Below are 72,089 nucleotides of genomic sequence, written 5' to 3' on the forward strand. Positions count from 1 at the left end.
TCCAGCACAGAACTGCTCCGCACCAGGCACTGGAAACTAGAAGGCACCCACGCCAACCCCAACAGGCGGTACACCTTTCACCTGCTTTGCATGTGGCCAACCAGGTCACAAGGCCGCTGAGTGCCCACAAAACTCAGCTGCTCAGAAGTCTCAGTTCAAGGGATCTGCTACCCGTGGTCGTCTCAACCATTTGGATGCCGAGGAAGCACAGGCTGCCCCTGACGTTGTGTACGGTATGTTTTTAGTTAATGGCAATACTACATCAGTTCTATTTGACTCTGGAGCAACTTGTTCTTACATATCATCCAAGTTTGCACGAGAACATGACCTGCCTGTAACCCCACGTGAAAAGCCTATCATCACTAGCTCACCTTTAGGAGACCTAAAGTGAACCCACATCTGTAAGGGAGTGAGTCTTACCATTGAGGGTCTTATCTTTAAAGCCGACCTAACCCTATTACCTTCCACCAACCTAGATGTCATCTTAGGCATGGATTGGCTAACCATTCACCGAGGTGTCATATCATGTTCACCTAGATACATCCAAGTGACCCACCCATCAGGCCAAGTCATTAGATGTGAACCCCAGTCCGGAAAGTCCACCTCTATCCTGTGTGCCCTTAAAGCTAGTTCAGAATCACAGAAAGAGGAGAAGATAGTTCATGATGTGCCTGTGATCAGAGACTATCCCGATGTATTTCCTGAAGAATTACTGGGTATGCCACCAGACCGTGATCTAGAGTTCATCATTGATCTCTTGCCACGAACAGGACCCATTGCCAAGAGACCCTATCACATGTCAGTTGATGAACTGGCCGAGCTCAAGAAACAGCTTGATGAGCTCATCTTGAAGGGATATATCAGACCCAGTGCTTCACCCTGGGGATCCCCTATTTTGTTTGTTAAGAAGAAGGATGGCTCAATGAGAATGTGCATTGATTACCAGAACTTGAACGCAGTCACCATCAAGAACAAGTACCCCCTGCCAAGGATTGATGATCTGCTTGATCAGCTTCGAGGTGCCAAGTATTTCTCCAAGATTGACCTCAGATCTGGTTATCATCAGATGAAGATTCAAGAGAGTGGCATCCCAAAGACAACTTTCGTGACTAGGTATGGGCAGTTTGAGTTCACTGTGGTATCCTTTGGACTCACGAATGCTCCCGCATACTTCATGAACATGATGAATAAGGTTTTCATGGATGAACTGGATAAGTTCATGGTAGTATTCATTGATGACATCCTTGTCTATTCATCCACCGCTGAAGAACACGAACATCATCTGAGAATGGTGCTTGAGAAACTAGCCCAACATCAGCTCTACGCAAAGTTTAGCAAGTGCGAATTTTGGCTACAGGAAGTTGCCTTCCTAGGCCATGTACTATCAACTGAAGGTGTCGCAGTTGACCCGGCCAAGATTGAAGCCGTGAAAGAGTGGGATCAACCCCGCAATGTGACAGAAGTCAGAAGTTTCTTAGGATTGGCCGGATATTATCGCTGATTCATTGAGAACTTCTCCAAGATAGCCCGTCCAATGACCAACCGTCTGAAGAAGACTAAGGAGTTTGAATGGACGCCCAAGTGCGAGCAAAGCTTCCAGGAATTGAAACAGAAGCTTACCACAACTCCTGTGCTAGCATTGCCTGATATCAGCAAAGATTTCATGGTCTACTGTGATGCATCCCGTCAAGGACTTGGTTGTGTACTAATGCAAGATGGAAGAGTGATAGCATATGCGTCTCGACAGTTGAAAGAACACGAGAACTATTACCCTACTCATGATCTTGAGTTAGCAGCAGTTGTGCATGCCTTGAAGATCTGGAGACACTACTTGATAGGCAACAAGTGTGATATCTATACGGATCACAAGAGCTTGAAGTACTTTTTCACTCAAGAAGATCTAAATATAAGGCAACGCCGATGGCTTGAGTTGATCAAGGACTATGACCTAGAAATTCACTATCATCTGGGAAAAGCTAATGTAGTCGCAGATGCTCTCAGTCGCAAGAGTTACTGTCACACTTTGATCACTGAATCCGTACCACCTGAGCTCAAGGAGGAGATTGCTGATTTCCAACTTGAGATACTACCACATGGCTTGTTGAATGAGCTCCACATACAGTATGATCTCACAGATCGTATCCGTCAAACTCAGAAAAGTTGTGAAGAGATCGAATATCTCCGTGGTCTGATGAAACTAGGCTACAAGACCAACCACTAAGAAGATGAACAAGGAACCATCTGGTTCAAGAACAGAATCTGTGTTCCATCTGACCAAGTACTACGAGAGGAAATTCTATTAGAAGCTCACGATTCCAAGTACTGTATTCACCCTGGAGGTTCAAAGATGTACCAAGACTTGAAGAAACACTTCTAGTGGAAGGGCATGAAGACAGACATTGCAGGATATGTGGCACGTTGTGACACCTGTAATAGAGTCAAGGCTGAACATCAAAGGCCTACAGGTTTGCTAAAGCCTCTTGATGTTCCTGAGTGGAAGTGGGAGAGCATATCCATGGATTTCATAGTTGGATTGCCCTATTCGCAGAAAGGCAATGATTCCATCTGGGTGATTGTTGATTGTTTGACCAAGATTGCTCACTTTGTACCAGTTAAGACCAAGACCAATGCTAAAAAATTAGCAGATCTATATGTTGAGCATATTCTCAGACTGCATGGAGCTCCTTCTAGTATTGTATCTGATCGTGGTCCTCAGTTTGTGTCCCAATTCTAGGAAGCTCTGCACAAGTCCATTGGAACCAAACTTGATTTTAGTATTGCTTACCACCCACAGACAGATGGACAGACAGAGCAAGTAAATTAGATCTTAGAAGACATGCTTTGCGCTAGTGTACGGAGTTATGGCTCAGATTGGGAGAAATGCCTACCCTATGCAGAGTTCTCTTACAACAACAGCTACCAAGCCAGTATCAAGATGTCGCCATTTGAAGCTCTGTATGGCAGACCTTGTAAGACACCTTTGATGTGGTCCCAACTGGGAGAAAGATCGTTCTTTGACTCCGCTAAGATTTGATATGCAGAAGAAGGAGTTGCGCAAGTAAAGGAGAATTTGAGAATTGCTCAAAGTCGATACAAGAGTTATGCTGACAAAAGGAGAAGAGAATTTGAGTTCAATATGGGAGATTTCGTCTATCTCAAGGTATCCCCGCTACGTGGGACTGTCAGATTCCATGTGAAAGGAAAGCTTGCCCCTAGATTTGTTGGCCCATACAAGATTTGCAAGAGGATTGGAAAGCTCGCCTACAAACTTGAGCTACCTGAGGAATTGATGGGTGTACATCCCGTATTCCATGTCTCATAGCTACGCAAGTGTTTGAGAGTGCCCGATGAAGTAGTTCCAACTGATACACTTGACATTCAAGATACACTTGAGTATAAAGAATATCCTATCAGAATTCTGGATAGAGATACCAAAGAGACCCGAAGCAAGACTATTCCAATGTGCAAGATCCAATGGAGCAATCACACAGAGAGAGAAGCAACCTAGGAGAAAGAGTCTGACCTCCGGCTACACTATCCTTATCTTTTCGAAGAGTACGTTACGCTTTAATCTCGAGGATGAGATTCTGTTAAGGGGGTAGGACTGTAACAACCCAAAAATCCATACACTAAAAATACCAACTACAAATTTTTTTCGTAAAAACTCCCATGTGTTGATGAGTGTCATGTATAGAAACCCAACCTAAGAGATGCATTAGGTCTAACCCCAACCCAAGTCAACACATAAGCATGGCATGCCATATGTTAAATCTTGTTTATTTAAATATTGACAAATAAAGTGTTGCATACATTGTTAACTCAAATTGTGATTTGGATTTCCATTTGCTCTATGTTATGCTTAATAACTCCTTTAAAGAAACACACCATAAAAGTAATTACTACTCAAACCAAGGAATAAGGGTTTAAAGAGAAAATTAATTCTATTTTTGTATAACAAAACTACCCCTGTTTTTGTTATACAAAATAGCTAAATAAATTCCTAATATTTATATAAGTATGTTGTGGGCCTCATATTTAAAACTCCAATGAATATGGTGCACCAATTTGGAATTCAAATTTCAAACCAAATTTGAAATCAAACAAAGGAGAAGAAAATAAAACAGAAAAAGATAAAGAAGGAAAGCAGACCCATAGCAGGCTCGGCCTGCTCGGCCCGCGCCATCCAGCCAGCCCCACCGGCCTGCCAACCCCCTTCCGTCTTCCCAGCGCGCGCACGCGGCCCACGAGCCGGCCCAGCACGTCGCGCATGCCCGCGCGCCCTCCGTTTCGCCTGTTGTCGCTGCCTGCCGAGCCCCACCCGTCAGCTTTTCCCTGTTCATCTTCTCCACGCCACGCTCAACCACCCACGTGACCAAGGGCCGACAACGTTGGCAGGGGCGGGCCAGGGGGTCACGCCCGGGGCATGGCCTTGCTCCCCCATGCGCCGTGGTCACGCAACCTCGCGCCACCGTCGGATGCGCCCCACGCCACTCCACCGCACGATACCAGACGCCATTGGAGGCATGGTGCTTGGCTATAAAGCCACGCCCGGTGCCTTAGCCTCTCCCTCAGCCACCCGCGTACTGCTGAAGTCGCCGGAGCCGAGGGCGACGCCGTCGTCATCATCATGGTCGCGGGTCGGCACTGCACGGCTTCCGGAGCTACATGGCCTCGAACCGCCACTACATCACCACCCTATCACCTTCGACACCAACGGTGAGCCCCCTCCCGGTCTCTCCCTGCTAGCCGCCGGACTTTACCGTGTCAGCCATGGCGCTCCACACCGGGAGCGCGTAGGCCAGGGCCGTCTCCGGCCTCTGGGAACACACGCACCCACGCGCACACCCGTGACCATGCCGTGACCACCCCACCGGAGCCCCGTAGTGCACCCGCGCGCCTCGCCGTCGTCACCATGTTGCCGTGGCCGCCGGGGACCCCCTACCGGCCACCTGGAAACCCGAAGCCCCGCCTTGAGCCCTGGATGCCCTTGTCGCGTCCCCATGGATCCGTAGAAGCTTACACGCCCCACCAGGACGCTTCTCCGAGGCCGTAGCCACCTCACCGACACCGCCGTCGTGCCCAGAAGACCGCCGCCGTGGCTGGCACACCACGGGACCCCGCACGCCGTGTTAACCCCACCAACGAAGACACCAAGGCTCGGCGGAGCTTCCACCTGCATCAATTGTGCACCAGCGCCACTGTCAAGGCTCATCGGGTGCTCGCCGCCAGCGTGTAAGCCGCCGTGGAAGAAACAGAGGAGAAGGGGCGAGTTGAGCAGCGCAGCCCTGCACTCGGTGCACGTGAGCCGAGCCGAGGGGAAAAGACGGTGGACTCGGTCCACCATGGACCCTGCCTTAGGTCCATGGACCGTGAACATGGGTCCACCGTGAGCCACGCTCACGCCCACAGCTTGGAAACGAAGCCCAGTAAAGGCCCAAGGCCGTGATGTGGCAGTGCCACAGCATGCCACATGGCGGGCCTAGCCCGGCCCAAATCTAGCCCTGTCCAGGCCCAGTTTGAACCTGGCCCGTATTGACCGTTGACCGGTCAAATGTTGACCGTTGACCTGGCCCCACATGTCAGTGGCACAGACACTCTGGACCCACATGTCAGATGATGACGTCACGCGGGACCCACACGTCAGAAGCCAACACAGCGGGGGTGACGTCATGCTGACGTCACGATGACATCAGCTAGTGACGTCAGCAGCCCTGGCCCCACATGTCAGTGACCCTAACCGTTGACCGTAGACCGTTGACCATTGACTTGCTGTTGACTGATGTTGATTTTGACCGGACCCATATGTCAGTGACCCAAGAGCCCCTGGACCCACCTATCGGAACTGATGACGTTGCTGACGTAATGCTGACGTCAGCTGGACCCCACCTGTCAACTCGGAACTGAGACGCTGACGTCATGCTGACGTCAGCATGCCACGTGGACCAGTCACAGCGGGACACGTGTCAGCCCAGAATTAATTCGGCCTTTTCTATTTTCAGAAATGATTTAAACTTCGGAAATTCATAACTAATTCATATGACCTCAGAAAAATATGAAACCAGGACCAAAATTCATCTAAAATCGAGCTCTACGCAATGAACCCATGTTTGAGTGCATTTGGCTCTTTTGAATTTTCATTGCTTCTTTGTGCTATTCTATAGACGTCGCTAACGCGACTATAATGCGATCGATGCAGACTCGGAGGAGAACTAGACGGACGAGGATCGTGAGTACTGTGAGGAGTACGGAGACGACTACACTGAAGGTGCCACATCCCACCCAATCTCGTAGCACCTATTACGCATGGCTAATATAGTACTGCTATTGCTTTACTTTATAGTTGTAATCACACTGTGATAGGACTTGCATGGTAGTATGCTTTCTTGATGGCCTTTACTTTGACGCAACCTTACCCCTGCTCACCCTGCTATTAGGCTAGACACATGCTTGCTGCTATATTGCTTATTACTTCTACTACGCTTGTACTACATTGATGCGTGGTGGAAACTGGTGATAACTGGACTATGTGGAGAGTGCTGCGTGTGTAACTTGGGTGCGTGGAGGGTAAGGGTTGTGTCGATCAAGTTAGAGTATACGACGAGCCTGGGGCAAGTCTTGCCATGGGGTGCTACCTGGGAACCCCTGGAATGGATACCTGTGGTGGGTAAATGGTATATGAGGTGGTCCTAGGTGTGAACCTGTGATGGGAGGAGTCCGGGATGGAGGTGCTGTGGTGGCACGGTAAATGGAAACCCTGATGAAGACATTCTAGCTTGGTCATCCCTAAGGACCTACTAGTACTCAGATTCACCAGGAAGCCTTACGTACCACTCGCCCTATATGGTGCGGGACGGCCAGACTACTTGGTAGGATATTGCCACTACTGCTAGGTTGATAGCGGACAGTGTAAGGAGGTACGGGGCGCGGAGGATTTCCCCTGCACCCTTCCGAGACTTCATGGAGACCTTGTGGACCCGGCTCATGACTCACAGTTTCAGCCACCCCAGACTAGACTTGGGTGTACCAGGGCTGAATGGTAGAGTGGCATTATCCTTGGCTAGCAAGCGGCCGGAATCAGCCCAGTTGACGACGGTCAGCAAGGAAGGCGGATCTTGTGGTTATGTAAAACCTCTGCAGAGTGTATGGTTGATCGATCGATACATGTGCCGACTTGTCAGCTATGGACCTTTCCTGGGTTTCGCTTAAACTAGATAGCGAGATGAGTCCTTCTCTTCTTCCCCCGTGAGAGAGTGTCGGTCATAGCCAGGGGCTACGGGCCTTGAGACAGTGCCGAGAGGGAGTTGGCCTGTCGACTGAGCGATGGTATGGTAATGGTATGGAGATGGTGGTATATCGATCCCAGGATCGAAACCTGGCTCTGGAATGGAAATGGGGTGGAATGTGTGTGGGAATGGTGTTAAAACTTGACTACACTTTTATATACTTGATATGCTAAATACATAGGAAACCCCAGCCTTATAGGTTCCTTTTGACTATATCCAACTTGCATCCAATTTCCACAAAGCAATGCTCATAGGGTTGGGAGTGGCCAGTACAAATTGTACTGATAAATTTTGGCACACAGGTTCTGCTGAGGAGTATAGCTCCGAGGAGTTTGACGGATGAGGGGTTCGTTCCTACGCTCGAGTTTGGCGATCTTATCTTCAAGCTGTTATGAATGAATGCTACTTTTGATTCCGCCAATGCGGCGATGTAATAATTTATGTATTTCCGCACTATTTACACTCTGATATTATCGTTGTATGGATGTGATATTCGACTGGAATTTGGGTAATATGATCTACAATGGTCTTATTACACTTCGACGTTGTGGATTTCCCTTCGCGGAAATCGGGGTCGTTTCACCGGGTATTGGGGTGAGGTGACTCTGTTCGGCTCTGTATGGTTGGCGGATACTCCGTGGGAGGTCACTGAGACTCTGGTATGCTCAAGACTTAATCAGTTCTAAGGTTCATGACTATCCTCGAATGGTCCGATCTACTGATGGGTGGTCCGGTATGAGCTGGGTACTCTCGGGTTGCTGGGTGACTATTCCTTATAATTCACCGGACGCTCCGTCGTGAGTTACGGACGCTCCGGTATGAACTGGTCACTCTCGGGTTCACTGGCTCGAAGGTTTTATAATTCAATAGACACTCCGCGGAGTACCGCGGACACTTCTATGGTCCCGGCTGACTACAGATAAGACTTTCTAGTGGCTAGACTAGGGGTTAACGGACACTTCGTCCTAATGACGAACTCTCCGTCAGTTGGGCGATAGAACCTATGCTCTTGGGTTCTTGGGTGATGACTTGGGGTTCATGCCTAGATCTTCGATTGAGACCTTCATGCATGTGCATGACACTCCTAGTGTAGCTTAGGTTGACAACTAGGTTTGGGATCCTTATGGTTTAGGCTTGGGTTAACTAGTGTAACTAGTGATTCCTTATCTTAGAGAAAACCCTTAGGATATAGAGAGATTGAGCATGACAACTTAGCTTGGGCTCTTGATGAACTCCTTGTCATCAAGGTTGAAGATCCACACTTGTCCTTCTTGCTTCCAAGCTAAGGAGAGAGATTTCTTACTTGGGTTGCTTCCCACCAAAAGATCCATGAGATGAGAGATTGTGGGAGCTCAAGTACTTGATCTAGATGCTGATCTTGCTGCTCTTTGTAATCTTGGTTCACTTCTCCACCTTCTTCTTCACTTCCACAGTCAAGTTCATCCTTTCCTTCTCTTGTTCTTTCTTCTAGAGAGAGAGTGTGTGAGGGAAATGAGAGGAGAGTGAGTGGAGCTGAGGTTCAGGTGTTGGGAAATATCTCCAATTTGTGCTGACATGTGGGCCATGCCCCTTAATGGATGACAGCTCATTTCCTACTTGATCTGTAGTCTTTGTACTTTTTATGGGATGGTCCGGAAAACATGTCGGACTGTCCGATACACTCTGGTTTCGCCTATCCAAACTTGTGAACCTGATCTCTCTGACCTTGAGTCCATATTGAGGCTTGCAATGGCTGTGCCCATTCTCTATTCCTTTGGTAAACATAAATGCCTTAAGCCGGGTTCTTCGATTGATGTATTCCTTTGACGGTCGTTTGGTTGTCGTGGTTGGCCGGCAGTTAACTTGTGTGTCGTCATGTAGTCGGTTACTAGGGCGTAACACTCTTTGGCTTGGGTGGCTAAGGGTGCCCATGGAATCCAATGGATCGTGCCTCGGGTATCCAAAAGTGACAGCCTATGGTGTAACGGACTTGGGTCGTTACAAGGTGGAAATTAGATGGCACAATTTTGAGTAGATTTTTAGAAAGCCTAATTCAACAACCCCCCCCCCCCCCCCCCACCCCCTCCTAGGTGTCATAGTCCCTTGGACCCGTCTATCATGGATTAGGTTTTTACCAAGAACCCAAGACGCAAGGTGGAAGCCATGGCAGGTGCCTCCAAGGAGGAAGTATTGGTGCCTGAGGGTAAAATTAATGAGACTCTTACACCATGCTTTTAGAATCCATTTATTTTGTAACCTCTATTTGGAACAAAGATCCAACCATATTGGTCTAACCAGTTTTCACACTTTCTTCTCAGCTGCACATATTTATCTTGTTTTCATCCACTCTCTTGACTAATCACTGTAAAACCCTCTACTATGGTACATTCGTGGGTATCTTGCCAAGCTATTCTATTATTACCATGAACAGACAGTGCATTACATGAGAATATTTTGTCCAACTTTCTATTCTGCTAGTTTTATATATAAATTTGAAAACATATGACTAAAAATATGAGAATACAATAAATAAGTTGCTCCTATAAAGGAGGTTGAATAAGCGAATATTTTTAAATCCTATGTGGAGTGATTAAAACATTATTATATGTAATAAGAATGCCAACTGTGCCTCTAGCCACCGCCCACTACCTCTAGCGGCCCACCTCCGCTGCTCCCTTTGAGCTCTCTCGGCTGCCGTTGGTGTGCCTATGGCTGGTGCGGTGTGCCCCTCTCTTCTCACTTCGTCGATGTCTTGCACGGACCACTCTTCTGGTGCTCTCTTGGAGCTAGAGCATGACCCTACTATTGAGTAGCTTTGTGAGGGATTGGATTTCTCCCCTGGTAAGAAATTTGAAGCTGAGGGTGTTCCACAAGTTTTCTTCCTCGATGCACCATCCCTCCTGTTTGCCGAATGGATCCTTCTTCCTGCCTGGTTGAGTTTTCTGAAAGATCGGTTCTTAGTTGCCTCTAAACATGTCGGTTTGCTAGTTCGATAGATATGATGGATCGGGGCCTCCGGGTATATGGAGGTATGCCAAACCTAACAGCATATCACAAGCAGCAACAAGAGGCGACGAATGAGGGTGCATTGCCTGATGCGCGTGAGACGGGTTCTCCATGGACTCTGACTCGGCTCGACATCCATCCAATTCAATGCAACCAAAGACGGACAATAAAAAGATGCATCGATCGGGAGTTTGGAAAATGGAGGGTGTGGGGACCTGAGAGCGGCGGCGTCGTGCAGCGTGGGCAGGGGCGGGCCCATTTGTATTCAAAGGTGTATATACAGTGAATACACCCAAAATTTGTGCCAAAAAAGTTCGTATGTACAGTATGTACATTTATGTGTATAATATTAGAAAAAGAAAAATATAGAAGCAAGAAACTATCGTATCAAAAATTCTGGCTTCTCCTCCTACTCTCCCTCCCAACCGACAGCCCAGCAACACCGAACAGGCGCATCGCATCAGCATCGGCATCGGCATCGGCAAGACGGCACCTCACGCTCAGGCGCTGCTGCAGCGTCGCGGTGGATGGCGGACCGATGTGCGCATGAGCGCCACCACGGGCACAGGGAGTCTGACACAGGGAGCCACACAAGCTAGTAGGCCAGAAGTAAAGAAGGATCAGGCGGTGGCATTGCTCGACCATCTCCACCATTTGGCGGAACCCATCCTGCCCCTCGCCGGTGGCCGGCCGGCAGGTCGGCGGGCGGGATGCCTCCACCGGTCACCCTGGCGTCCTCAACTCGACAAGCCCTACGGCGCATCACAGCAAAAGATCCCATTCATCCAGCGGCGATCGTCGGCAAGTTCTGGGATCAAACGGAGTCCGATTGTGAGGAGCTGGGAGATGCGGACGCCCTGCCGCGGTTCTTCCCAAGGACGGCATCAGCGGCGCCGGCGCCGCCGATCACTGGCCCTTCTCCCGCACCTGCGGCCACGGCCACCGCATGTCAACCGATCCCGAAGCCATCCCCAAGGCGAGTCCGGTTACCATTGATGACGGCATGGAAAGGACCACTGCCACCACCACGGATCACGCCTCTACCCTCCATCGGCGATTTCATCTCGCCGGCGTTGCAGCGGCAAACTCGCCGGCGTCCGGGTGTCCATCGGCCTCAATTTCAAATTCCAAATCTTGGATCCACCGTCATCCAAAACCGGACTCGGCCCAAGCCGACGCGACCGGCTCAGGTCGCCCCGACTCGGTCGGCTACGAGACGGCCTCTGGTCGCACCGCATAAGGGCGGTCCCACGCAAGCCGAAGCCTCCACGCAACCACTCCGAGGCCCGAGACGTCGAGTGGTCAACCCTACGATCATCGACGCCGCCGCAACCTGCGCTCCGTCATACCTCGAGGTGCTGATGGCCGGGGGAGACGGGGGAAGGAGAGGAGGCCGGGGCGCTCCTGGCAGCGGCGGAGCCGATCGCCGCCGGGGTCGCGGCCGCGCCATCATCGACGACGGACGCGGACGGGACGACGGCCAGGGACATCGAGGACGTGGTCGCGGGGGTCCGATGCACAACTCTGGCCGTGGGGGTCCAGCACCCTCTGCCGGCCGTGGAGGCCCTCCACCGGCTGGCCCTCCACCGGCCGGCGGTAGGGGCAACTCTGCCCGGGGTGGACGAAACCCTCGGCACGCAGGAGGTGAAGCTGACAAAGATCAAGGTCCAAATAGCTCTGCAACAGAGGCTGCAGTGGTTGAACAGGGACAAGCCGAGCAAGAAGAAGGGAAGAAAAGGAAACGAAACACAGTGAAGAAGGTGTGCACTATTTGCACGGATGAGCACTTCACAAATTTATGCCCTTTGTTGCGAGGCCCCAAACCCTCAGTCGCGTTGTGTGGTGCAGCTGAGGATGGGATGGGGTTTTTCCAAATCCAGGGTGCAAGAAATAATCAGATCGTGGAGACATCACAGTCTTCAATTGCAGCACTCGTCACTGTCAAAGTCGGCAAAGTATCGGCACAGTTACTTCAGGCGGAGCTGGCTAGGATTATCCCGGTCCGTTGGGATTGGGAGGTACAACAGCTGGGGGCTAACTCTTATGTTGTCCCCTTCCCCAGCAAAGAAGAACTGGATCGCATGATAGCAATAGACACCATCAACACAAAGAACAAGGAAGGCACTATATCTTTTGCTGAGTTTGTGGATGATGTGCAGCCTATTAAGGTGTTGGAGCAGGTATGGCTAAATGTCACCGGTGTCCCTAGGCGCCTGCGTTCGTTCCTATCGCTGTGGGCAGTGGGGACTATTGTTGGAGCTACGCAGAAGGTGGACATGGTTCATCTCAGGGCAACAGGTCAAGCCCGCATTCTAGTGGCTGTTTTTGACCCCAAGAAGATACCAGGTATGGCGGACGTTTGTGTTGGCACTAGTATCTACCGCCTATTTTTCAAGGCGGAGGAAGATTTACAAGCCGACACCGGTGCTGATCCGTCTGATGAGGACTTGTTGAGTGATAAAGATCTGGAGGAGGGAGACCGTGAAATGGAAGATGCGGAAGATCCTAACCCGCAGAACCCTCAGGATAATAGGAAGTCTTCCCAACAAGCACCGCAGCATACTCAAAATGTCCCACCTATGCAACAGGCAAATCTAGTAGATGAAGCTTTGGACTTGGCCTGTGAGCAACTCTTGGATGAGATCAGTCTTAAAGTTGCTTTGGAGTCTGACCTGGGGACTACCAGGAAGAGTTACTCTCCACCAACACAAGAAGAATTAGCGTTTTTTAACTCTAATAATACTCTTTTTTCTTCTGCTGTTGTGCCACTACCTTCGACAAAGATTGCTAGTACATTTGTCGACGCTTCGGGTGAGGGAGGAGAGGGCTTTACTCCGCCATTGCCCTCCCCCTCGCCACCGCTGGAGCTGGTGTCTCTTGCTGCCCCTATTGATATAGGGTGCGGCCTCGTTGGGGGCTCATCGGAGGCGGCCCTCTCTTCTACTTCTACAGCGGTGGAGACCGGTATCATGACGTCGGTCCCTGCAGCGGTGGAGGAACCAGAGTACGCCCCCGCTGCACAGGGACGTGGCCCGGCACCCCCACCACTGGAGGTCACCGCCCTGATGGCTGCACAGGGAGGTGGCTCGGCCACATCGACGGAGGAGACGCTCCGGCTTGACTCGTCGTCACCCAATGTTGAGGTGGCTCAGGTGATGGAGTCCACCGCTGCGGAGGTTCAGGAGGGGGGCCCTACTTCGCCACTCGCCCCCCTGTCCACGCCGACCGGGGGAGAGACAGTGGTGGTGCCGGCCTCTGCTACCTGGGGAGAGGTAGCGGGGACTACCGCCACTGCTACTCTCTCCACCCAGCCTGGAGAGGCTGTGGAGACGCCACTGCCTGCTGCACCCTCTCCCCCTGCTACGACCTTGGGAGAGGCAGCGGTGGCACCAGCCGGTGCATCTCAGGCCGTCTTGGAGGCAGCATTGTTGGAAGGAGCGGGTGCTACCTCACCATCTCTTGAGGGAGCCTCCAATCCCACACCTGTGGTGGTTCCCATCAAAGAACTACGACGGAGCACCAGAAACGCAACTTTAGCGGATGTTCATACACTCCATAAGGCGGAACGTTTGACGGCGAAAAAGAACCTCGAATTCTCAGGTAACTCTTTTAATACCTTTCCAGATTCGAAAATTATTTCAAACCTTGGTAGGGTAGGCATCAACCTAGAATCCTCTACTGTTGCAGTTTTAAAAAATATTGAGGTAGCTAGGTCAGCCTTTTGTCAAAATACAAAAAAAGGTTGTTCTTCCTCTAGGTGCTCTGATATAGAGAGTGATGTTGAGAAAGAGGACCACCTTGAGGGTATTCTCAGCCACGCTTGTGGAGATCTAAATGAGAATATGCCGGTTGCTGAGTTGGATTCCATCATTGATGCACCACCTCTCAGTACAAAGAAGATTTATAACAATGCCAAAATTCGTGGCAAAGTCAAACTTCTTAAAAAGGCCAAAACCCCTTCTAAAATCATTATAAAATGAAGGGAGTTTTCTGGAATAGCAGAGGTCTTGCAGACTTGGCTAAACATAGGTACTTGAGGGAACTAGTTAAGGAAGAGCAAATCAATTTTATTGCAATTTCCGAGACTGGACGTGAATCCTTTCCAGATCATGTCCTCAAAGATCTTTGTGCGGGACATGAGTTTCTTTGGCACACCATGGCCCCCCATGGTAGATCAGGGGGCATTCTTTTAGGGGTTGATCTGAATTTTTTTGATATTGGAGCAATAGATGAGGGAGATTTTTATGTAAAATTCACCCTACGGTGCAAATCTAATGACTTCAAGTTCGTACTATATACAGTATATGGACCTGCCCAAATTCAAAACAAGAATGCTTTCCTGGTAGAACTAGCTAACACTTGCTCTAAAGAATCTCTTCCTTATATAATAGGAGGGGATTTTAATATAATGCGAGAGCGAGAAGATAAGAGCTCAGGGGATTTTGACTATAAGTGGCCTAATCTTTTCAATGCTGTCATTGATTCTCTGGATCTTAAAGAGATTGTCATGTCAGGCCGCCAATATACTTGGGCAGGACCTGGAGATGACCCGACTTTTGAAAAGTTAGACAGAGTCCTTGTGACCACTGAATGGGAGAATCAATTCCCACTCACTACAGTTGAGGCTAGAGATAGAAATATCTCTGACCATACCCCTCTCGTTCTTAGCACTGGCCACTCGACCCACCAGTTAAATAATCACCCTTTCAAATTTGAGAGAGGGTGGCTATTAAGGGAAGGGTTTTATGGTATGGTTGCAAATATCTGGCAATCTCCTTGTTCAGGATCAAATTCTCTGGAGCGGTGGCAATCCAAAATCCGCAGACTCAGACAGTATCTGAGGGGATGGGCTAAACATACTGCCGGGTCTTATAAAAAAGAGAAGAAGACTATACTAGGACGCTTAGAAATTCTTGACAAGAAAACTGAGACTTCTCAGTTATCTGATCAAGAAATTAATTTAAAACATTATTTAAAAGAACGTCTAGTTAATCTGCTGAGAGAGGAGGAACTCAAGTGGTATGAGCGTGCCAAGGTGAAAACACTATTGGAAGGTGATGCTAACACTCGTTTCTTCCATCTAGTGGCTAATGGGAAACACCGAAAGCAGCATATCTACAAACTTGAAAATGATCAAGGTGCTGTAATTGGTGATGATTGCCTCAAAAGCCATATTACAAACTATTATAAGAATCTCTTTGGGTCCCCCGAACAATCTGCTATCACTCTTGAGGAGGATCATATTGTAGATATTCCTCAAGTGCCCCCGGAAGAAAATGATATCTTAATTAGTCCATTCACCGAATCTGAGGTGAGGGATGCAATCTTCCAGATGGAACATAATAAAGCTCCAGGACCAGATGGTTTTCCTGCGGAATTCTATCAGGTTTTTTGGGAAATTATCAAGGAGGACCTTCTTTGTCTCTTTGCAGACCTACATTTGGAGACACTCGATCTCTACAGTTTGAATTTTGGAGTCATTACTCTAATTCCAAAGATTCAAAATGCCACAAAAATTCAGCAATATCGACCAATTTGCGTCCTCAATGTGAGTTTCAAGATATTCACAAAAGTGGGCACAAATAGACTGAATACGGTTGCCAAAACAGTGGTGAAACCAACACAGTCGGCCTTTATGCCAGGTAGGAATATTATGGAAGGTGTGGTAATTCTCCACGAAACCATCCATGAATTACACTCTAAGAAAAGAAACGGAGTCATTTTCAAAATTGACTTTGAAAAAGCATATGACAAGGTCAAGTGGTCGTTCTTACAACAGACTTTGCGTATGAAAGGTTTCTCACCTAAATGGTGTAGGTGGGTTCAGAATATGGTCTCTGGAGGAAGTGTGGGGATTAAAGTTAATGATGACATTGGCCCATACTTCCAAACCAGAAGGGGACTCCGGCAGGGTGATCCTATGTCACCTATCTTATTTAACATCGTCGCTGATATGCTAGCTATTCTTATTAATAGAGCAAAAGCGGATGGGCAGATAAGTGGAATTATCCCCCACCTGGTTGATGATGGTTTATCAATCCTACAATATGCAGATGACACCATCATGTTTCTAGACCACGATCAAGAACAAGCGAAAAATCTCAAACTTTTACTATGCGCCTTTGAACAATTATCTGGGCTCAAAATTAATTTCCACAAGAGTGAGATTTTTTGCTTTGGGGCAGCCAAAGAAATGGAATCCTTCTACACTGATCTCTTTGGCTGTAAAGCAGGGGAATACCCCTTCAGATATCTAGGCATCCCTATGCACCACCGGCAACTCCTTAATTCTGAATGGAGAAAAGTTGAAGAGCGATTCGAACAAAAGCTCTCATGCTGGAAAGCGAAATACTTATCCTATGGGGGACGTCTAGTACTGCTTAATTCTGTATTAAGCAGCCTACCCATGTTTATGATGTCTTTCTTTGAGATCCCAAAAGGAGTTATCAAAAAACTCAATCATTTTAGGTCGAGGTTCTTCTGGCAAGGATCCTCAGAGAAACATAAATACCGCCTTGCCAAATGGGATATCATTTGTCGTCCCAAGGATCAAGGTGGACTAGGTATTCTGAATTTACAACTGCAAAATAAATGCCTACTAGCAAAATGGCTAGTGAATCTCATGAACACAGAAGGCATATGGCAAACGCTATTACAGAATAAATACCTAAATTCAAAAAGTTTATCCCAGGTCACGGCAAAGCCAAATGATTCACATTTTTGGAGAGGCCTCATGCATATCAAGGATGAGGTGCTGGCAAAAGGTTCTTTCGATATTAAGGATGGAACCACGGCTAGATTTTGGGATGATGTATGGGTAGGTGCTAGGCCTCTGAAAGTTCGTTATCCATCTTTATATAATATTGTGAGAGATCCTCACGCTACAGTCTCAAAGATAATGAGCACTAGCCCTCTGAATATTTCTTTTAGGAGGGCTCTGGTGGGTAATAAACTTACAGAATGGCTTAGTCTAGTAGCAAGTATTTCTCATGTCGAACTAATAATGGATCTGATCATTTTAGATGGAGTTTAACCAGCTCAGGTTCATTCTCAGTCAGATCCATGTATCTCAACCTTATAGATACAAATACATCTTTTCGGCATAGGAAGATTTGGAAGATAAAAGTTCCTCTAAAAATAAAAATTTTCCTCTGGTTCCTACAAAGAGGTGTCATTCTTACCAAAGATAACCTGTCTAGGAAAAATTGGAAAGGGAGTCAGAATTGCGTTTGTTGCAATGGGAATGAAACTATTCAACACTTATTCCTGGACTGCCCTATTGCCATAATGATTTGGAGGATTATCTTCTTTGCTACTAGTTTAACTCAACCTAGATCAATCAGCCACATGTTTGGTAACTGGCTGTCTAATCAAAATAAAAGGATTAGAAATTTGATTTGGGTGGGAGTGGCTGCTATGTGTTGGGCTATTTGGAGATGCCGTAATGATGTTGTTTTTAATAAAATAAAATCTAACTCTATTATGCAGGTCATTTTCAGGGGAGCGTACTGGTTACGCTTCTGGGCCCAGCTGCAGCGTGAAGAGCAAGCTAAGGACGCGCTCTCGACAATAAGCAAGAAATTAGAAGTTATTGCTCTAGAGATATCCAATAACGGATGGAAACAATTTTATTGTTTAAGTTAGCGTCTTGGTCATGTTATAAGACCTTGGCTTTCTTTTTGGTTTTATCATTTTCTGTAATTTTGGGCTGTGTACATCTACGGATGTAGAGGCCGGATGTTTATCCATTATCTAAAAAAAAAAGCTCCACGGCATCGGCAAAATTTGGTGTGTTATTAGCTTCCCATAATCCCATTCAATATAGGATGGATTGCAATTTGTTATAACTTGGAGAATAGAAAGAGGGGAGTCCAGTTTACTGATTCCCTCAAAAAATGCCGAATATACTAGTTGTCGGCCCAGTTGAAACGTTACTCTGGTTGAGTTTCTTTCGGGTCCATGGGTATGGGCCTTAACAGCTGGCGGAGCACATCTGCAGCAACCTGCGAAATGAAACTCCCAGATAAGAGTAGCAGGCTTCCGATCCAGGACACCCAAAAATGGCAGAAACAAGAGATCCCTTCTCCCGAAGTTGAAAATCCTCCGTCTCCAAAGTGACCACATATACCACACAAAATGCTTGAACCAATTTGTAGCAGACACTCAGCTGCATACAAGCAAAAATGCTGCAAACAAATTAAATTACAACACAAAAGTTACTTCACGACGCCCTCGCTCACGGCCCACGCGACGCCCATGCCCCACTCAGCCGCGCCCCGACCGTGTCCCAGCCTTCTTCCCCAACTCTGACTAGGGTTCCGTCGACTAGCGCCCCTCTTTCTTCAACAATTCCGGCCGGCTTAGAAGGGCTAGCCGGGGTGAGGCAGGCCGGGCAGGCGGTGGGGAAGGAGGACAGGCGGTTCGGGGCCTGGCGGCGGCGAAGGCGGCTATGCCAGGGAGGGACAGGGGCGCCATGGCCAAAGGGTGGTTGCAGCGGTCGGAGCTCGCCGTCGCGAGAGGGGGGGAGAGGAAGAAGGCGGTGAAGCTGCGGAGCTCTGACAGATCCTAGCATGTCGCGGCGGGGGCGATGACGGGGAGGAGGGTGGGGTCGAGGAGGCGAGAGCGGACGGTGGGCGAGCCGGGGGAAGCGGGGGAGGAGGGGGCGGTGGAGCAGAGGCACGGCAAGAGGTTGAAGACGGGTCGCGCGCTCCCCCGTCGCGCGATAACTTCGTCCGTGTCGAAATTCAACATGTTGATATCACATACTTGCGTTTCAGGACCAAGTCAATGAATCGGATTAATTGAGCTTTGCATTTATTATATATTATTACAGGCTTCGGTTATGATCCACTAAATTATAATTTTTGTCCATCGATAGTGCCTGGACAGGGTACCAGCCAACGACCAACAACCTTTTATAAATTTTGGAGCTGCATTCAGAATTAACAAACTATTAAGAAACATAGCAATTTGTTACATGAAAATTTGTTAATTAAATTACTAGTACCCAACAAATAAAATATAAATTGGACGGACTCTCCACCATGATCTGTCGACACGTACGTAGCCAGAATCTCGATAAAGGTTAAAAAGGGAGGCAGCGTGGATATTAAACCACACCAAGCATTTGAACCCATTTTGGCACAACCGACGACATTGTTATGGGCCTGTCTCCACACTATCCTGTACTAACATTTTTCTGCAATGCATGCAATCATCGCTCCGTCACTTGATGCATGCATCATGCACACCATAGACCACATGGAGCCTGGTCCTTTTACCATACCTCAGCAGTGGAACATGTAACTCTTTTTGAGTTTTAATTAGGGGAAGACTAGTGCCCGGATGTCCGGGCTCAGCAGCACGTCCGGATGCAGTTCGCACTAGGTAAACGTGACTCGATACGTGTGTTTGGGAGGCCAACGGAAGCGGTATCCCTGCCACCAACTGGAGTCCAACAGAAGCCTATTCCTGCCTACGTAACAGAAGGGGAGAGCGTGTGTGCTCGCATCCACGCCTCCATCCCCCGGCGCGCCCCTCCACCGGCCCTCGCCGCGCCCCCTCCATAGTCTTAGAAAGATGCAAGGCAGCAGAAGGTGAGGAGGAGACACTGAGGCGAGGTAGCAGAAGATGAGGAGGAAGATGCAACACCCGATCTACTTTTAAAACATCCAGATGCAACACTTGCAACATACGTCTAAATACAGATGAAACACTTGAAACATACATCTAATACACTTACAAAAAAACACATGAAAACTATGGTAAAACATATGAAACATCCGGATAAAATAGTCGCAACATAGGTACGAAACATATGCAACATTCAAATAAACACACTTGCAACACACGTCTGCAAAAAACAGATGAAACATTGAAAATAGAAGCTTGCAACATACGTGTATAACCATTGTAACATATGCAACATTCCGATCTACTTTTGCAATATCCATTTAAAACATTGCAACATACCCATGATACATCTGAAACACTTGAAACATAGCCTTGCAACATGCGTTTTTCAACCTTCTTCTTGCGTACGATGCAACGCAAAGCGGGGCAATGGCTCGTTCTGGCCAGCTGGCGGCCGAGGATGGTGGTGTGGCCTAGCAGCGGCCAGCTGCGCCTGGCCTAGGCTCGGCTAGCGACGGCCCCCTCTCCTGGTCGCCTGGCGGGGGATGGGGTGCTTAGGAGTGGAGCACGTTGCGGGATAGAGGCTCCGCGGGGAATGCTGCCGGTGGCGTCGCAAAGTGGGCGTGGCGTTGTGCAGAATGGGACGCACGAGAGAGGCAGAGTGGGATAAATGTCGGGAGTTATTTTTGAGAGAGAGAGAGAGAGAGCGTCCGGACGGACGAACGGGGGATGGACACCCACGGTGGAGCATATTAGCATTTTTATTATGAACTGAATGAAGGATTATTATTTGTGTTGTGTCCAAGAAAATGAGTGATTACTATGGAAGTGCTCCTGCCACTACTACAAAAACGAATTTGCGCAGCGTCATCAAAATAGCCTCCGTGGCGGGCACAATTTTTGCCCGCTGTGATTAATGCCCATGATTTACCGAGGCGGGCCTTTTTTATTTACCGAGGCGGACGTTTTTGTCCGCCACGGTAAATAGATTTACCATGGCGGGCGTCTTAAGATGTCCGCCACGGAAAATACCCTATTTTCCGCGGCGGACGTCTTAAGGTGCCCGCCACGGTAAATCGATTTACCGTGGCGGGCATTTTATAAGGCCCGCCGCAGTAAATACTGCCCGATCCAGAGCCCAGATACGATCCAATTCTGAGGTCGCGTATATATACAAGAGCGTAGGGTTTCACTGTGAGTCCTCAGCGCCGCACCACACTTCTCTCCCTCGCCCCTGCCCTACCCCTCCTCTCTCGCGCCGCACAAATCTCTCTCCCCTGCCCTACACTCCTCCCGGCGGATCTCCTCCCTCCGCTCCTCTCTCCCCGGCGATGCGCCCCCTCCCCTCCTCTCCCTGGCGGCGCTCGGCTCGGCAAGGCGCGCGCGGCGGCGCTCGGTGAGGCGAGCCGAGGCAGGGCGGCGGCGAGGCGCGCGCGGCGGTGCTCGGCGAGGTGAGGCGAGGCAGGGCGGCGGCGAGGCGCGCTCGGCGAGGCCCGCGCGGCGGCATCTACGGTGGATCCAGGGCGCCCAGTATGTCTCTCCCTCTCTCTCCCACCCTCTCTCTCCTCTCAGTCCTCCCTCATCTCTCTCTCTCTCTCATAGGCGAGGTGCTGCGCGGCGCAGGGACGGGCACACGGCGGCGGATCCAGGCGGCCGCGTCGACTCCCTGCGACGTGGATCCACACGACAGCGGATCCAGGGTGGATGCATGGATCCAGGCCGGCCGCGTCGACTCCCTACTCCGGCGGTGGATCCAGCGAAGTGCGGTGGCTCCAGTATTGGGCTGGGACGGGCTCATCGATGGGCTCGCCGGCAGGATCCTGTTTTTTTTTTGTTTTTTTTAAACGATTAACCGCGGCGGTCATCCTAACGTGCCCGCCGCGGTAAACCGATTAACCGCAGCGGGCAAAGCGGCCCACCGCGGGAAGGCCACGATTTACCGTGACCTTTCGGCGCTGGCGGACTCGTTTGCCCGCTGCGGGAAAGCTAATCCGCCCGCCGCCAAAAACGTTTCTGTAGTAGTGTGCGTTTCTAGTTAGTTAGATCATACATAAGAGCACCGTACTAGAGAAATTAATCTCAGCAAGATGTTACAAGACCATGCATGCTACAAGGCTCGGCTGTGGGCAGAGGATGACCTCCTCGACGCCTCTTATGCAGAAACATCGCCGACCACCTCCCCAACCCCCTACCTCGACGCGGTTTGTCGGGTGCTGCCGCTGCCGAGGACATCGTCGCGGCTTGAGAGAGCCCAGCCGCAGTCCATCTTCGTCGGAGGCACTCGTGGTGATGCAACCATTCAAGCGGGCGCCACAAGCGCCCCAACCATCGTAGGCTACGCCCGCGGCTCATTCACGGGCTTCGTGTCCACTGCTGGGACGCAAACGCCGGGGCCAGCCGAGTTGCACGTGATTACACGTGGCGCATGCCAGCCCATCTGCGGCTCGGGCCACATTCCAATGCCCGCAATCGTATCTCCGGTCTTGTCGCGGGTGGCGTTAAGCGGTAGCGATAGGGCACGTCCTGCACGTCCGGTGGACCGTCGATCCTCTACCCGCCTTCCGGCCGCCCTAGACGGAAAGTGCCTCAACTGCCTCTCTTCCTCGCACCGGATGGTGGCCTGCTGGCTGTCGCAGCGCTGCCTATGCTGTAGCGGGCCGGGTTCCGACACCTTTGCGTGCGACTGCAAGTGGCCACGGGTGGTGGCTACTAGTAGAATCAGTGCTTCTGACAAAGGCGGCCTGCCACGACAACTTGCCTAGGGCTGTCGCGATCACACCTCGGGACCTCAGCCACCTGCCCACGATGGGTCGCCGGTCTCGGGCAGAGCTATGCCTATGCCGGTTGTCGTTGCACATGTCGCCGGAGGGCAACGACGCCCATGTAGGAGACGGCCTTAGGCGGCTGAGGGACAGCACCTTGGTAGCGCCGACCGGCTCTTCCGGCGATGCTGCAGTTGCTCCGGTCCATCGACGCTCCTTCCCTTTTTTTGCGAGTTGGCTAAAGAACACGCCTTCCCGAGCTTGACCCATTGACATTGGCATCTTGGCCTCATGACACGCTCGCTGGAAGCGACGCTACGGAGGACCCGATGCTAGTGGAGTTCTCAGCCTCAATTGCCGCCAGCCAGATCGTGGTGTGTGCCCTCCACTGGGGCGTGCGGCTATTGCTCCGGTGGCCGCCCAGCTGGAGGATGAGGCCCCGGCGGTGGTCACCTGCGTCTGCCCCTGTGGCTTTCTCGGAAGGCAGCAGACACCGTCCGAGCATGCCGATTTGGTGCTGCGGACACCACCCTCGTGCCCCACTAAGTGGGCAGCGTACTGGCCCCTGGTGTCGCATGAGCAGGGGCAGATACGGGTCAAGCCAATGCAGCTAATTTGGCTCCACACCCACTAAATAAAATCGGAGTGAAGATACCCGTGGAAAACAAACAAACAGAGGCACGGATCAAATCAAACGAGTGCCACGAATTCTGTAAATCGTTACAATGCAAAGGATTCAGTCAGTCGGTAGCATGTCCACTACTATGCATTTATATACTTTATATATCTAGAAAGACCTGCAAACCAATTGACAATAGAGCAACATCGGTGCTCAAATGTTCAATGCAGAAAGAACTAGGACTGTGGCTAGGCCCACCATTTGCACTCGACGACAGTACAATCAACTTGTTTGAACAAAGTACCATGGCATGCCAAGTCAAGAAAATATTACAGCCAATGTTCTTAGCTAAGAGATCATATAAAGAAAGTAATTGAAATTTGATAGCGATTTACCAAAACACCAGGCAAACCAAAGCTGGTCACAGCCCAACATCATAAACCAAACTAGGATAGTTCTACAAGGCATCGAGCAAGAGCAAGCATCGAGCCGAGCGGCGACATTAATTTATTTATTTCTTCTCTGACGAAGCTCAAGAGAAGCAAACTCGAATTGGCATGCATGCAGCAGCGATCGACGGCGTCCGAAGCCGTCAGAAGACCTCACCCAGGAATGCTGCAGCCGGCGCCGGCGTGCAGCGGCGCTCGCAGAAGTTTGTGAGCATGTCCGCACAGCAGTAGGTGCGGACGTGGCCGGGGCCACCACCCTGCGGCTTCTGGATGCCATCGGCGGCGGCGGCGGTGAGCGTGTAGCTGACGCACTTCTTGCACTCCGGGTGGCACCCGTGCACCGAAATGTCATTGCACTGGCACTCCGGCGGGTGCTTCCTGTTGCAAAAACCGCAGTCGTCGCAGCACGGCCATGAGCTCGCACTGGCGTCCTCGGTCCATGCTGTGCCCACGCAAGCATCCATCCCAACAAGTGAAGTGATGTATTATCGTATCCAGATGAAACTAAAACTAAACGGCAAAAGAATCGATTCTCGTCATCACCTTCGCCGAGTGGAGAACCCCCGCTCTGCAAGGCGAGCTGCATGACGGACGGCTTCACCTCCTTGTCGGAGTCTAAGAGGTACGAGATGTTCTGCGAATGCAGGATGTCAACAACGTCCATCGGAGGCGTTCAACGATAGGTCCAAGTCCACGAGCGCACATGGTGGCGCTTCCAAGTCAGAGCTGGAGGTGGAGTGGGCCTCTCAGCCCAGCTCGCGAGCCTGCAGCTCGGGTCAGCCAAATTTGAGTGCGCCTGTCCGGACGCTAGCCCCCGGATGCCCGCGCCGCTGCCTCCTGTCCCGTGCCTGCCCACCCATGTCACGCCGCCTACGCCTGTTTCCCGCGCAGTGAGACAACAGAAGGTGAGGATGCAGCTGCAATACCCGAAATAGTTTTAAAACATTTAGATACAATAATAGTAAAGTATGTCTAAAAACAAATAAAATATTTGAAACATATGTATAAAATCCTTAAAAAAACATTAAAAACACTTGAAACTGTTATAAATATACGCAACGTCTCTTCTCTGCGACTAAAATATTTATAAGAGCATCGCTCGCCCTCGCTTCCCTTCGTGCGAAACACAGACCGAGCCTGGTCTTCCGCCCCTTGCTCGCGCGCGTGCTCGCCGCCCGCTCCACGGACGGACCCGACCTGGTCCCCGCTCCCCGATGCGCGCCTCGCCGCCGCCGTCTCCGCGCTCAGAGACACCGCGGACGCCGTGCTCGGCTCCATGTCCCTCGCGGGGGCTGCGCCCACGGGCATCGGCGTCTCTCCAGCCTCGCGGTGCCTTCAGTTACTCGTAGATTTCGTTCATATGCCGCCAGATTTCGGTTCCGTCTTGCGAGATTCCCTTTCTATGTCGCAGCGTTTGCTCTCGAGCCTAGGGTTTCCTGTAATGCTGGCACTCGTCTTCTTGGGCGTGCATACGTCTTCTTGGGTGCCGAATTATCGGTCAGTCATTGCTTTTGCTTCTCGAGATTTGTCATTTATTCCCCTGCTTTCTCCCCTGTGCAGAATAAGATGAGCGCGGTGGTGCACGCCACCAGTTCCCAGCAAGGTGGGCGCCAAAACCTGGACAGGTGCTGGAGAAGCTGGAGGGACACGCTGGAGGGCGTCCTGCAATCCACTGCTCGGAACCAGGGCTCCGGAGGGATTCAGAGCTGCATCCGAGATGCGCTCAGATATAATGGTTGCCAGCCCACAGAACATGTTAGTAATCCATCCAGTCCTTCAGATTCAACATAACCTGTGCATGCCGACCTCGCGTAATGGTACCTTTTCACTTCACCCTAACAAAAGCTTCTATTTTGTTTTCTGGGTCTACCAGGGGAACTTAGCTGACGGCCAAGGAGCAGGAAGAGAGGACCCTGTTGGAGCTGTACATTCTGAAGAGAATAGTGGTGCCTTGGTTCAGTTAGAAGATGGAACAGCTGCATCTTTGGAAGCCAACAAGGCGATGTGCCATAAAGCTATCTTTGACATTCTAATCTCCGAGAAGTTTGCCATGCTGTGTGATCTGCTAGCTGCAACATTCCATGTCAATAAGCCTGATGACCTGATTGGTTTGCAAATAATTGATGCCAAGATGAGAAATGGGGATTATGCACAGAACCCTGCGCTGCTTGACCATGATATCAAACAGGTACGAAGTACCTATTTGTTTGTTTGCCTCATTCCTTTTTTTTTCCTGTGCTGTTTTCTCTGATATAGAAAAAGATGTAGCTGTGGTTCTACTTGAGAGCCTATGGTAGGTTATTTCAATGCTCAAAATTTGAAACCTGTCCCTTTTGCTTGTCTGTTTGACTACATAGATTCAAAAGGTCATATAGTTAGGAATGATTCTTCCTGTGTTCGCTGCCTGTTTCAGTCCCTTTTTCCAGCGCATGGGTTGGCCCTTGCAAATTCTTCTAATAACCATCCAAATTCCAAACATCAGAATCATTTTCCAATGCCACTGTAGCTGGAATAGGTATGCTCAACCAAAAGGGCGTATATGTGACCTCATAGCCATATTTCTCTACAGCTGGCTTGAGGCCAATCAGAGATCTATTGCCTCCTTTTCCAATAAAGGACATCTAATAGCTGTTTCTCGTGGGAAGGGATCCGCTGTCTTGGTCTTCATGGATCTGTGCTCTGTTCCTCGCCGCCCGTGTCATCCGCTGCCCTTGACCTCACCTTGCCAACTCCCTTGGACTTCTCTCTTGAAGTGAATCACAAGGTGATGGTAGTCATGAATGCACATAAATCGGACATGGGTTGCGTCACGCTGCCATACACAACTACTCAATAAGTATGTTTCAATCCATGTATTGTGAGGAAGCATTTATTTACCTTGTTCACTGCTGTTCTTAAATGAAAGAAGGCAAAATCAGGAAAGTTATCTTAATATTTTTGGGGCCAAGGAATAAGCAATTAGATTTGGTTTTTGTGTTAGTACCTCCTATATATCTCAATGGCCAAAGAGGTCCTCTGATATTTGTTTTTCCATTTTTCTCTCATCTGTAAATTCTTTTGTTTGCTGTTATTCATGTACCAAACACCCCCAGAAGTTACCATAAACATGCAGTTGAAAACATACCATCAATGCTGTTTGTTTCTTCTAATATGTATGTATATTTGTTTATTATCTAGATATGGAAGAAGATTGAACATGTTGGCCAACAAATGGCTGGTCTGGCAAGCAGTTTCTCACTGATTTCACAAGCTTCTCATCAAAAGCAGGTAACATGAGTTTTCTGTTGGTGCTTCGTTGGCATAATTTATGGTGATAGCCATAGATTTTGATTCAGGGCGTTGTATTGTTGAAATCATTCCATTTATGTTGGTCATTGCTTATAGAAATATTCTTTGTAGGCTTCTGGCGTTTCAGAAATTGATGTGGCTGAACACAGGATAGAGGTGAGTGGTGTGCTATGAACATGTCTGCTGACCATTGTTTTGTTGTTAGGATTTGTTAAACCCCATTCATTAATAACTGCACTCTTTATTAGGAAACAAATTTGGGTGGTGGCGCCCACAAAGCCCTAAGGGAGTTGACTCCCCCTTGCGATTCTGGCCATTCTACGATACCCAAACAAACTGGGACATCTGGATCGGATGGAATTTGCAAGGATTGTGGCGGAAAGGCAGACAGCCAAGGAAGAATTATCTGTGATAGATGTGAAGCTGCATACCATGTTTCATGTCTCAAGCTTGCCATTGATGAAGAGGCCCCAGCAAAATGGTACTGTCCCAGCTGTGTTGGATTAGACGGACCTTCAAAGAATAACAACAATGGCAGATCACATGAAGGCTGCGATGTATGCGAGTGGCTCGTGGTGGAGAAGCCAGAAGAACCCGCTGAAGATGTTATCCAACCTGAATTGGCCATCAAAACGCAGGAGAGCTCAGTGTCAAGCATGAATGAAGACAGTGAACCGGACCTCTCAACAACTGCTCTAGCAAACTTGTGCAAGCATTGTGGCACATGTGAAGATGAGAACAGGAAGGTCTTGGTATGCGGCCATCCTTACTGTGCTTACAAGTTCTATCATGTCCTGTGCATGAAAGAAAGCCAGATTGCAAGTGAGAAGCAGAAGAATCTAGCATGCTGGTAGTCCTGGTACTGCCCGTCTTGCCTGTGCAGACGCTGCTTCAGAAACAAGGATGATGAAGAAATAGTATTGTGTGATGGCTGTGATGATGCTTATCACATTTACTGCACGACTCCGCCTCTCGAATGTATCCCGAGAGGTAACTGGTACTGCATGTTGTGTAATGCGCGGAGGTCAGCACGTGGGCTGGAGAGGTATGAGAAGTCGATCCTGCAGAAGGCCAAGCGTGTTCCTGATGCCAAAAGGCCAAAGGTGCATGCAGCTGCTGCTCCAGAAAAATAAGTAGCAGCGGTGTGGATGAGGTTTAACAGGCTTACTAGGGTAAAAGAAAGGAAATGATTCTTTGGTCCCTCTGAAGGCGGTATACATTACTCTTGACAGCTTGAATAATCGGAGGATGGGTTGTGTACACATGGGGAAATGTCCTGTTGGCTGGGGATGACGAGATGGTGGCATCCGTGTGGATGCGCACTTTGGTCCCTGCGGATGAACTGCTGATGTTGATTTCCTGTCCTGTTATTTTCTTCCTGGAATTCTTGTGACTATTTCGAGTAAGTTGTTGCGCTGTTATGTTGTGTCTGCCCTTTACCTGATGGTAAGTGGTAACACTGACACCCACCCATGTTGACATCGCTTATCGATGATATGTACATGTCTGTTACTTGTTTTGTTTTTGTTAAACAATGTGTGCTGCTCTTACATACTTTTGCATAGCCTGTCATCGATGTCTGTGAAAGTTTGTTACTGCTATTATATATATATATATATATATATATATATATATATATATATATATATATATATATATATATATATATATATATATATATATATATATATATATATATATATATCTGATTGAACCCTTTAGGCAGAGAACTTGTGTGATAGCTGAACAATTATACATCTTCATTTTTTTTTTGAAGTGTCATATTCATGTCGTGGATTTGTTTCAATCGTGATGGCTTTGGTAGTATGGTGACCCAGATGGCCTGAGAACCCTGGTGTCAATGCATCGTACCCTGCTTGTGCCTAAATTAGTTAGACGAGGAGATGGCGGGAGTTGTGTCCTTCGTAGTCATACTACCGTTGATGGTACCGAGACTTTGCATTGCATGGTTGCCTGAATTCGGAGAATTTGGGTGTGTGCGCACGCATGTGGGAAGGCCAACCTATATAACAATCCGAGGGGAGGCGTGCGACCAGCGCGGGACGTCGGTAGCGATCCGAGCTGATTTTGTTTTCAATTCCGATTTTCATTCAAACTTGCTGCCATGGAAAACGCAGCTGTGCGGAGGGAATTTGGCGGCGCTGCGTCGGACACGGAGGGAGGAAAAGCCGGCGTGTGTGTACGGCGGCGTAGCGTACTTGCGGATCTGTGTCGGACACGGAGGGAGGGAAGGCGAACTCGGAGCGGCGTGCGGCGTGTGGGTGCGGTGCAGCCAGGCCAGATCCGGTCGGCGCTCGGTCGGAGACGGCGTAGCTGAGGCGGAGAAGGTCGGCTAGGAAGGGAAGAAGGCCGCCGGTGGCGGCGTCGTTCCTTGCGGTGGTGCGGCGACCGGTCAGCACCTGCTCGAGAGCTAGCTTCGGCCATGGCTCAGAACGCTCTCCGTATCCGTTGTTGCAGCTGAACTCGACCTTGCGCTCCCCGCGCGGTGGGCAGGCCCGATTGCTCGACGAGCCCGCTATGTCTGAGCTGCGCCTCCGCTGCGTTTGGCGGGGTTGTGGGTAGGCGCGGACGCAGAGGTGTCGCTGCTGGGAAGACGGATACATACAGATGCGTCTGCGGCTGCCGGTCGCGGATAAGGAGCCGTCGAAAGTCGCGAGCGGCCACGGCCGCCGCCGGTGATCACGGAGGAGCAGCCGGGGGTCGCACGCGGCTGCGGCTGCCGCTGCCGGGACATGCGCGGAGGCGCCTGGGAGGGCAGGCAAGGGCGGCGCGGAGGTACGGCAATGGCCTGTGGCCGCGACGACGGTGCTTCCACGCCATGTGCGAGAACGGGAGGTGCGAGGCCGATACGCGTGCGCGGTTCTGTGTGCGTTGGTGATAAGGTAGAGAGAGAAAAAAAGAGAGAGGGTATTTGGAAGGTACCGGAAGCTTTATTTAATTTAAAGACGATGGTGATCTTTTTTATGGAGCGCTGGAGTACAACCGGGGTCAGCAAGAGGTCACTCAAGAACCGGTGGTGATGATCTTGACACACTCTTATCCATTTCAAAACAAACATAGTGCTTTTAAAAAACGTGGTGCTTCTTCAGAATTTTCAATCACTGTAGTCTAAATACTGTAGGTAAAAAAAAGGATGTGGGGACTAAATACAAAGAGAATATGGTTCATAACTAAATAAAAAGAATGTTTGAATCAATTTGGAAAAGTTTAGGGTACCCAAATAAAAATGTTTATTAGCTTTTTATTATTTTCTAAAAATGATCAAATCAACTTAAAAGTGTAAAATGCATAATAATAAATTTTGTTAGGTTATACAAACTAATTTTGTTAGGTTTATACAAACTAGATCTACAGGTGATAGAGATCATGAAACAGACTTTATATGTTTTTGTAATAAGCCGCAAGCCACGTGTGTATGAGAATCGTTGACAGGTGTGCGATCTACAACTAAAATATTCATAAGAGAATCGTTGAAGGGTTTGTGAGCCTGCGATGCCGCGCTCTACGTGATTGTGTTAATTTCATAATTTTTTCTTTTTGGATTAAATGTCACTTTAACGTTGGTATTTAATTTTACAGTATTATTATCTTATCGTGCGATCCGTGTGCTTTTAGTAGTATAAAATGTTAACTATCCCATAGCAACGCACGGACACGAACCTAGTCCAGATAAAACACTTGTATCATATGTGTGAAAACATATGCAACATCCAGATAAGCACACTTGCAACATATGTAAAAAAAACAGATGAAACATTGAAAACAGGAGCATGCAACATATGTGTACAACCATTACAACATATGCAACATCCTGATCTGCTTTTGCAATATCCGTATGAAACATTTGCAACAAACCTATGAAACATCCAAAGCACTTGAAACATGCATGCGTTTCCAACATGGGGGAGGCCCGGGCCGGCCAATTCCAGCCATTGGGGTCGGAGCCGGTGGCGAGGCCACGGCAGCGCACGAGCACCACTAGCACCTAGCTCCAGCGGCGTGCATGAGCACCACCACCAGCCAGCGCCACCAGCACCCGGTTTGGCTCGCCCGGCGGGCGGTGCGCGCGACGGGCGGAGCGAGCACCACCAGCACCAGCGACAGGAGGGAGCACGGGAGGCTCGTGCGATGGAGGGGGGGGGGACGGGCGGCGCGCACAACGTGAGGTGAGGTGTGCGTGGCAACAACGAGGCGGAGTAGCAGCTACGATGAGCGGACGACATGGTGGAGGCAGTCGCTGTGCAGACAGCGGTGGAAGTGGCCGATACGTTCGGGAGTGGGGAAACAATCTGGACTACGTGCAGGAATTTGGGAGGCTGCCTAAGCCGGTCCGTAGGCCCATTAAGCAAGCGTCCGTGTTGCTGGACGCCCGGGTGTAAAGCATTTAACTTGTATGCAAGCTATACGTCCTGTTCACCCGCATCGACCCTCTAAAAACATCACAAATTAAATTGAGTTGTATTTGGGAGACTTTTGGGTGGGAAGGGGTTCCAGTTCTTTGTGGGATTTCATGGAGAAATGGCTCCGTAGGATGGGGATTCAGTGTGGCTTTGTGATTCTTTTGGTTGCAGGTCTTTTGTGGAGGACTAGGAAGTAGGAACAAGATGGCCATCGTGAGAAAATTTGCTAAACCTCCTACTGAGGTGATCTTTGCTGGTTGATCCTTGGTGCAGAAGTGGTCGGTGATGCCCAATGAGAAGAAAAAACAAGATCCAACCTAGGAGGAACTAGGCCACTTTTCATTAATTAAGAAGAGAAAATAGGCACCAAATTCAAGCCAAGAGGAGACTTGAACCTGGGTGGTTAGGTGCACAACCACACCTCCCACCCAATCAGTAGCTAGGCTCACTTCCCATGCCCAAGGAGAAGGAACCAAAGAACAGTCTCTAAGATGGTGGACAAGATCGAGACTTGGACATTGAATTTCAAGCCTGATAGTATAACGATGTATGATTTAGTTGAACTGTGATTTCTAGTTTCCACTATGCTAGAAAAAGCACATTAGTGACGCGTCTGGACAGTCATCTGTTGGCTTCCTAGTGACAACATCATGTACACCATCTAAGGCCTGCATATATATAGGAAAACAAAAGAAAAAAGATACTCCGGGTCAATTGATTTGTTTCCCCCACTCCAGATTGATTGTTTAAGTCTCACATTACAAAATCAAGTAGTTCTGAGTATATTATTGAGGATTGAGTCACATACCACAGGTCGAGGCTTTACAGCTTCGAAGCTACGGAAAACAGGAGTAGCAAAATCGGGTGGATTAAGGACAATATATGCTCCACGATTGTTATGCCGTTCCTCTGTAGCCTATACCAGGTCCAGAAACAAAGAGTTAACACCATATTATTATTACCATAATATGCAAAGGATACAAAAAAGGCAGAACTTATATATTAGTCAAAAAGTTTTAGAAGGTGAATAAATCTCTTACAGAACTTGCAACAATAAGCCAAGAAGGGATTCAATATCGAAGATGGAAGCAAAAATTATCACCTGAACTGTGGGTAGTCTGGTGCACTGAAGAGAGTAATTAGTTTCCCACATTCTACTTCATGATCAATTGTATATCCATTATCCATTCCTAAGAGATCATGTCGCTTGTCTCTTGCGTCTGGACCTTCATGTGGCCTGTTGATTAACTTTGTTGAATGAAAAGATGAAGTAAGCATGTGAACTTAAAACAAATACAGTTCTACCATGATGCTAACTTTCAAATATTATGGAACTAAAATACTGCTGATCCTACCATTGTAATTCTACCAGCAGTGACAGGTTCACATGTTTGAGGTGTAATCAACATGTTTGAGGTTCAAATGTTGGGCCTGATTTCTCAAGAGAGGCATCCTCGCAGGCAAAGTTGTACCATCCCCAGAATGATTGATAACACCTGAAAAACTGAATATGTTAACAGAGGGTCACTCATGCTCAAAAGTCTAGTTTTTCCTTCAGAAGTACAATTTTGATGATGCAGCTACTCAAATTAAACAGAAACATATGAGAAGCAAAATTTGGAATCCCCCTAGAATAGGATGCCAGCACCTGATTTCATTTAGAAAAATGATTATTATCACTTTTAAACAGATGAGGTACAATCATTGCACCAGTCATGTTTGCTTATTTCTCAAACAATCTTAAGAAAGCATATGCTAGAAGCGATTTGTTTCTAAGCATTCTTCAAAGGCAAAATGTTCAAACCCCACCACACTAAGTTGCACATACTAGTGTCGAGTGTCTTCTAACTCCATTCACAAGAACTTGTACAACATTTACTAGTCATATGCAAGGTAGAATTCTACAATAATGAACAATTGCCTTTTACTGCAGTGGAGATACAGCAGAATCTAACCTGAGCAGCCACCACTGAGAGTCCTACCCATTCACATATCTCAAAATTTGATCTCACAAAGTCCTTCAAATCCTCGAACTTGCTTGATGGGCCAGCGGGGAAATCCTGAAGGTTTTGAGAATTACCAAATACTCCGTCAGGACATAAAATAGCTTAGTATTCTAACAGTTATCTAATTTCAAGGACATATAGTACCAGCTGAAGCACCAGGGAACCATGTGACTGATCCTACTCCTGATCCTACCATTGCAACTCTACCAGTAGTGATAGGTTCACATGTTTGAGGTGTAATCAACTATGCAAAGAAAAGCTTAGTATACTAACAGTTATCTAATTTTAATTTTGAGGTGCTAATGTTTGAGGAGTAATTACCTACCACAATTCAGTACTGTAAACAGCAGGCAGATATTTAGAAAGTAGCTGCATTACCTCAACTTTCCTAAATCAGATACCACTCCACACAACCATAGATATCAACTCCCTAACTCCAGAGGTTGGGGTTCCCTGATTTAGCTCAACCCACTCCGGCAGCTCATACGAAGGTGGATCAGCTCCGTACTTAAGCATCCACAAGTAATTTTCTAAAGCAAAGCATTAAATGACTATCATACCCTGCTTCTTCCTCTTGCAGTACGGCACCCCATTCAGAATATGCCAACGTTCTTTCAAGCCCCCAAACCTCCTTTCAATGACATTTCGCAACTTCGCATGAATGTAGTTGAATTTTTCCTCCCGCTGCAACCGATGAAACTCTACGCCCCTAAAATCGTTCATATGGTACCTTGTGTTTCTGTAGGGAGTCATGTAACCTGGCATATCTATGTAACCCGCGTCCGCTAGGTAGTACCGGCCTCCAAGATATGACAACAGATCACCAATTAGTCCTGTCAACACTGACTGAAACGTTGTGATTTTTCATATCAGAATGTAACTAGTTTTCAAATACTTCCTTTAGTCTATAAATTTTGCCTATATGCACAGAAGAACATTCCTTTTCATAATAGTAGTGCATTCTTGTACAACATAGAAAGGCTAGAATTAGAAACAAGCACAATCCTGTAAAATTCTAAAGCTTATCAGCAGATGACATGTAATGCAGAATATTTAGCTGAATCAACATATGAGATTTCATCAATGCTACATCATCCAAGCAAAACCAACAGATCACCAAAGTGCATATGTATATCATATATCAAGCAATCTTTTGCTAGGCATACACAAAGTAAAAATTTTTGCTAGGCATCACGAACCTGCTGGGGGATGTGGGAACCAACCGTCGTCCTGACAGTCTTTCAACACCGCCATGTCATGACATGCCCCTGCCTTCCCGGCCCCCACGTATGTGAAATGGCCATCCATATCCACGATGGTGCAAACATTAATTGTTGTTTCGCCTTTCCTATTGAAGAAATCAGCCTTTGCTTCACGGTTAACCTCAACCTCTATGTGCGTGCCATCTATAGCACCTATGCATCCATCAAACCATGGTGCATATGCAGCAAGTTTCTGGCTTACGCGTGCGTAGTTCCTATCTGCGGGCACTAGGACAGTACTTGCCCACCTATACATGACCTCTGCAACTGCTGTTATCTTTCTGCTAACTGTATCTAAAGACCTTTCAAACCTATCTTTGCACTCTCTACTTGCAGATTGGTGGGCACAGGTCTAGATGTACATGTCTAAAGCTTCTACCGAGGTACACTTATCTGTTGAGGGCAGGCCGAAAGGAAGCAGGGTGTCATGCAAATGCATGAAGGCATCACGCGTCATGCGCAAATTGTCTATACATTTGGTTTGGTCGGTAAGGGTAAGCTGCATCCATTGGGCTCCAGATAGTTTAGGAATGGGACAAGGAGGATTTACCTCAGACATTTGTTGCGACATAATACCTTTCAACCTCCGCAGCATGACTGTTGCCTTCTCCAAGATCACAGTGCTCGATCCATCACTGGAAGTGTCGATGTACGATGACTCATCAGTGCTGCTCATTATGCTACCTGCAAATGGGCACAAATCAGTAAGATGCTGATGCATATATTGGGAACAAAACATTTGCTAATAAGTGAACATGTCAAGTTACCTAAACTAGGTAGTTGGCACTACCACCTAGACAAATGTATGTAAGGAATGAACAACAAAAACTTGATCCATGCATAGACACATATATTTTTATTCAAAACACAAGACAATGACATGCACGTAGTTCTCCACAAAGGTCTTTGTTAAAACAAACAAAATGAACATAACGAAACAACAAACAGAATCAACTCAACATGCACATGGTGGAAAATAGAAATAGTAGAAAAAACCGCAGTACGAACAATAGTGCTGATCACTGGGACTTTGTGGAGCACACGAAGTCCCACGTCACATTGATCTAGTTCAGCCGGCCCTCTTTAGTTTTCATATTAAGAAAAGCCCAATGATGGAGCCTGTTGTTGCAAAGATTAAGGGCTTGCGCGAATACTACATCAGTCTCGCTGTAACCATCTTGCAACAGAATTTGATGGACTTGGGCCAACTCCTCAGCATCTGTGCCTTGACGGGCTTTCTGGGACCTAGCCTCCCAGATGATGTGGCTCAGGTCTTCAAGGCAGTCGTCAATGGATGGAGTCTTGCTACTCTTCTTACTGCGAGAACTGTTAACAGAATATTCCCTATGGACTCTCTTCGAGGGCTGACCACCACTATGTGGTAGGACCGGCTCGTCCGACAAGCCCAGAGGAGTGCGAGGGCTTCCACTACTGGGTGTCTTGTCAGGTTGATGCCCCCCCCCCCGCCGATACCAACTCGCCCCTATCACGTGGGGTGCGTCCCAAAATCATGATCAGTTGCTCACAGCATTGGGGGCGTCTGAACTTGTCACGAGCGGGTTGGCTACTTTCCTGCACGTGTTCCAGTGATGGCAAAGTTAGTACTGAGTTAGTGAGGACCTAATTGCTAAAAAATAGTCTAGGAAATGCGTGTAGTTAGTACCCCGGGGCTGGCGCCGTACCACTCGAGGTCAGCTGTAACCTCTCCAGTAAGCGGGTCACGGCCTAGCCTAGTATGGGTCTGGCCATAGCGCCAATTGAAATACAAACATTTCAGCTCGTTGTACTTGTTCTGGCACTTTTTCTTGGTGTACCCGAGCCTCGTGACTTCATTGAAGCCACGAACGACATTGGTCCACCCTAGTGAGGTTGGCGAAGTGGTGTTCTAGTGACAGAGGTCTTTCTGCTTGATGATTAGGTCAAGAAGGGGAGAGCAGGTTCTATCATCCCAGCTAGCACGTTCCTGGCTCATCTGATGCAAGGATAGTCATTCGAAGGGATTATGTACATGGATGCATATCTTATGTTATACGAAGGGTAGTTCCCAGTACGCAAAGATGAGAATGGGGGACGGAAAAGAGAACTTGCCTTTTCGAACCGTTTGCGGTGTTTTGAGCGGAGGTTGTAATGCCTGCCAGCAGGTGCAGAGCAAGAGGAAGTCGACGACGCTGCCAGTTTGGGTAGCATTGGTCACCAGCGAATCAAACATCCCTGAAATCTCTGTAGTGTAAACATAGAGCATACTTGTAAGATGTTCATTTAAGCAGTGTTGACGCAGCTTCTAAAGTTATAGTAGTCTACAGAATGGGCGCAGTTGAAGGATACAAGCTAAATGGGTTATACTAACAAAACTATAATGCTTGCATATGGCAGAGAAACCAATAGCCCCTGCTATTAGTGCAAGAAGGGAGAAAAAGAATAACTGCGATAACATATAACGTCTCATATTGCATACTGTGAACACGCATTTGCAGGCATACAAACATGTGAGATTGTCAGGATTGCATGCATGTATTCATGTGAAACCCCTAGTTCCAACAAATCGACAGGTAATGGACAAACCCCTAGTACCAACAAATCAACAGCTCTTAGTGGCTGAAAACTCTCCATTCCAGGTACACAACAAACACACTGGTACTCAAGTAAAAACAACCTGGAATCTGAAGTAATAGATGAAGCATTTGAAGCTAAAACATAACACTGGAACTTGTAACCTATGATCTAGTGTAAGCAAAAGCACTGTATGTAATTTCTAGAGCACATTGTTTGACAGCATACATAAATGATATATTGCATCTTCTGTTCTCCTTTCTACTATCCAATTACCTTGCATACATTGGTTTGTTGATATATGCTGTTACCTGAGGTTTGGAATTGCACTATGATAGTTCACACTTCCACAACCAACAAACTCTTATCTTTCAATGGAAATAATCTTAGCCTTAAATTGAATTAATTGAGCAGTCGGTTCTTGATATTTCCAACACCTCTGCATTAAAAATAAGTTACAAGAAGGGTACACCAATAGATAATTCGCTTTACTGTTAAAGGATTCACATTCACAGGGGCAAAGCTACAGCTTGTCATCGGAGTCCGTCGACCCCGACGGATTTGACAATTTCAATGAAAAATTAGTGCATATAGTACTAAAAGTTCCTAATGAGTAATATGACCCCACCTATTTATAGACATGACCCCATAATCATGTAATCCAGATTCGCCACTGGACATTCAAGGCATTTGAGACAAAGGATTTCACTTCGTAGATGTTTATGTTTTTTACTTCTCATTTATGTATGCTGTCAAACAATGTGCTCTAGTGCTTACAAATGCTCTAGTGTTAACAAAACCACTGTATGTAATTCCTGGACTATGATCAAAAAGCAAATAGCGAATTTGGAAATGATGGGCTACACCTGGAAAGAGGACGGCGGCTCGGAAACACCTGGAAGGAGCAGACATCGACCGGGTCCTGGCGGTGATGATGGGTGCAGCGCGGGGGTAAACCTAAAAGACAAGGCAGTGGGGCTCATATCCGGCCGGGTGAGACTGTGGCGACGTACAATCCGGGGGCTTACCGTGCTGGAGAGAGTCGCCGTTGATGGAGGCGGGGTCGTGGAGGGAGGCGGAGAGCACTGTTAACGAGGCCCGGTGAGAGTGCGGGGAAACCCTAGCCGCGCGGGGGTCAACCTACAAGACGACGAGCTGGGGCTCAAAGGCGGCCAGGTGAGAGGACGACGGCGTGGGATTCGGGGGTTACTTTGCTGGACGAAGGCGCCGTCGATGGAGGCAGGATCGGGGAAGGAGGCGGACGTCACTGTCACCGTAGGCCCAGCGAGGAGGACGGCGTAGAGAGGCGGGCGCGGACGGATCCGGTGGCCACCAATGGGGCCCGGCGACGCGACGTAGACGACCGCCGGGACTCGCGCGGAGAGACGGCGACGAGCGGTGCTTGTGCGGGAAACCCTAGCCACCGACGTGAAGGGGAGAATATGAGGGAGGCGCCGCACGCTGGGGATTCGGAGGACGAGCGGGTGGCTTATAACCAGCCGTTCGGCTGGGGCTGGGCTGCCGAACGGCTGGGCTGATAAGCCCAGTACCAGCCAGCCTAGCTAGCCCTGCTGAACTGGTGGTAGTACGTGAGCATAAATCCCCCCTGGGAGATCTGTGCTTAAGAGGGTGTGACCTTTTCTTCTCTGGCTCGAGTGCACTAGCGCTATGGAAATGTTTTGGACAGCTAGCAACTTTAAAAACTGCTCAGTGCGATGCTCTAGTCTACTGGCCAGAGAAATTGTTCCAGGGCCTAGTATCCTTGAGGACGTTAGGGATTTTATGGTGCAACAAACTGACAGGACTCACGGAAGATGAAGCTTCTCATGAGCAATCTGCTCTCGTACAACGGAGTGGAACCCTCCTGCCACGTCTGGAGTCCCTAGTGATACGTGGCTGCGAATCTTTGGTACAGGTCCCAAACCTATCGACGTCTCTCAAGACGTTATTTATTGGGGAGTGCAAGAGTCTCAAATCCATTGCATTCGGTGAGCAGCAGGACACGACGGGGCTGGAAACGTCGTCATCATTGATCGCTGCAGGGTCGTCCTCGTCCAGCAATGAGGCCATGTTTAGTTTGCACCAAAATCAAAACTTTAGCACTATGCAAAAAGAAAATTCCTCGTCACATCAAACTTGTGGTAGAGTACTAAATGTTGACGAAATTAAAAACTAATTGCACAATTTGGTTGTACTTTACGAGACGAACGTTTTGAGCCTAATTAGTCAACGATTGAACAATTATTACCAAATGCAAACGAAATGCTACAGCAATCTACCGTATTTTCGGCGGCGCCAACTAACCGAGGCCTGAGCATGAATCCGCGGTGTCTACAGCTGTAGTACTGAAGCCGGTGTCATCATCATCAGCCAGCTGTAGACCTTGACGATTTCGCATTGTGGCAGTCTTGTATCCCTGTCAGGAGAGGTCCCGTCGCTGGAACAACTCAATGTTTGGTCTAAAGCAGCTTCCACCGAGCCTACAGCAACGTCTGGATAACCTCGAGGAGAAATATCTAGACCCCCATCTTCTTCAAGGTAATCTCTAGCCCTCGTTTAGTTGCGGACGAAGTCGGCGCCGGCAGACACACTGTGGCTACAGTGTTTACTGTAGCATTTTGTTTTTATTTGGTAATAATTGTCCAAACGTTGACTACTTAGGCTCAAAACGTTCGTCTCGCAAAGTACAACCAAACTGTGCAATTAGTTTTTGATTTCGTCAACATTTAGTACTCCATGCATGTACCGCAAGTTTGATGTGATGGGGAATCTTCTTTTTGCATAGTGCTAAATTCTGGAATTTGGAGTAACTAAACAGGCCCCTACTTAATTTCTTGGTTTAATTTTAACTAATTTAATATAACTGGCCAGGAGCTCGATTGTTATTATTCTAGTATTAATTATCACAAGACGTGACGCGATTTACAGATAAATAGAAAACCTTAAAATAATGAAGTGTGTAGAACATCTATTCAACCATGTACAGGAGATCTAGTGAGCCATGAAGTGCACGCATTGATACACAGATGGGTAAATACGTACGTACATGCAAAGTTTAAGAATCAACACGCCGGCCGCCTTAATATTTACATAGATATCTTTTTGTATATAATATGTCACTTTTTGGTGCCTACATACGAATTTAGGATAATAATAATAGTAATATTTGGACGGTGGACTATGGCACTTCACCAGCAATGTCTCTAATTCCACCTTCATTTACATGCATATATAAATTCTAACATCATCTATGATCAGGGCTTACTGGGAGAATCGCATCATTAATGAATAAGCTGGGGTGCTTCAGATCGAGGAGTCAGGACTAGATGAAAGTTGTAACCAAGGTTCGTACGTAATATCAGCATGCTTGATGACTGCCCTTCTTCTTTTTTGAAATTCCAGTGATGCTAGCTCTTGAAGCTGACTTCCTCGTAGGATTGTTTGCAGACTCTGTAAATGATTGGTCGTTCTTGCGTGAACCTTCCTGAACCTAATTAATCTCCAGTGAAGTCGTCTGATTAAAGAATAAATTGCATAACCTTTCTTAGCGAGTAAAGTCGTCTGATTGAAGAATGTATTCTCCAGTAAAGCTAGTCTTGCATTGCAATAAAGTGCTCAAAGGTGAGAGGGCTAGTACTGCAAGGAAGGAGCTGATCTCACCTGTACATTAGGCCGGCTACAGTATAGCGCGCCTCACCTGCAAGCCATACTTCTACCAAGCAGAGCCACTTGGCTGATAGTCAGCGCACGCGTTACTGGTTACATCTTCCTCCAAAGCACCTCCTCATCAGATCCACATCCAGTCCCTTCACCACCCAGCAGCTGTGCTTCCTTGCACCCTGCACCCGTGTTCTGATCGAGCTCCAGGAGTTCCGATGGCGGAGGTACTGGCCACCATGGTGGTCGGGCCGCTGGTGTCCATGGTGAAGGAGAAGGCCTCCAGCCACCTCCTGGACCAGTACAAGGTCATGGAGGGCATGGAGGAGCAGCACAAGCTCCTCAAGCGCAAGCTGCCCGCCATCCTGGACGTCATCACTGACGCCGAGGAGCAGGCAGCGAAAAACAGAGAGGGGGCAAAAGCTTGGCTTGAGGAGCTCCGGACCGTGGCCTACAAGGCGAACGATGTCCTTGACGAGTTCAAGTACGAGGCACTCCGCCGCAAGGCAAAGGCAGAGGGGCACTACAAGGAGTTCGGTATGGATGTCATAAAGCTCTTCCCTTCTCACAACCGGTTTGTGTTCCGTCATAGGATGGCAAACAAGCTCCGTATGATTTTGCAAGAAATTGATGTCCTCGTAGCAGAGATGAATACCTTCAGGTTCGAATTCAAACCACAGCCACCAATGTCCATGAAGTGGAGGCGGACAGATCCTAACATGCCAGACAATTATGTGAACATTGCAAGTGACTCAAGAGCAAAAGAGAAGGAGATTGTTGATGCATTGCTTGGCCAAGGGGGCAATGTGGGTCTCACAGTCCTTCCTATAGTAGGAATGGGTGGGATGGGCAAGACCACATTAGCGCAGCTTGTTTACAAGGACTTCGCCATTCAGAAGCACTTCAAGGTTCAGATCTGGGTGTGTGTGTCGGGAAACTTTGATGTGGATTCCCTGTTTGAAACAATAGTGAAAGAGGCTAAAAAGAATGGCTATCAAATGACTGGTGGTTCAACAATGGAAATGTTTAAAAGTGCAGTGAGTGGGAAGAAGTATCTCCTTGTACTAGATGATGTATGGAACCGTGAGGCCAACAAGTGGGATAAGTTGAGGTCCTACCTTCATCATGGTGCCCCCGGTAGCTCAGTTTTGACAACAACTCGTGATGAAGAAATTGCTCGGTTCATGGGGACAATCGAAGCCCATAAGATCAAGCACCTGGAACAAAGCTACATAGAAAAAATTATCGAGAAAGAAGCATTTAGTGTGCAAGCACAAAAGCCTGATGATCAGCTACTCAGTATGGTTGGTGATGTTGCGAAGAGATGTTCCGGTTCTCCTTTAGCTGCTACAGCATTGGGCTCTGTACTTCGTACTAAGAATACCATGCAAGAATGGGAGGCGGTATTAAACCGAAGCACAATTTGTGATGACGAAAATGGAATCTTACCAGTACTCAAGCTCAGTTACAATTGCTTGCCACCACATATGCGACAGTGCTTTGCCTTTTGTGCTATGTTTCCTAAGGATCATGAGATTGATGTGGAAATGCTGATCCGACTATGGATGGCTAATAGTTTTATCCCGGAGCAAAAAAGAGTGTGTCCTGAAGACATTGGTAAACAAATTTTCAATGAGCTAGCTCAAAGAGCAAGACAAATTTTACAGACAAATTACTTGTAAAATCCATGACCTTATGCATGATGTTGCACAGGATTCAATGGGAAAAGAATGTGCTGCAATAGATACAAAACTGAGCCAAAGTGAGGATTTTCCATACTCCGCTCGCCATTTATTTCTATCAGTTGACATTGAAGAAAATGTTTTGAATGCTTCCATAGAGAAAGGGTCTCCAGCTATCCAGACACTAATATGTGATAGATCCAAAATAGCAGATGTGCAGAAATTATCAAAATATTTGAGGCCTGTCCGAGCCTTAAAGACACGGCAAGGTCGATTTCTAAAGCCGAAATATCTTCATCACCTAAGGTATCTTGATCTCTCAAGAAGTAATATTGTAGCACTTCCTGAAGACATTACCATCCTGTATCATCTGCAAACATTGAACCTATCTTATTGTGCACGTCTTCAACAACTTCCAAAGGGAATGAAGTATATGACTGCCCTCCGTCACCTCTACACTCACGGATGTCCGAAGTTAACGAGCATGCCTCCAAACCTCGGACACCTCACTTCCCTGCAGACGCTTACATGCTTTGTATTAGGTACTGGCTCGGGTTGCAGTAACATGGAAGCGCTGAAGAACTTGGACCTTGGTGGCCAGCTAGAGCTAAGGAAGCTTGAAAATGCGACAGGAGCAGATGCAAAAGCAGCAAAACTCTGGGACAAGAAAAGGCTGGAAGAACTAACATTAAGATGGTCTGACGATAATGACAAGGAGGCACATAAGGAGGTGCTGGAAGGCCTCCGACCTCATGATGGGCTAAAGGCTCTGAGGATGTATTGCTGCAGTAGCAGTGGTATTCCAACATGGATGCTTGAGTTGCAAGGCATGGTGGAGCTCGAGTTAGAAGATTGCCAAAATCTTGAGAAGCTTCCTGCACTCTGGCAGTTACCGTCCCTCCAGTTTCTTCACCTGAGCAACCTACAAAATTTACATTGCTTGTTCAGCGGTGGTGCCCCGTCCAAGTTTCAGAAACTGAAGATGATGTCGTTGAAGAATATGCCAAATTTTGAGATGTGGTGGGATAGGAATGAGGTGCAAGGAGAGGAGCAGATATTATTTCCTAAGGTTGAGAATCTAAGGATCGTGCTTTGTCAAAAGCTCTTAGCATTACCAAAAGCGTCGGTGATTAAAAAATCATCCGGTAGAGATGGCGCTGAGTGCCGCTCCCCGTTTCCAGCATTGAAGGGAATGTGTTTAAGTGGTCTGGACAAGTTTCACAGATGGGAGGCGGTCCAAGGATCTTTAGGAGAACAAGTAACATTTCCTTCGCTTGAGCAACTAGAAGTTATTGGTTGCCCAGAGTTGACTACTTTTCCGGAAGCACCGAGGCTAATAAATGTAGAACTATTGGGCTCGAGTGCACTGGCGCTATGGAAATGTTACTTGTTCGAGTGCAACAAATAAAGAAGAAAAATCTGCCGAACTGGTGGTAGTACGTGAGCATAAATCCCCCCTGGGAGATCTGTGCTTAGGAGGGTGTGACCTTTTCTTCTCTGGCTCGAGTGCACTGGCGCTATGGAAATGTTTTGGACAGCAAGCAACATTGGACATTTATGAGTCGATGCTCTAGTCTACTGGCCAGAGAAATTGTTCCAGGGCTAGGCCCTTGTTTAGTTACCCCAAATTCCAAACTTTGACACTATGCAAAAAGAAGATTCTCCGTCACATCAAACTTGCGGTACATACATGGAGTACTAAATGTTGACGAAATAAAAAACTAATTGCACAGTTTGGTTGTAATTTACGAGACGAACGTTTTGAGTCTAATTAGTCAACGATTGAAAAATTATTACCAAATACAAACGAAATGCTACATTACGCTACAGTGTTTCAAAATTCTGGCGGCGCCAAATCGGCCGGCAACTAAACGGGGCCTTGTATCCTTGAGGACGTTAGAGATTCGCGAGTGCAACAAACTGACAGGACTCACGGAAGATGAAGCTTCTCCTGAGCAATCTGCTCTCGTACAACGGAGTGGAACCCTCCTGCCACGTCTGGAGTCCCTAATGTTATTTCACTGTGAATCTTTGGTACAGGTCCCAAACCTAGGCCATGTTTAGATTGCAAAAAATTTCAAACCGATGAATAGTAACACTTTCGTCTTATTTGGTAAATATTGTCCGATCGTGGACCAACTAAGCTCAAAAGATTCATCTCGTGATTTCCAACTAAACTGTGCAATTAGTTATTTTTTTTACCTACATTTAATACTCCATGCAAGCGCCTAAAAATTGATGTGATGAAGAGAGAGTAAAAAAACTTGGAATTTGGAGGTGATCTAAACAAGGCCCTGTAGACATCTCTCAAGACGTTACTTGTTGAGGAGTGCAAGAGTCTCAAATCCATTGCATTCGGTGAGCAGCAGGACACGACGGGGCTGGAAACGTCATCATCATTGATCGCTGCAGGGTCGTCCTCGTCCAGCAATGAGGATGAATCCACGGTGTCTACAGCTGTAGTACTGAAGCCGGTGTCATCATCATCAGCCAGCAGTAATCATTGCTTCTTTCCATGCCTTGAATCTCTAGACATACAGAGCATCTACTCCGTGTCAGGAGAGGTCCCGTCACTGGAAACCATTGCTTCTTTCCATGCCTAGAATCTCTAGAGATAAAATTCTGTGATGGCTTGACAGAGGTTGCCAACCTTCCTCCGTCCATCAAGACCTTGGAGATTTGGTGGTGCAGCAGTCTTGTTTCCGTGTCAGGAGAGGTCCCGTCACTGGAAAAACTCAATGTTTCGTCTTGCCGAAACCTGAAATCCTTACCGAATGGGCCTGCTCATCAAGCATACTCATCTCTTAGAGTTCTTGAGATTCAATTGTGTGATGGTATAAAGCAGCTTCCACCGAGCCTACAGCAACGTCTGGATCACCTCGAGGAGAAAACTCTAGACCCCCATCTTCTTCAAGGTAATCTCTACTTAATTTCTTGGTTTCATTTTAACTAATTTAATATAAATGGCCAGGAGCTCGATTGTTATTATTCTAGTATTAGTTATCACAAGACGTGACGCGATTTACAGATAAATAAAAAACCTTAAAATAATGAAGTGTGCAGAACATCTATTCAACCATGTACAGAAGATCTAGTGAGCCATGAAGTGCACGCATTGATACACAGATGGGTAAACACGTACGTACATGCAAAGTTTAAGAATCAACACGCCGGCCACATTAATATTCACATAGATATCTTTTTATATATGTCATTTTTTGGTCCCTACATATACGAATTTAGGAGACTATAATAATAGTAATAATACTTGGACGGTGGACCATGGCACTTCACCAGCAATGTCTCTAATTCCACATTCATTTACATGCATATATAAATTCTAACATCATCTATGATCAGGGCTTACTGGGAGAATCGCATCATTAATGAATAAGCTGGGGTGCTTCAGATTGAGAAGTGAGGACTAGATGAAAGTTGCAACCAAGGTTCGTTATATCAACATGCTTAATGAATTCTCTTTTTTACTTTTGGAAATTCCAATGATGCTGACTTCCTCGTAGTATCGTTTCCAGAATCTGCAAATGATTGGTCGTTCTTGCGGCACCCTTTCTGAAGCAAATTAATCTCCGGTGAAGTCGTCTGATTGATGAATGTATTGCATAAACCTTTCTTAGTGAGTAAATAAAGTCGTCTGATTGGAGAATGTATTCTCCAGTAAAGCTAATCTTCCAATAAATAAAGTGCTCAAAGGTGAGAGGGCTACTACTGCAAGGAAGGAGCTGATCGCAGGCCCTGATCGAGTTTGAGCAGAGAGCAAGTATAGGGATGAAAACGGTACGGATATTTTCCAACCGTATTCGAAACCGAATCCGTTTAGAGGGGTTGAGATCTGTCCGTATCCGAGTCCAGATATCCAACATCCGATACCGTATCTGTATCCGAATACTCAAATCGCATATTTATGATGTCGATATCCAATCGTATCCTATCCGACATAGTTGACACTATCCGTATTCGAATCCGAATCCGGAAAGAAATACGAAAACAAATGTAATATCGGTGATATCCGTCTGTATCCGATCCGTTTTCATCCCTACCTATAGACTGCAAGCTGAAGAATTTATTTAGCAAACAGAGCTCCAGGCTAGCTCTCCATTTCTTGGACCTTCTGTTTTCCTGTTGAAATGAAATGTGTTTGAGTTTGCATTGTGCTCTAGCACAGTAGAAAAAAAACACAGGTAGCAGTTCAGTGATGTACTATTTTCCCTACATGACTACGTGGCGACGATAACTGCCAGGCAAGCTGGAGTGCTCTGTTTCAGTTCAGGGCAGCATCACAAATTAAAATCCAACTAACTACTGGACCTGGACTTGGGCTGCACACGCGAGCTTGAGGACAATAACTAGGTGGTTCATTGTAGGATTGTTACCAGACTGCACATGCACCCCGTTGGGTTGGCATGAAACGGCTTGCTGGGCTGGATGTGCTTAGGCTTATCAGCCCAGCTCTAGCCGAACGGCTGGACAAAAAGCGACGCCAGGCACTGCGTGCCACTCACTCCCTCCTCTTTTACCCTTCGCATTGCGCGGCTAGGGTTCTGCCACAGTCTCGCCGCTCGTCCGCGTCTCTGCGCGCGAGTCTTGGCGGTCGTGACCGCCGTGTCGCCGGGCCCCGCCGTTGGTCAGCGGATCGGTCCCCGTCCGCCTCTGTACGCCGTGATGCCGAGTCTCGCCGTCGACAGCCTCGGTGACATTGAGCTCCGCCTCCCACCCCGAACCGCCTCCATCGACGCCGTTTCCTTTGATTTGAGCTATCTTTCAAATATGCTACCATTAGTGGTGAGTTTGGCTTACTCTCCTCTCTAATTGTTATATTTGTTTTAACTTAACTGTTGTAATTGCTTTCTTGAGTTTGTACCCCATTTGTATTTTGATAATGTCCTATTTCTATGTGTATATCTGTTGGCGGCTACAAATTTGAGTTCATATGTCCTTGTTGCCTAGTTTACAAATAATAATCTTGTACGGTCTATAATGTTCATATGCACAACTTGGTAGACGGTTTTAAGAGTACTATCGCCTGTTGTTCATGCATTATATTTTGTTGAACCTAAACATTATGCTCTATGTTTACACTGCAGAGAATTAAGGGACCTTTCATCCGCTGGTGCTCAACGTTGCCCACACTGGCAGCGTCGTCGACTTCGTCGTGCTCTCCACCTGCAGCTAGGCAGTACAACCTCCGTTCAAAACGCCGCAAGCATATTGGAAAGGCAAGTTCCCTTTTCCTTCGCCCAATCCCTTCTTTGCGTAATGCTAGGAACATCTTTTTTCTATTTCCATAGCATCCATGTACATAATGTTAGCCCACAGGATCACCGGCACGGGTGAGTCGACCACTCATCAACGTTGCCGACCACGACTATCGTTGTCCAACCACACACTATGGCTAGAGGTAGAAGAAGTGAGGGACAACAGAGTACACACACAGCACAAGCACCAGCATTGGCCGGAGCTCTACAGAGTAGATGGCAAAACTAAACTCGCTCTCCTTACTGAGTTACAGTGGCAAACTATATATACAACTCTATCCATCTAATTCTAGTACAGACATGTCAGGCTGCCATGCTGCTACAGTGACTAGATGTGACGGCAGGGCTGACTTTGGCGCCTGCTCCTGCTGTGGCTATAGTGCGGCGGGTGAGCCATTCGGCGCCTGCCCCTGCAGCTGCTACAGTGCAACAGCAGGGAGCCCTTTTTGGCGCCGCCTGTCCCTGCCGTGCGTTCACACAAGGGGAGCAGTAGATTACTTAACACATAATACATTGGAATGTCGAACATTGCATCAGATGAACCGTGATCGTGCTAGCTGGGATGATAGAACCTGCTCATTGTTTCTTGAGCTAATCACTCAGCAGAAAAACCTATGTCACTGGGGCAAGAATACCCCAACCCCTATCGGGTGGACAAATGTCCATCGTGCCTTTAACAAGAAATAGCTCCAGAACAAGTACAACGAGCTGAAAAGGGCGTATTTCAATTGGTGTGATGGTTAGATCCATACTGGGCTAGGCCGTGCCCCGCATACTGGAGAGGTGACAACTGACCCCGGTTGGTATGCCACAGGCACCGGGGTACTAACTACACCCTTTTCGTTGACTCTTATTAGCATTTAGGTTCGCACTAACTGACTACTAACATGGTCATCCCTAGATCACGTGCAGGAAAGTAGCCAAACCGCTCGTGAGAGGTTCAGATGTCCACAATGCTGTGAGCAACTGATCTTGATTTTGGGACGCACCCCACGTGATAGGGGTGAGTTGGTATCTATAGGGGGACATCAACCTGACCGTACACCCAGTAGTGCAAGTCCTCAGACTCCTCAAGCCTTGTCCGACCGAGCTCGTACAACCACGTAGTGTTGGTCAGTCCTCCAAGAGAGTCACTAGGTGTGGCAGAACCTCCTAAGGAATCGGGCCCACATGCACCTATCGTTGTCTTAACAGACTTCGGATAGCGTACACGAGTTCCCAACAACTCAACAGGTCTGTCGGGTGTCCTCGGGAAACCCGAATCATCCACGATTCTCTTTTCAAACAGGATCACAATCACAGTCATTGCAGATTACAACAGTTTATTCAAATATATATACCAGAGTAAAAGATAGCGGAAGTCTTAAGATAACATAATTACAAACCAGTTGTTTTCAAACTTACAATACCATAAGTGTTATACAACCATAGTAGCGGGATAATATTACATTAACTTTATTTATCATACAAACTAGTGCCTTGTTCAAAGGCCATTCATTACTCCTCATCATCATCGTTGACTTCAAACACTGACATGCAGCAGGGACCAAAACAAGCCTGCGCATGCGACTCACCTGCAACAAGGGTTAACAAACCCTGAGTACAAAGGTACTCAACAAGACTAACCCGACGTAACGGGGTGTAAGACTTTAGAGATGCAGGGATTTGGGGCAAGGTAAGGATGTAGCAGGGTTCAAAAGTTCTTTGCCAAAAGCTTACTATCCTTCATTCTATTTTCAAGTTTACCACTAAGTTCTTTTAGTTCATTATCTCAACTAAATATACATTTCCCATATTCCATTCCTTCTCATTCCATTCTTTTTCTCATATTTTAGTAATTCACCAGTACTACATTGCTTCTGTAATGAATCGAGTCTCCATATCCGCGGAGCACCGGCAATTCGAATTGATTCAAGTCCCAGCTGGGGATTCCTTATCACACGACATATGTAGAACTTAATCTTGCATATATCAACCTCGCTACCGGATCCTCCTATACTAAGCCGTCTCCACGCCACCCGAGAGCACAGCACACCTCAAATCCGGCCACATTCCAGCCACGAGGGTACACGCTACTCCCGCCATCTCTCCACTCCCAGTGCGCGGGCATTCGTCTTAGTATCGGATTAGCCGAAGTAGGCTTACCGGAGTATGTGACCAGTACTACAAAGTGTCTCGTTCAGAAGATCCACAATGAGTGGCCTTTAAGCGACATAGTCGGCAACATTACCCACAATTCAAGATAAGTCACCCGACTAGTCTCTAGTTCATTCAACCTTCTTTCTTTCTTCGGCCAGTATGCCATCTTTGATTGTATCAAAACTTTTACTTTGAAAGCCTACCATAAAGCATACTAAGCAATCTACGCATTTATAAATGAAAACATCTTCAAGGATGGTAAACAATTATCAAGGTAGGTAATGCATCAAGTAGGTAACATTTGAATTAAACAACTTAATGCAATAAATAACATAGGTGATAACTTTTCAAAGTAAACAAGGTAATGGCTTAATGCATAAACCGGGGCTTGCCTTCGTTGACGATTTCCGGTTCCGGATTAGTACCACAATTATCAAATCCTGTGACAACCGGGGATTCTTCCAGAACTTGCTCAACTAGAATCGTTTCGTTCTCGGGTTCTACACGAAATAATAACATATGCTTTAACATGATGATAATATAAACATGATGCTTTCACGGCACATGAAATGTAAAAACACCCGCAACCGATTTGATTTCACGGTACAGTTGCAAGCCAACAAAACCAACCTGTAACCCTATCATTAAGAACCACACATGTGACTTGACCTAATGGATCTTGGAACCCTACTAGTCACAAAACATGACCAAAACAAGACCCAACACTAATCAAACGCTTAGGGTTTGCTTTTATCTATTTTTGAATTAATTTGGAATTAAGCCCAAAAATAAACTTGTTCCAAATGACCTGAAAATTTTATGTAAGCTTCCTTAGGACAAATTAGTGTACCAAAACAAATTTCATAATTTTTGGAATTATACAGTGACCTACAAAAATCATGAAAATTGCATTTTTCAATTAATGGACTAAATATTTGAACATTCAAAATTTATCCAAATTTCAAATTTCAAATTTTTAAATCATACTAGAACATGTACAGAAGCTACACAAAAATTTTCAGAATTTTTGGATGTGTAAATAAATTCCTACAAAATTACAAAACTGCTGCACTATTCAAAATCAGAAATTAATAAAAGTCACTATTCTCACTCACGCTCTCACTGACAGCCGGCCCCCACCTGTCATCCCTAACCTCGGGATTTGACCGTGGCTGCGACGGCGCTGACCGGCGCTAGCTCACCGATGGCGAGCTCAACTGTGACGACCATGGTACCAAAACAATCACAAGGACTAGCCGCGTCGACCAGTGGGATTTCGGAGGTAAATTACAACACGGAGCTAGGCTTACGCCGTCCATGGCGGACGCGGTGGCACGGCGATGTTACGCCGGCGAAACAAGGGCGGTTGAGATCAATCAAAAAGCTTAGAAAGGATCAGCAGCTCACAGTGATCACAATGATGTGCTTGGCGCAGTCGGAGATGGCCTGGAGTAGCCTGGCCACGGTGAAGGCAGTCGCGGCGGAGCTCCGACCGGTCACGGGGAAGACGGGTTGCGCCGGGCGATTCTGGCCAACATCAGCGACGAGAGCAAGTCGGGGAGGAGCACAAGACCAAAGCGCTCGCGTTGACGTAGCTAGGAACGACAGATTTGGCTCGACGAGACCTACGGCGAGCGGCGGAGCTACGCGGTGGCGGAGTAGAGCAGAGGGAAGAAATGGGAGCGACGGCGACGACGGTGGCTATTTATAGCCCGGAAGGAGGCGTACGGTGTCGCCAACGCACGGGCGGACTCGCCACGGTGACAACGGCGTGTCACCGCGCGTGAAAGCGGCGAAGAAGGGCGGCGGCGGTGAGCAGTGAGGTGGAGGTGAAATTTTGAAAAATTTACTAAACTGCCATTGCGTCCATTTCTCAAATTACTCTCAAATTTTCTAAAGAAGTTGAAAATCTCCAAAAATGAAAGTTGCTCAACTTTTCAAGTACTACAACTTTGGTTTAAGAAACATTTTCAAATTCTGCCTCCATTTTGAAATTCAAATTTGGGGTACATTTAAAGATTTGAATCATTTCAAAATTACTCCAAATTTTATATGTAAACTTGAAAAACTTTGAATACCAAAGTTGATCCTTATAAAATAATCTCCAACTTTGCTTTTTGCCTCAACCCCAAATTCCTCATGGATTTTGAATTAGTTAAAAGGGTCAAAAAGGACTTTTATAATTTGAATGTGAATTCAAATTTGATTTGTCTTCCTTTTACTTAGATTTTGATTTTTGACCAGTAACATGGCCCATTAGGGTTATTTGAGTCAAAGGACATATGATCTCACATGATCACATGAAATTTGACCCTTGTGGTCATGATCTTTGTTTAAGGTTTTTGAAACACATTACATGAAATAACAACATTATGAAATAAACCTTATTTAGTGAATGCATTCAAAACTTTATACTATATGAATGCTTTGCAATGCACATGATGACATGTCAAATTTTAGTATTAGGTCGAAACACCAGAGGTGTTACAACCCTTCCCCCTTAAAGAAATCTCGTCCCGAGATTTAAAACTTAAGACTAAGTAATGGAAAAGGAAATGTGTCAAGCTAACGCATCATAACTTTATTCAAAAAAAAACTAGCGAGGGGTTTTCCATTCCGTTGACAACAAGACAAGTTACAATATAGACAAGGTATTGCAACTAGATAGAAGCGAAGAAGTCAGGAAAATTCTCTTCTAAGTAATCCTCGGACTCCCAAGTAGCTTCATCTTCAGTGTGTTGATTCCATTGTACTTTGTAGAACTTGATCGTACGTCCCCGAGTGACTCGATCTTTCTGATCTAAGACTCTAATGGGGTACTCGGCATAAGTCAAATCATGTTCTAGTTCTACAACACCAAGGTCGATTTCCTGGTCAGGTACTTGAAGACACTTCTTTAATTGAGATACATGAAAGATATCATGTACCGCTGACATGTGATCTGGTAATTTGACGCGATAGGCGACTGGTCCACATCGTTGTTGGATCTGAAAAGGACCGACATAACGGGGTGCCAACTTTCCCCGAATCCCAAAACGATGAACTCCTTTCATCGGTGATACCTTGAGGTAGACATAATCTCCCACTTTGAATTCTAGCGGTCGTCTCCTCTTATCAGCATAGCTTTTCTGTCGGGATTGAGCTATCTTCATATTAGCTTGTATGAGTTTAACTTTCTCTTCCGCTTCCTTGACCACATCCGGTCCAAAGAACCAACGTTCTCCAGATTCTAACCAATTTAAAGGTGTTTGGCACCTACGGCCATACAGTGCTTCGAATGGTGCCATTTTAATACTCTCTTGATGGCTATTGTTATACGAGAACTCAGCTAAGGGAAGGCACTCATCCCATTTAGCACCAAAGGAAAGAACACATGCTCTTAACATATCTTCAAGAATTTGATTCACCCTTTCAGTCTGTCCGTCTGTTTGCGGATGATAAGCAGAACTACGGATAAGTTTAGTTCCTAAAGACTCATGTAGACTTTTCCAAAACTTGGATATGAACAATGATCCTCTGTCAGAGACAATGGTCTTGGGTGCCCCATGCAGACTAAAAATTCTATCAAGGTAAATCTTTGCATACTGCTCCGCTCGATATTTATCTCTGACTGGCAAGAAATGAGCTATTTTGGTTAGACGATCAACAATAACCCATATTGAATTGTAGCCTGCAGATGTCCTAGGCAACCCTACTATGAAGTCCATACAAATATCTTCCCATTTCCAAGATGGAATTGGTAACGAATGTAATGGACCTGCAGTCTTCATATGAACTGCTTTGACTCTCTAGCAAATATCACACTTGGCCACATATTGAGCTATTTCTATTTTCATTTTGGTCCACCAATATCTTTTCTCAGATCATGATACATTTTGTTGCTACCCGGATGAATGGAGTATCTTGTAGAATGAGCTTCATCAAGAATCTGCTTTTGCAGCTCCGGATTTTTGGGTATTACCAACCTATCCTTGAACCATACGACATCTGATTCATCAATCTTGAAACATGTTGGTTTTCCAGATCTGACTTTATCCTTAATATGGGCTATGCCCTTACTTTTCTGTTGAGCAGCAATGATCTGATCTTTGATAGTGGACTCAACTACAATACTGGACAGGTAACCTTGTTCTATGATTTGTAAATTCAGATGATCCATCTCCTGACACAACGTTCGCTGCATCGGTTCTACAATCAAGCAATGACAATGACTCTTGCGACTCAGGGCATCGGCAACCACATTAGCCTTGCCCGGATGATAATGCACTTCTAAGTCATAATCTTTGATAAGTTCTAACCATCTTCTTTGCCTCATATTCAGCTCTGACCTGAGTGAAGATGTATTTTAGACTCTTGTGGTCCGTATAAATATGACATATATTGCCCAATAAATAATGTCGCCAAATCTTGAGTGAATGGACAACAGCAGCTAATTCAAGATCATGGGTGGGATAATGTTCCTCGTGCTTCTTGAGTTGTCTGGAAGCATATGCTATGACTCTGCCTTCTTGCATAAGAACACAGCCAATACCAATTCCAGATGCATCACAATAGATATCAAATGGCCTCTCGATATCAGGTTGTGCTAATACTGGTGCAGTTGTCAGCAACTTCTTCAATGTCTGAAAGGCCTCTTCACATTCTTTTGACCATACAAACTTTGTTTGATTTTTTCAACAGTCCAGTAATTGACTTCGCAATTCTGGAGAAGTCAGGGATAAACCGACGGTAATACCCTGCCAACCCCAGGAAACTACGAACTTGATGAACAGTTGTAGGTGCCTTCCAATTAAGGACTTCTTCTACCTTGCTCGGATCAACAGCTATACCTTCAGCAGATAGCACATGACCCAGAAATTGTACTTCCTCCAACCAAAATGCACATTTGCTGAACTTGGCATATAGTTGGTGATCTCTCAATCTTTGTAGAACAATACGGAGATGTTCCGCATGTTCCTCTTTGCTTTTAGAGTAGATAAGAATGTCATCAATAAACACCACGACAAACTTATCCAACTCAGGCATGAAAACTGAGTTCATCAGGTACATGAAATGAGCCGGGGCATTGGTCAGCCCAAAAGACATGACTAGATACTCATATAGTCCATATCGGGTAGTAAACGCTGTCTTTGGCACATCTTCACGTCTGATCTTAATCTGGTGGTAGCCTAATCTTAAGTCTATCTTAGAGAATACCTTAGCTCCCGCAAGTTGATCAAAAAGTAAATCGATTCGGGGTAAGGGATATTTGTTCTTGATGGTGACTTCATTTAATGGCCTATAGTCAACACATAACCTTAAGGTTTGGTCCTTCTTCTTCACGAAAATAGCAGGACATCCCCAAGGTGATGAACTGGGTTGAATGAAACCCTTGTCTATCAACTCTTATAGTTGCATTTTTAATTCTGCTAATTCTTTCGGTGGCATCCTATATGCTCTTCTGGACACTGGTGCTGTCCCTGGTTTCAGATCAATTCTGAACTCTACGTCTCGGTCTGGTGGCAGACCAGGCAGGTCATCGGGAAAGACATCCGTAAACTCACCTACCACTGAAATTTTCTCGGCCCCTTCAACAATAGTTGCACAGACAGTCTCCACTGTACTCTTAGGAAAAGGAAGTTGGATGAGAAGTTGGGTTTTTCTGTCAGGTGTATTTACCCTTATTGTTCTACGCAGGACATCTATGATAGCCCCGTGTTGAGTTAGCCAGTTCATACCAAGGATCACATCTATATCTTGATCCTTTAATATCAGCATATTGGTAGGGAACTCATATCCTCCCAAATCAATAGGTACATGCTGAACTACCTCCCTTGTACAGATTCGTCCCCCTGGCGACTGTATATGATAGGGTTCTTTTGTTTCCCCAATAGCTATCCCATGCTTCACAACAAATGTACGATTGATGAATGTATGGGATGCACCAGAATCAAATAAGGTAATTGCAGGATGCTTAGCAATGGGAAACATACCCATCATAACTGGTTCTCCTTCTGGAATAGATTCCACTTGCGTATAGAATACCCTTCCAGTTTTCTTCTCAGCCTGACCCTTCTGATTGTTCTGAGCATTGCCCTTGTACTGATTCTGAGCTTGATTAACAGGGACTTTGGGTGCATCAGGATTGTTCTTCCTAGGATACGGACACTCTCGGGAAAAATGCCCGGGTTTACCACAATTATAGCATGGGAAATTGTGATTCTGGGAAGTAACATTGCGGTTTGCATTATTGGCATTGTTCTGCTGCTGTGGTGCTTGATGTGTATAAGGTGTACTAGTTGCAGGGCGAATGAAGATTTGCTGCCTGCTTTGGCCTTGTTGTGGGCGGAATGGCGTACGGCCATGATTCTGAGGATGGTATACTATCTTCTGACGCTTGCCACTTGATGATCCGGAAGCAACTATTTTCTTCTTCTTCGCCTCTTTGTGTCGGCGGTAATTTTCTTCCGAAGCGATAGCAATGTTGATTGTTTCATGGTAAGTTGCATTACCATAGGCTGCCATCATTGTCTAAAGTTTAGTGTTCAAGCCTCGAAGAAAATGATTCTTTTTCTTCCTGTCCGTGTTCACATACTCAATAGCATACTGAGACAGGTGGTTGAAACGCCCAACATAATGCATCACCGGGTGCTCCCCTTGCTTAAGAGCCAAGAACTCTTCCAGCTTCATGGTCATCACACCGTCCGGAATATAATGTGCCCTGAAGGCATCCTTGAACTCCCTCCAGTTGATTTGGTGACCAACGGGCTGTACTGCTACCAAATTTGCCCACCAAGCACCAGCAGCTCCTCGGAGTTGCTGTGCCGCAAACCTTGGTTTTTGAACCTCAGTACAGTGGATTAGCTCGAACTGTTGCTCTATTGTCCTAAGCCAATCATCGGCTTCTAAAGGTTCGTCTGCCTTAGAGAATACAGGCGGACGTGTGTCAGTAAAATCCACATAAGTTGACTCGTCGTTTCCATTATTACGATGGCCACGATTAGGGTATGGTGCCTGCTGGTTCTGCGCCAACTCCCTTAACAGCCTGGCATTTTCTGCCGTTGTGTTGACGAGTGCAGCTATGGCATCTGCCATAGTCGAGGGCATTGGTGGAGGATTTGGGCACTCATCATCATCATGCGAGCCACTAGCACCAGTTCGGGTGATAGGACGAGGCATCTGTTAGAGAAATACATTTACGTACATTATTCTTTATTGAAAGCTTTTAAAAGGTTGCATACTACAAAGGGTTCTTATTTATATTACATGTCTTGTATCCCACAAGACAACCCTGGTTTTCTAGGAAAGCAGTAAAGGAACTACTACTACTCCAAGTTTTCAGTCTTCGGCATCCATGCCTGTATCAGACGAAACCTCATCTTCATCTGAGAAGTACACTAACTCCTCAGGGTCCTCCTCCTCTTCTTCATTCTCGACCTCTCCTGGAGCTACAATCATTTCTTCATCTGTACTTCACCATCCCCATGAGGTGGATGAAGTTGAGCATACATCATGTGGACATTTTCATGAAGAATGGCATTGTCCATCTCCAGGTCCTCTACGTAGAACTCCAACTCATTGACGCGTTCATTGGCCGCATCTTCTCGTGTCCAGGCTTCATTCCGCAGTTCCATGGTCATGGTGATACCCCTTTGCATTTCCGCCAGCTCTTCTTGGTCTTTGGCATGAGCTCGACGAAGAGTGTTGAGCTCCTTATTAAGGTTCTCGACGTTGGCGGGGTTGCTCGAAGATCCTTCCTCTCCTAGGTTCTTGGAACTTCCTTCACCAAGCTCGTGATTTCTTGGTGCCAATTGGTGATGAGGGACTCCATGAGGTCCGGTGGACTTGCGCTGCGGTTTTCTTGGTCTTTGCCATAGCCTGAAGAATTTAGGGTAGGACTATAAGAATAGCTTGAGGATAACTGAGGTTAGCAAGAATGGGATTGACATTACTTACCCAACCACTATTAAGGGGAATTATTATGCAATGTGCTCAAGCATGATGCATGAATCGATCTTACGAATCTAAGTACAAAAGATTGATATAATCATAAGCACTAGATTTTCATAATACATAGGACAAACCTAATCATATTATCCGCCACAAACTTTCAAATAAGACAGGCTTGAGGCTAGATCATAGGTAAGAAGAAAGAAATTGAACTTTCAAAATATCATGTTTACTTTCATTGATCCAAATCATTTTGAAGGTTTTCTAAAGTAACCTACAATGATCTTAGATGGGAACGCTTTGATACCAGCTGTGGCAAAACCTCCTAAGGAATCGGGCCCACATGCACCTATCGTTGTCTTAACAGACTTCGGATAGCGTACACGAGTTCCCAACAACTCAACAGGTCTGTCGGGTGTCCTCGGGAAACCCGAATCATCCACGATTCTCTTTTCAAACAGGATCCCAATCACAGTCATTGCAGATTACAACAGTTTATTCAAATATATATACCAGAGTAAAAGATAGCGGAAGTCTTAAGATAACATAATTACAAACCAGTTGTTTTCAAACTTACAATACCATAAGTGTTATACAACCATAGTAGCGGGATAATATTACATTAACTTTATTTATCATACAAACTAGTGCCTTGTCCAAAGGCCATTCATTACTCCTCATCATCATCGTTGACTTCAAACACTGACATGCAGCAGGGACCAAAACAAGCCTGCGCATGCGACTCACCTGCAACAAGGGTTAACAAACCCTGAGTACAAAGGTACTCAACAAGACTAACCCGACGTAACGGGGTGTAAGACTTTAGAGATGCAGGGATTTGGGGCAAGGTAAGGATGTAGCAGGGTTCAAAAGTTCTTTGCCAAAAGCTTACTATCCTTCATTCTATTTTCAAGTTTACCACTAAGTTCTTTTAGTTCATTATCTCAACTAAATATACATTTCCCATATTCCATTCCTTCTCATTCCATTCTTTTTCTCATATTTTAGTAATTCACCAGTACTACATTGCTTCTGTAATGAATCGAGTCTCCATATCCGCGGAGCACCGGCAATTCGAATTGATTCAAGTCCCAGCTGGGGATTCCTTATCACACGACATATGTAGAACTTAATCTTGCATATATCAACCTCGCTACCGGATCCTCCTATACTAAGCCGTCTCCACGCCACCCGAGAGCACAGCACACCTCAAATTCGGCCACATTCCAGCCACGAGTGTACACGCTACTCCCGCCATCTCTCCACTCCCAGTGCGCGGGCATTCGTCTTAGTATCGGATTAGCCGAAGTAGGCTTACCGGAGTATGTGACCAGTACTACAAAGTGTCTCGTTCAGAAGATCCACAATGAGTGGCCTTTAAGCGACATAGTCGGCAACATTACCCACAATTCAAGATAAGTCACCCGACTAGTCTCTAGTTCATTCAACCTTCTTTCTTTCTTCGGCCAGTATGCCATCTTTGATTGTATCAAAACTTTTACTTTGAAAGCCTACCATAAGCATACTAAGCAATCTACGCATTTATAAATGAAAACATCTTCAAGGATGGTAAACAATTATCAAGGTAGGTAATGCATCAAGTAGGTAACATTTGAATTAAACAACTTAATGCAATAAATAACATAGGTGATAACTTTTCAAAGTAAACAAGGTAATGGCTTAATGCATAAACCGGGGCTTGCCTTCGTTGACGATTTCCGGTTCCGGATTAGTACCACAATTATCAAATCCCGTGACAACCGGGGATTCTTCCAGAACTTGCTCAACTAGAATCGTTTCGTTCTCGGGTTCTACACGAAATAATAACATATGCTTTAACATGATGATAATATAAACATGATGCTTTCACGGCACATGAAATGTAAAAACACCCGCAACCGATTTGATTTCACGGTACAGTTGCAAGCCAACAAAACCAACCTGTAACCCTATCATTAAGAACCACACATGTGACTTGACCTAATGGATCTTGGAACCCTACTAGTCACAAAACATGACCAAAACAAGACCCAACACTAATCAAACGCTTAGGGTTTGCTTTTATCTATTTTTGAATTAATTTGGAATTAAGCCCAAAAATAAACTTGTTCCAAATGACCTGAAAATTTTATGTAAGCTTCCTTAGGACAAATTAGTGTACCAAAACAAATTTCATAATTTTTGGAATTATACAGTGACCTACAAAAATCATGAAAATTGCATTTTTCAATTAATGGACTAAATATTTGAACATTCAAAATTTATCCAAATTTCAAATTTCAAATTTTTAAATCATACTAGAACATGTACAGAAGCTACACAAAAATTTTCAGAATTTTTGGATGTGTAAATAAATTCCTACAAAATTACAAAACTGCTGCACTATTCAAAATCAGAAATTAATAAAAGTCACTATTCTCACTCACGCTCTCACTGACAGCCGGCCCCCACCTGTCATCCCTAACCTCGGGATTTGACCGTGGCTGCGACGGCGCTGACCGGCGCTAGCTCACCGATGGCGAGCTCAACTGTGACGACCATGGTACCAAAACAATCACAAGGACTAGCCGCGTCGACCAGTGGGATTTCGGAGGTAAATTACAACACGGAGCTAGGCTTACACCGTCCATGGCGGACAGCGGTGGCACGGCGATGTTACGCCGGCGAAACAAGGGCGGTTGAGATCAATCAAAAAGCTTAGAAAGGATCAGCAGCTCACAGTGATCACAATGATGTGCTTGGCGCAGTCGGAGATGGCCTGGAGTAGCCTGGCCACGGTGAAGGCAGTCGCGGCGGAGCTCCGACCGGTCACGGGGAAGACGGGTTGCGCCGGGCGATTCTGGCCAACATCAGCGACGAGAGCAAGTCGGGGAGGAGCACAAGACCAAAGCGCTCGTGTTGACGTAGCTAGGAACGACAGATTCGGCTCGACGAGACCTACGGCGAGCGGCGGAGCTACGCGGTGGCGGAGTAGAGCAGAGGGAAGAAATGGGAGCGACGGCGACGACGGTGGCTATTTATAGCCCGGAAGGAGGCGTACGGTGTCGCCAACGCACGGACGGACTCGCCACGGTGACAACGGCGTGTCACCGCGCGTGAAAGCGGCGAAGAAGGGCGGCGGCAAGCTGACTGCGTGGCGCCGGCGGTGAGCAGTGAGGTGGAGGTGAAATTTTGAAAAATTTACTAAACTGCCATTGCGTCCATTTCTCAAATTACTCTCAAATTTTCTAAAGAAGTTGAAAATCTCCAAAAATGAAAGTTGCTCAACTTTTCAAGTACTACAACTTTGGTTTAAGAAACATTTTCAAATTCTGCCTCCATTTTGAAATTCAAATTTGGGGTACATTTAAAGATTTGAATCATTTCAAAATTACTCCAAATTTTATATGTAAACTTGAAAAACTTTGAATACCAAAGTTGATCCTTATAAAATAATCTCCAACTTTGCTTTTTGCCTCAACCCCAAATTCCTCATGGATTTTGAATTAGTTAAAAGGGTCAAAAAGGACTTTTATAATTTGAATGTGAATTCAAATTTGATTTGTCTTCCTTTTACTTAGATTTTGATTTTTGACCAGTAACATGGCCCATTAGGGTTATTTGAGTCAAAGGACATATGATCTCACATGATCACATGAAATTTGACCCTTGTGGTCATGATCTTTGTTTAAGGTTTTTGAAACACATTACATGAAATAACAACATTATGAAATAAACCTTATTTAGTGAATGCATTCAAAACTTTATACTATATGAATGCTTTGCAATGCACATGATGACATGTCAAATTTTAGTATTAGGTCGAAACACCAGAGGTGTTACACTAGGGACCATTCCTTTAACAGTCCTCACAGTAAGAAGAGTAGCAGGACTCCAACCCTTGATGACTGCCTTAATGACCTGAGCGACATTATCAGGGATACTAGGGCGCATAAGGCCCATCAAGCCACTGATGCCGAGGAGATGGCCCAAGTCAATCAGATCTTGAAGCAAGATGGTTACAGCGAGAGTGATGTAGACTTTGTCCAAGCCCTTAATCTTTGCAACAACAGTCTCCATCGTCGGCCTTTTCTTGATTTGGAAACAAAAGAGGGCCGGCTAAACTGGGTGAATGTCTCGTGGGACTTCGTTTTCTCCAAGTCCAAGTGATCAGCAACATACTTCCCCCTGCGGCTTCTTTAGTTGTTTTAGTTTTCCAGCATGAGCATGTTGAGTTGTTTATGTACCTTGTCAGCGTTATGTTCTTTTTGTTCGTTGTAATAAAGACTGTTGTTGAGAACTATGTTCACTTGGATGTGTAGAGTACTATGAGCATTCTAGTTGAAGTGCCATCTGCATTCAATTTGATGTCAATTTCTGATTTGAGCATGTTTAGTAAACTTTGGCAGTAGGAGATGGTGGGTCCCAGAAATTACATTAATTGATTGGTCGTGCTTTGCAATAATTATCATATCATGCTTTGCAATGGATAATTATTTGTGGCTGCGTAAGTATGGACCTAATGCACTGTCGTATGAGCTGTCGGAGTGGGTGGATCTAAATCGTGGAACACAAACAGCTGCAGTAAGGGAGTTGATATCAACTGTTGTCTGGACTGGAATATGATTGAGGAAAGGTGGTGTAATGAAGCTACTTGAGTACTTCCATTTAAGTTAGGTATTTACTGAATGCATTATGTATGACAATTGGTACTGATCGCAGGAGTAGGACGAAGGCGGGCGCTGTATGTGCAGCTGCAGATTACACGTATGCGTGCAGTTTGGATAGTGGCTTCATGAAGTCCAGAATTTTTGTATATGTTGCATATATGCCTAGTTTGTTAACCCTAGTGTATGTTGTATTCTTTTGTTGTATGGATTGGACAAATGGACTGTCATTTGTTGGTTGTATGTAAGGAGCAGTGAAGGTTGATGAACTGTTTGGTAAGAACTAGAAGTGGACTGTTTTTGAATGGCCATTGTTGTTGGCGCCTTTTTTTGTGTTTGAATTTGAAATGGCTATTCAACCAATTTGAAATGGCTGGGGGTTGGCTGGATGCTGCTGCTTGGCTGGCTGGTTCAGCACCAACTCTAGCCAGCCAATTCATGGCTGCCGAACAGGCTGATGATTGGTCGTTCTTGCGACTCACGGGAAAATGTATTGCATACCCTTTCTGAAGCTAATCTCCATAATTTCTTCTGATGCAAGAATGTATTGCATACCCGTAGTTTCTTCTGAAAGTAATTTAGTTAGCACACAGAGCTCCAGGCTAGCTCTCCATTTCTTGGTCCTATTGTTTTCCTTTTGAAATGTACTGCATAATTTCTGAATAAGATAGCAGTCCCATCCCATGATGTATTATTTTCCTACATTGACTGCGGTGGTGTGTGTGTGTGTGTTGGGGGTGGGCGGGGGGGGGGGGGGGGGGTTGTTCAACAGCATATATAATATCGTCATCGTCAGGCAGACAACTATTTTAAGCTGAACTTGGTGTGCACTGACAAGTTCAGTTTAATTTCAGGCAGCATCACAAAGCTGAACTTGGTCTGCATCAATAGCATATATAATATCGTCGTCATCCGGCAAGCTATTTTAAGCTGAACTTGGTGTGGACTGACACTGACAGGTTCAGTTTAATTTCAGCTTACAAGACATTTCAGTTCACTAGTATATCCACTAGTACGCATTCCTCCCTCTAGTCCAGTTTACTAGACATTTTAGGTAGGTCAAACGTCAAACTTTATAATTGTGACCAATAATTTGGCTAACAACTTTTAACTATTGTATTACAAACTTGATACTGTTAGATTTGTAATTAAATCTAATATCAAATAATCAAAAGTTTAAATAAATAATCAGAGTAATTTAGGAGACATGACATGTCAGAAAGATGCCTTATAAACTAGACCGGATGGAGTATATATCTAGAAAGACCTGCAAGCCGAGCAACATCAGTGCTCAAATGTTCAACGCAGAAAAAACTAGGACTATGGCTAGGCTTACAATTTGCACTAGATTATAGTACATTTAACTTGTTTGAACACGAGAACATGGCATGCCAAGTCAAGAAAATATTACATCAAAATGACTTAGCTAAAACTCCAGGAAACCCAAAGATGCTCACAGCCCAACATCATAAACCAAACTAGGAAACACCCAAAGGTTATCTGGTCGACCGGGATTGCCATAGGGATAAGCATCAGGATACACAACGGGCCTCCAATTTCTACTAGACACTGCCTGACCAAGCTCGACCACAGTCCAAGGTTTATCATTCTTCTTAAACTGTGTGGCAACATAGATACAGTTACTCTTTCCTCTCCATCTTTCAGGGTCCGTGCAGCAAAATGCCGGGTTCCTTTGATCAAAGCTTACAAAGATGGCATGGTTTCCCAAATTCTCCACCTTCACCCACTTAGGTGGTACGATGGAGAAATCAAGCCTGAAAACTCTAAAGAAGACAGTAGGCCTATCAGTGCTCATTGAGAGGTCAACCATGAGAAACATGTCACCACATACCACCAGCCAAGACATCACAGCGCGGCCCACAACACTATCTTCTCTCCAGTACTCTATCCAGTCAATATCTACTTCATGTATGCTTAGTTGAGGTGCCAAGCGAATGGTGTGGAGCCCATCCAAGTGATCCCTGGCAAACATCTCACCTTTAAAAAACACAATTCGAAAGATGCTTGGGATATCCAGAGGATGCTCCAACCAAGAGTTAGACCCAACTTGCCACTGGAAAATGGATGACCCTGAGCAAAGGAAGAGATGTGAGTTGGGTGACTTGAGGGAACCATCAAGGATTCCGTAGTAGATCTCATGCTTGCCTGTCGATTTCAATTTGGGAGGCCTCACGGTAGTAAAACCAAAAACATCTACAAGGAGGCACTGATCGAGTTGGAGAATATAAGATTACCATATGAGCAACCCAAATAGTGCATGCGGTTTGGATGGTTGTGGGGTGGCGACAAGCGATAGGAGGAGGATCGGTGAGCTGCCACTCACAATTGTATAGAAGACTGTACTTGATGCGGCTGTGGCCGCGATGAGGATAATGGATGTGAGATTGCAGGCAGAGAGGTGGGACATTGCAGCTCAATGTAGATGGGAAGGATGTGAATGCAGCACGCCAAGAGTGGCATGTTGCAGCAAAAGCAATTATGTCATTGGATGAGCTAAGGAGAGCAATAATTTGGTGAAGCAGACAGTCCAGGAGATCAGCCCAAACATTGGGGCTGGATACGATAGAGGATGTACAGCTCTTACTCGAGGCATGGCAGGGCTTCTTAGATGGCCTTTTTGCAACATCATTTTTCCTGTCCAAAAGGAATTCAATACATGTTGATCAGAAGAAAGAAAGCAGAGAGCACTGTGATAAACTGTTAGAAATGTAACAAGATCTTTCTATACACTAAGGAAAGCAATGATTTCCTTCCATTTTGTTGAACTACCAGCATAATAGGACACATATCAATGTTGGCCCACAGGATCACCGGCTCATGGGAGTTTTCCACTCAACCGATCTTGCCGAGCACCCGCTAGTGTTGCCGAGCACCCACTAGCTGTGCCGACCACGAACAGGCTTTGTCCGACCACACACACTATAGCTAGAGCTTGAAGAAGAAGGGAGAACAGAGAATACACACACGGTAGAGACACCAGCGTTGGCCAGAGCCCTGTTCATAAGATGGCAAATCTGAACTCTCTTTACTGAGTTGTCGTGGTAGCCTATTTATACAACTCTATCCTTCTAGTCCCTGTACAGCTGCCCTGCTATAACAGTGACTAGATAACATACATGGCTGACTCTGCGCCGGTCACTGCATGTGCCTATAGTGCTGCAGGTGGGCCGTGCGGCGCCCGCACCTGCAGCGGCTATAGTATCACAACAGGGAGCCCTTTTCGGCGCCGCCTTCCCTTGCTGTGTTCACACAAGGTAACAGTGGATTATCTAACAATCTTCCCCTAATCCTACTACTAACCCTTGTACCCCCTCCATGTCGATCATCTCATTTAGCTCCGTGAGTCGAAAACATCCGAGCGGCTTGGTGAGGACGTCCATGAGTTGCCGACCAGTTTCGACAAACTCGATGATGATCTGCTCTCCATCAACACAGTCCCTGAGGAAGTGGAAGTTCACGTCGCTGTGTTTACTCTGGTCATGCAAAACCAGATTCTTCACGAGGGCGATGGCGGGCTAGTTGTCCACCATCAGTGCTGGTGGGTGAGCTTCCACGTCGATCAGCTCGCCCAGCAGCCGGCGTAGCCACACAACTTGGCACGCCGCTGTGGCCGCCGCTACGTACTCTGCCTCGCACGTAGAAAGCACCACCACCTTCTGTTTCAGCGACATCCATGATATTGGAGCCGACCCGAGGAAGACGAGCACACCAGAGGTGCTCTGTTGTCCGTCGATGTCCCCCGCCATGTCTGCATCGCTAAAGATAGTGAGCTACAGCCTACTTCCACTGGTCTTGGGGAAGACGATCCCATGATCCACTGTCCCCTTGATGTAGCATAGTAGCCGCTTCACTGCAGCCCAGTGATCCTCTCTAGGATGCTCCATGAAGCGACTAACATAGCCCACGGCGAACGCGATGTCCGGCCTCGTGTGGACTAGGTAGCATAGACAGCCGATGATGCTCCGGTAGAGTGTTGCATCCACCTTCGCCGTGGTGCTGGCCTTCGTCAGCTTCAGCCGCTCCTCCATTGGAGTCATGCATGGCTTGCACTCAGCCATGCCACTCCGCTCCAACAGCTTCGAGGCGTACGTGCTCTGCCCGAGCATGAGTGCCTCCCTCCCCTGTCTCACCTCGATGCCAAGGTAGTAGGTGAGCGCCCCAAGATCGCTCATTCGGAAACGAGCTGGCATCTCGCACTTGAAGCTGTTGATGTCCTCCGCACACGCGCCAGTGATGATCAAGTCATCCATATACACACCGACGATGAGCTCTTCCTTCCCCCATCGCCGTGTGTAGAGCGCATGCTCGGTTGCGCACCTCATGAACCCAAGCTCGCCTAGCGTGGCGTCAAGCTTGGAGTTCCATGCTCGCGGGGCTTGCTGTAGCCCGTAGAGCACTTTGCGCAGTCGGAGCACCCTGTGCTCCTCTCCCTTGACGACGAAGCCGGGGGTTGCCTAACGAAGACCATTTCTACCAGCTCGCCATTGAGGAAGGCCAATTTAACGTCCAAGTGATGGACGCGCCAGTCCTTTGCTACTGCATTGCAAACGGACCGACTCCATGAGCGCTACCGGCGCAAAGACTTCCTCGAAGTTGATGCCCTCACGCTGTACAAAGCCTCGGGCCATGAGGCGCACCTTGTGCTTGACAACAACGCCGTGCTCGTCCCGCTTGACTTTGTATGTAACAGAACCGACCAAATCATAAGAACGTAAGTACAAAAACAATCACCGAAGCGATCAAATTCCTGTACTTAAGCTCCTATAATCCCGGTAGTCTGGAAATCACGAAGGATTTCAACCAACTCTCGACATACAAACCAAGATCGTAGTGATTCAACACAACACATCATCCGTTACAACATTTCATAAGTAACATTCGGATTACATCCATCAGAGTTTAAATAGAATATTACAAACCAAGTTTGAGTGTGCGGAAGCAACATAGTTTAGTACAAAACATCATAGTTTTCAATTACATTGCCAAGTCTGAGTCATGTCCCACAAAAGCATTATCAGGTACGAGAACTAGTAGAGACCGCGCCCAACGGTCTAGTCTTCATCCCCAGCTGGGAGAAGGCAGTACTTGCAGCAACCAAAGTAGAACTAGTCATCTGCAACAGGTGGGAGATAAACCCTGAGTACGAGAAGGTACTCAGCTAGACTTACCCGTCAAAAACCAGAAATAAAAGACACCAAGGATCATGCAAGGCTTTTGAGGTGGGCTAGCTTGACACAGTTGCATAAAAGAGCTTATGATTATAGTAACCAATTTAAACTTAGCATCAAGCTTATCATCATTTACCTGTCCACTAGATTAGCACTTGTACTAGAGCACTCACTTATTAGGAGCAAACAATATTAACCATAGCAGGTATAATAAGGCTGTCATCATCATATCCTCATTTCCGAACCATTATGTTATTAAGTGTATCTACATTGGAGATAAGCCCGTCAAGTTCTCACTAACCGGGAGAGACGGCGACTCGAATCGAATTACAACTCAGCTGAGGGGGTATTCCTAACTCTCACCCTGGCATACTTAGCAAGGGTAGCCATGGGTCACCTTTGGAACATCTCAGGAACCAAATTCGTGGGTTCGATCAGCGCCAGCACTCTCAGGGATTACCCTTCTGCTAGGACGATCAGGACTTTTAAATCACCTGCCCTTGGACTCACGCCTACGGCTCCCTTCCGAGGCGCACTTTATACTTATCGACTCCCGGCCTGAGGTGAGCTACTCGGCTTCGTGGTCGGTCTCCAGACCCGGCCAACTAAGAGAGAGGCATGCGTTCAACATGAACAGGAAAGGCTCCAAGAATCAGTCCTTAAGCGACACAGACGGAGTCACTGCAAACCGGCAAGCCTCCGCCCGGTCTTCATTTTAAATTAAGACTGGTTCTTTTCCACGATAGCAAATATAGCCAACCGTGCCATATGTATCTTCCTATATCTCGCAGGTGATAGGAAATCACCTGACTTCTACCGTGTTAAAGTAGGGCTAAGCACTACGTGAGCCTGAGCTACATAGGATTCAGGGTATCAATATTTGGACAAGGATTGGATAACCAATGCAGCAAGTGTTTGCATCCAACACCTAAACTTAATGCAATAATATATATATGTAACAATAATACTTTAACTGCATTTCGAAAATTAGGAGGCTTAATATGCTCCGGGGCTTGCCTTTCACAAAGTTGCACGAACGGTGATCCGGGCACTCAACGGCGACCTCGTCTGGCACTTCTCCTAAAGGCTGCACCTCCTGAACCTCCGGTGTCGGCTGCTGCTGCTCGCTCGGTTCCTCGAATTCCAGCAGGGTCACTCCTTCTGGTACACCTATTGCATGCTGATGCAAAAGATAAATATCATGGATGCATAAGGAATGACATGATGCTCAATGATGAATGAATCACAGTAAGTGTTTACCGAAAACATCACTGGACACTCGTTTACCGAGTAAGACTAGCCCTATTCAAATCACTTTAAAACAGGTATCTAATTTAACATGAAGAACAAGATCAACTTACCTAACTTGCATAACCTAAGATAAAGATGCTCATCTTCAGTTAAAGGCCTAACACCTAGGAACATTACCACAAACTTAGAAATAGTAAAGGTATACATAATTTAACATTTAAAGTTTCATATGCATACAAGTAGTCCCTTAATTCAATCACAACCAGAGTTCTACAATTCCAAATGACTTGTATGAGGACATTCTGGAAAGCTTATGAAATTTTCTACAAATCAATGGTAAACAGCAAAGCATGATTCTTATGTTAACCAAATCAATTTCCAGTAAACCTAGAATCTGTCCAAGAATGACAGGGTTACTAAATTAATTATTTAATGATGATGCAAAAGCATAATTGGACCAAACCAAATTTACCAACTTGTTGCACATACCAGAGAAACATCAGAAAGTATAGTGCCAACTTCTAAATAAATTATTTAATATCCTTTTCCAATTTATTTAGTTAATTAGGTGATTAAAGCAATATATAGTAAAACTGTTCATAAAAATCTACAAAAATTACAGTAGCTATCTCATGCTTCACATAGACTACCATAAAAATTTCAAAGCCATTGAGCAAGCAGAACTTGCTGTATCCAAAATAACAAGTGGCATGTCCATTTTTAGCATAATTAGGAAACCCTAATGAAAAGTGTCAAGCAATAGATTTCTCATTTTTCCTAGCATCATTCTAACATAAGAACCTTACTCACTAAATTTTACCTATACTGGATCTATAGAAAAATTATGAAAATTCACACAAGATCCATCCATTGATAAAAAGAAATTCTATAACTCAAAAACTATACATGCACTAGCTCTAAAATTTTAACCAGAGCTTCTACTAAGCAATAATAGATTACCCACAAAATTTCATAATTTTTGGATCACAGCAACTCAAGATAAAATTCAAACAAGTTTGCATGCATCTAAAAACACATTTCAAAGTCCTATTTCATTCATCCAAAATTTCTAAAACATGTGCTCATATAATATTTTTATTAAATACTAGACCTTACCCGAAACTCAACAAAATTGGAACCATAAAATTTGGATCTACCAAACTTGAGTTACACATTTTTGAATCTATACATAAATCTTGTGAAAAACAATTAAACAAAACAAAAAGGAAAACCTAACTCTACTGCTGGGCCAGCCCGAAGGTCACGGCGGCCCACAACTCACGCTGGCGCGGCCCAAACGTGACGTGGCCCATGTCGGCTCCCGCCTCCGCATCGGAGACTGACCGAGGGGACCCGCGCGACAGAGAGAGAAATAGGGGAGGCGGCGTTTGATGGTGCGACGGTGGTCTTGCTCGCCGACGGCGAGGATTCCGGCGACACCGAGGACACCTACGTGATCACCATGATGAGGGGGTTCGATTGGTGCTACCAGCTAGAGCTATGACCTAGCGGAGGGAGCTTGTCGCCGGTGATGGCGGCATGGCAAAGCTCCGGCGCGAGCTGCCGGCGACGTTGAGCCACGGCTGGCCCCACCGAGCTCGGCACGAGCTTCAGGAGGACCCTACCGTGCTACACAAGCCAAGAAAATGGGACAGGAAGATTCCTAGCTACCCTGGCCACGGCGGTCTCAGCTCCGGCGAGGTCACGCCCATGGCGGTGATGGCGGAAGTGGCCGAAGCGCCCTTACCACGACTCAAACAGCTCGGAGAAGAGGTGGAGGACGTAGAGGCGAACACGGCGGAGCTATGGTGAAGACGTCGCGCGCGTTTTTGCGGTGGTGAGCAAGCGAGGCGACGGCGGAGCAATGGCGGGGCGGTGGCTCCGGTGCTTCTGCGCTTCGGCTGAGTGGAGTAGGCGAAGGAGGAGGGAATAAGAGTGAATGGAGAGGCAGGAGGATGCGGCTTCAAGTGGAGAACACCGGCAGCGGGTTCAGGCCAGCCACGGCGCGTGGCCTGGGCGGTCAGTCGGCCGTCGATGCGCGGCACCACGCGGCCATCGAATTCTGAATCGGCAGAGCACTGTAGAGTCTGCATTTTTCGTTTCAGTAACCAATTGAACCGACTGACAGGCGATGTTTGACAGGGATTATCTCCTAAACCGTGACGTATTAGTGAAAGAAATGAACATGAAAGTTGTAGCCCGTACTTCCATCTTCAATTTCTATTTAAATACCAAGGACTAATTCTCAATGGATACAGAGTAAAATCAAGCCAAAGATTGCTCAATCACACTGAAATTGCAGTCATGACTTAGAATATTTTTCATTGTTGAAATCAGCATGAAATTCTGACTTGTGGGCCATGTTTGAGCATGTTCCACACATTTTCATGAGTTGGTCATAAAACAACTTTTGTTCCTTGATAAATTAGCTACAACTTTGGTAAAGAGTGCACAGCCATGCAAAGTCTCTAAGTTGGACTTTTGAATCAGTCAAACAGTGACACTCCAAGGGTCAATTCTAGTCAAACCTTCACTTGAGGGCATTTTGGTCATTTTGATCTACATGAACAATGTCCCAACAAGTAACCTAAGTGTAGTTAAGGTGTAATAGACCATGATCAACCACTTTACAAAATTGTTATACCACTTCTAAAGATCACATGTGATAAAGCAATTAAAACAAGCAATTCATTCATATGTTTCAATTCCATGTTTCACATGTTTCATGACCTTGTGGTTATTTTATACTTGTCATATTACTACCATGTTGCCATGTTTCAAGGTATGAGAAACTCAGGTAAACATACACAATTGGAAAATGTTGCATATGCATGTTTCAGTAACAAAGGCATGATGAGATAGATGATGCACATGTTTATGAAATGAAATGCAATTAGTAGAAGCCAAACACCTAGGGTGTTACAGTACACCCACTTTAGGCTGATCGGACGGCATCCTGGAGGTGGATCGACGAGCTGCCACGTCTCGTTTTCCTCGATCGCCTTCATCTCCTCCAGCATCGCCCATCGCCAGTTTCCATCACGCTCAGCTAACACGAACGTGGG

The 72,089-nt window shown here is 46.4% G+C and overlaps 2 protein-coding genes, 1 long non-coding RNA gene and 2 pseudogenes across 3 annotated transcripts; 3 read left to right on the forward strand and 2 right to left on the reverse strand.

Moving 5' to 3' along the window:
* Positions 1–10,934: 10,934 nt before the first annotated feature.
* LOC136528433 (uncharacterized) lies at positions 10,935–18,032 on the forward strand. Its single transcript, XM_066521395.1, has 2 exons — positions 10,935–14,297; positions 17,757–18,032. The coding sequence occupies exon 1, from the start codon at positions 10,979–10,981 to the stop codon at positions 14,246–14,248; it is 3,270 nt and encodes a 1,089-aa protein (XP_066377492.1). The 5' UTR covers positions 10,935–10,978; the 3' UTR covers positions 14,249–14,297; positions 17,757–18,032.
* Positions 18,033–24,825: 6,793 nt separating this feature from the next.
* LOC136527508 (PHD finger protein EHD3-like) lies at positions 24,826–28,614 on the forward strand. The gene is made up of 6 exons (XM_066520265.1): positions 24,826–25,076; positions 25,292–25,486; positions 25,605–25,919; positions 26,909–26,998; positions 27,131–27,175; positions 27,268–28,614. Exons 1-6 carry the CDS (start codon positions 25,008–25,010, stop codon positions 27,871–27,873), a joined length of 1,320 nt encoding a protein of 439 aa, XP_066376362.1. The 5' UTR covers positions 24,826–25,007; the 3' UTR covers positions 27,874–28,614.
* Positions 28,615–38,149: 9,535 nt separating this feature from the next.
* LOC136529378 (uncharacterized) lies at positions 38,150–38,591 on the reverse strand. The gene is made up of 3 exons (XR_010777274.1): positions 38,469–38,591; positions 38,287–38,398; positions 38,150–38,215 (listed from the first exon to the last, which is right to left on the reverse strand). It is a non-coding gene; the product is annotated as an uncharacterized lncRNA (long non-coding RNA).
* A 1,871-nt stretch (positions 38,592–40,462) lies between these two features.
* Positions 40,463–46,652, forward strand: LOC136529110 (putative disease resistance protein RGA4; annotated as a pseudogene).
* Positions 46,653–63,764: 17,112 nt separating this feature from the next.
* On the reverse strand, positions 63,765–66,855 carry LOC136525420 (uncharacterized; annotated as a pseudogene).
* Positions 66,856–72,089: the final 5,234 nt, after the last annotated feature.

This window comes from Miscanthus floridulus, chromosome 19 (assembly GCF_019320115.1).
Source record: "Miscanthus floridulus cultivar M001 chromosome 19, ASM1932011v1, whole genome shotgun sequence".
Lineage (NCBI taxonomy): Eukaryota > Viridiplantae > Streptophyta > Magnoliopsida > Poales > Poaceae > Miscanthus > Miscanthus floridulus.

Excerpts from the sequence above, each read along its gene's own strand:
- LOC136527508 (XM_066520265.1), top strand. The coding sequence starts at position 25,008 with ATGTCCCTCGCGGGGGCTGCGCCCACGGGCATCGGCGTCTCTCCAGCC. Across the intron at positions 25,920-26,908 it reads TTGACCATGATATCAAACAG|ATATGGAAGAAGATTGAACA; the intron begins GTACGAAGTACC and ends TTTATTATCTAG. Across the intron at positions 26,999-27,130 it reads AAGCTTCTCATCAAAAGCAG|GCTTCTGGCGTTTCAGAAAT; the intron begins GTAACATGAGTT and ends TATTCTTTGTAG.
- LOC136528433 (XM_066521395.1), top strand. The coding sequence starts at position 10,979 with ATGCCTCCACCGGTCACCCTGGCGTCCTCAACTCGACAAGCCCTACGG.